At 45.3% G+C, this 72,089-nt stretch overlaps 3 protein-coding genes across 3 annotated transcripts in view; 1 reads left to right on the top strand and 2 right to left on the bottom strand.

The window, feature by feature from the left end:
- Positions 1-1,678, top strand: part of LOC136524086 (putative laccase-9) — a 2,578-nt gene extending 900 nt beyond the window's left edge. The window contains exons 3-5 of the mRNA XM_066517561.1: positions 1-214; positions 331-1,467; positions 1,548-1,678. The exon at positions 1-214 is cut by the window's left edge and continues 46 nt beyond it. Coding sequence (XP_066373658.1) covers positions 1-214; positions 331-1,467; positions 1,548-1,678 — 1,482 coding nt within the window. The remainder of the gene's footprint in view (positions 215-330; positions 1,468-1,547) is intronic.
- A 404-nt stretch (positions 1,679-2,082) lies between these two features.
- Positions 2,083-4,443, bottom strand: LOC136521604 (aspartyl protease family protein 1-like; the record flags this gene model as incomplete). Its single annotated transcript, XM_066515352.1, has 6 exons — positions 2,083-2,605; positions 2,693-2,764; positions 2,852-3,027; positions 3,148-3,233; positions 3,339-4,086; positions 4,163-4,443. Coding segments are annotated over 6 exons (1,593 nt in total), but the record flags the coding sequence as incomplete, so codon positions are not given.
- A 39,210-nt stretch (positions 4,444-43,653) lies between these two features.
- On the bottom strand, positions 43,654-46,910 carry LOC136522942 (LRR receptor-like serine/threonine-protein kinase EFR). The gene is made up of 3 exons (XM_066516737.1): positions 44,086-46,910; positions 43,849-43,975; positions 43,654-43,781 (listed from the first exon to the last, which is right to left on the bottom strand). Exons 1-3 carry the CDS (start codon positions 46,901-46,903, stop codon positions 43,697-43,699), a joined length of 3,030 nt encoding a protein of 1,009 aa, XP_066372834.1. The 5' UTR covers positions 46,904-46,910; the 3' UTR covers positions 43,654-43,696.
- Positions 46,911-72,089: the final 25,179 nt, after the last annotated feature.

The following is a 72,089-nucleotide window of genomic DNA, read 5'->3' as shown; positions in this document are numbered from 1 at the left end:
TACATCACGCAGTGCCCCATCCAGCCCGGCGCCTCCTTCGCCTACCGGGTCATCCTCTCCCAGGAGGAGGGCACGCTGTGGTGGCACGCGCACACCGGCTTCGACCGCGCCACCGTGCAAGGCGCCATCGTCATCCGCCCCAGCCGCGGCACCACCTTCCCCTTCCAGTTCCAGAAGAAGCCGCGCGTCGAGGAGTTGCCGCCGATCATCCTTGGTACGTACTTACCTCGTCGGAGACCGACCGGGTCACGATTGATCTCGTTCGTTCGGTTCCTCTGTACACGGTGCACGGAATGCCGCCGGCCGACGCACTCGCGAGTTTACATGCAGGCGAGTGGTGGCGGGACGACGACGTGAACGACCTGCTCGAGGAGACCAAGCGAACCGGGCGCGACGTCATGCCGTCGGACGCCAACACCATCAACGGCGAGCCGGGCGACCTGTTCCCGTGTTCCTCGCGCGGCACCACCGTCGTCGCCGTGGAGCGCGGCAAGACGTACCTGCTCCGGCTGATCAACGCGGGGCTCACCAACCATATGTTCTTCGCCGTCGCGGGACACCGCCTGACGGTGGTGGCCACGGACGCGCGCTACACGAAGCCGTTCGCCACCGACCACGTGATGGTGGCGCCGGGGCAGACCGTGGACGCGCTCCTGGACGCCGACGACCGCGGCGCCGGAGGCCGGTGCCGGTACTACATGGCGGCGAGGACGTTCGCGTCCGACACCACCGTCCCTTTCAACAACAGCACCTCCACGGCCGTCCTGGAGTACACACGGACACTGCGGCGCCGGGGCACGCCAAGACGACGACCGCCCGTCTTCCCCGTTGCCACCCTGCCGGCCGTGAACGACATCGGGGCGGCGGCGGCGTACACGACGAGGCTCCGGTCCCTGGCGAGCGAGGAGCACCCGGTGGACGTGCCGGCGCGCGTGGACGAGCGCCTGGTGGTGACGATGGCCGTGAACCTGCTCCCCTGCGCGGCGAACACGACCTGCAGCGGCCCCGGCGGCGCCCGCCTCGCGGCCAGCCTGAACAACGCCAGCTTCGTGAACCCGTCCGCCGCCGACGTCCTCCGCGCCTATTACTACCGCCGCTTTCGCTCCGCGCGCGGCGTGTACGAGGCCGACTTCCCCGACCACCCGCCGTCCGCGTTCAACTTCACTGACCCCGGCGTCCGGGCGTCCGGGCTCGTAGGCGCGGCCACGGAGCGGGGCACCAGGGTCAAGGTGCTGGAGTACGGCGCCGCCGTCGAGGTGGTGTTCCAGGACACGGCCGTGCTCGGCATGACGAGTCACCCCATGCACCTGCACGGGTTCAGCTTCTACGTCGTGGGGAGCGGGCTCGGCAACTTCGACGAGCGGAGGGACCCCGCCGGATACAACCTCGCCGACCCGCCGCTGCAGAACACGGTCGCCGTGCCCAAAGCTGGCTGGGCCGCCATACGGTTCCGCGCGAACAACCCCGGTGAGTGAGCGACCTGGCCGCCGGCCATGGATTTTTACAGAGTGATTATTGTGGGAGTGACTTGTGCTTGTTCAATTCAGGGGTGTGGTTCGTGCATTGCCACTTTGATCGCCACATGGTGTGGGGAATGGACACTGTGTTCATCGTGAAAGATGGCAAGGCTCCTGATGCCAAGATGATGCGGCCTCCTTGGAACATGCCTCAGTGTTGAGCTGATGAAACGAACAGGGCATGACTGACAATGTTTGGTCTCATGACTGTTTCTTTTTATGACATTGTTGGCAACAAGATCAAGTAGAGTTGTCTGTTGCATTTTCAAGAAAAAAAAAACTCATATTCTTTCAATCAAAAAGAAATTTAGTTTCAGAGATAAAACCCAGGTTTAGTTTTGGGTTCAGAAGAAAAACAAAACCGAGCAAAGAAATGCAAATTGTTAGCTTCAACCTTCTTTCTCCTCTATCCTGGCCTACACTCGCTCATTTTGCAGAAAACCACAAATGGTACTAGCATGTTAAACATCTAAAGTGACTTTAGATCACAACGGGCACAATGTCTGATTGCCTGCACTACTGCACATTTTTGTCTTGGCATTGTTGGAACTTAAAACATCGCAAGAAGATACAAACTGTACTTTTATTGGCATGTTCATAATACGTATCAGAAATGAAGATACAAACTGTACTTTTATTGGCATGTTCATAATACGTATCAGAAATTCAGAATTCATAATTGACTTTCATCAGTCACCCACCACCGAGTAATATCATCTCATCCACATCGATCAGAAAAATTTTATCCTACCCCATAAACCTACAATGAATGATCTTCTATGCATCTGAACTCTGAACCGAAACGGAGCAGTATCTATGTCTGTACTGTACACAATAACAATTCAGTCACCGGTGGTGTCAGACAAGCGCTGCGGCCAGCAGCAGCAGCAGGTAGAGGCCTGCCACTCCCAGCGCGCCGGCGCCGGCGGCGGCGTTGCGCGAGCCGACCGACCTCGGCAGCGGCGCGGCACCGGGGTACCCGTTGCCGCTGCCGTCGTTCTGCCGTGGCGTGATCTTGGTCGGCCCCGCCGCCGGGGCCGGGCTCGGGCTCCCGTCCGGCGCGTCCGCCGCCCTCGCGTTCTTGTAGCCTGCAAGCGGCACGAGAGGAGCTTGGTGTCAGTTGGTGCAAGAATTCGTCGTGACATGAGAGAGAGGTCAGAGGTGCGCGATCTTACAGTCGAACTTCTCCCAGCCCAGGACGGACCTCTCCCGGTCGAAGACGACTTTGAGCCCGGTCATGAAGTTCTCTGCACGCGCATGAAGTTCACTGTCAGTCAAGTCCACCCAAGCAAAGCAAGAAGAAACGATGGCGAACGCGGGGGGGCTTGGCTTACGGCCGATGATGTTGAGGTTGATGCCGAGGTCATTCTTCACGATCGCCAGGCAGTAACCGACGGCACGGCGGGTGGCCGTGTTGAAGAAGATGATGATCGGCCGGGTGACCGGGAACAGGGCTCCGCCCTTGGCCGTCAGGCTCACGTCCGGGATCAGCACCTCTGTCTGGTTAGGGCTGCAGCTCGATCACAACCATGGCAGATGAGATTGAGAAGAAGATGCAAAACAATCACTAATAGAGACTTTGTTTCTAGAAAGTGGAACAGCAGAAATTGGAGATCCTGTTGTTTACTACCTGACTCTGTAGCAGTACTCAAAGGGAAAAGGGTCTGCAGAGCCGCTGCTGAAATTGGCTCTCCTCTCGCGGACCAGCGAGTTGAACTGCATGCACGCACGCACTCGAAGCAGACACATGAGAAACTTGAGAAAAGAAATCGATCACATTCATTCGATGAGCGTGCACAGAGGGAAAGGGAAGGGACTCACGTTGGTGGCGAGCTCCGTGTACTCCGGGTCGCTGAGGTACGTGTAGGATGTGCCGGAGTCTATGACGGCGGCGAACTCCGCCGCCACCGACCTGGTCTCGACGTTGATGGACGTGAAGCTCACGTTGTACACTTTGCTCCGGCCGGTGAAGGGCGTCTCGCCCTGGCCACGGCTGCCGGCGTCGCCGAAGTTGATGCGGCCGACGCCGTCGTCGCCGAAGCACATGGAGAAGCTGTCGGACGCGACGAGGCCGCTGGCGGCGAGCACGCTGGGCACGGACACCTTGTCCCTGCCGAGCCCCATCAGGCCGTCGAAGGCGACGCCGTCCAGGAAATCGCCCGTCTGCACCTGCCCGCACCCGAACACGACGGGCGCCTGCAGGGCCTCCCCGGCGGCGGCGGCGGCGCCCGGGCGCTCCCGGGTGAGGTGGAGCACGTCCTGCACCAGCACCCCGGAGGTGGAGGTATTGGCGGACACGTACCGGACCACGTACGGGCAGCTGCCGTTGGTCGCGGCGGAGCAGGCGTTGGGACGGTCGCACAGCGCGTTGTCGCACGTCACCTGCTTGCTCGTCGACGACCCCCGCGGGCTGTAGGGGCGGAGCCGCGTCGCGGCCTGCCCGGTGACGTTGGCGATGGACGCGCACTGCTTGCAGTCGCACGGCACCCAGAAGAGGTTGCTGCCGGTGTCCAGCGCCACCAGGAACGTCGCGTTCGGCGTGCCCAGCTCCACCACCGCGTAGTACAGCCTGCAATTGCAAAACGGATCGGTTCAAGCTTTTGTTTCGTTTTGCTTTGGGGGGAAAATCCACGAGAGGTACGCACGATCCGATGTATTGTACGGTGTCGTTGCCGGCGGCGAAGGTGAGCAGCCCGTCGGCGCCGCCTGCGAGGGCGCGGCGGGCGAGGTGGGCGCGATCTTGGCGGGACAGTGCGGAGTAGTACTCCGGCGAGCCTCGGGCTGGCCACTCCTGCGCAGCGAAGGGGTGGCCCCGGGCCTCCGCCCACTGCCGGACCACCGGGGAGAAGCGGTGGTGGAGGTCGAACCCGACGCTGGACGCGTCCCCGGCGGCGACAAGGAACGCTGTGACGATGGGTGGTTCGAGTTATCCTGAGCCATGACGTGGAGCACGGCTGGCCGGCTGCACGGGGAGGCGTGCAGGGGCGGCAAGAAAGGTGGTCCGGGGTGGTGGTTTATGGAGCCTACCGAGGCCGACATGTTTAGATGGCGGGAGGGGATGGGAGGAAGAGGACCGGCGGGCACAAGTCCAAGTCTCCGGTGCTCGATGTTGCCGGCGTCAACGGTCCGGAGCGCGGAGTGAGAAACTCAGGACGGAGTCGGCGTGGCGTGGCCGCCGTGTGGAAGAGGGTGGACGTGGACATGTCGTGCGGAAACGGAAGGTCGGTCGTTTCCGCGTAGGACTCCGTCATTTCTAGGACTGTAGTAATCTGGTGATTAATTAGTCACCGTTTAATGGCAGGATCATTTATGGTTAGGTCCTTGTTTTTATGTAATTTTCCGCCATATATGCTCTTCTTTCCTTTTTCTTCTTCTTCCAATAAAGAGTGCTTGATTTTACCATTGCTTTGGCGTGTCTATGGAAAGTTGGGGCCCCGTTTGGTAATGTGAAACAGTTTCGATTTTGCGACTTGCCATGATCACTCGAAAGTCACTTTTTTTTTAAAAAAAAACTGTTAAAAGGAGAGCACCCTACATATTTTTTTTGTGTGTTTTTTTTTAATCTAACCCAAAAATTTGGGATTTGAATGGTCTGGGGTGCTACCGAGGAGCTCCAACCACTAGGTTAGAGGCCCGTTCGCTCCTAAAAAGGTTACTCAGCCTTCAAATGGCGCTAAACAACAGAAATCAAGTTCCTAAATATCATACAATTGTACCGAGTCAAAACATTTTAAATTTAAGCAAACATACATAAAAAATATTAATATTTATGATATCAAATAACTATTATTGGAGTTGTCATATCATAGAATATTAGTATATCTATTTGGTATCATAAATATGGACGCTATTTTATCTTCTCTTGAACTTTTGATAAATTAACTAAGAGCAGAACTAGAATTACGTGATTGCATAGGCATTGGTATATAGTCCAAAAATCTCTCGGCTCACTGCCATGGGTAAGCTTCTCTAAGCCAAATTTTTTATTTTTTTTATTGTTAATATGCTTTCAACTTTTTTTAACCTATCGTAGCTTGTCTGCTTTTGGTAAATCCCATTCACATATTCTGTACTGACAATGCACATTGTATATTATATCTTCGAAGCTATCTTAAGTTGGATCACCCATGTTCATAATCCTGGATATAACCACACCTGAAGCTGATCTTGCCAAAAAAAAAAAAAGTTTCGCAAGTAACTTCTCTGGCACATAGTATTTTGAAGTATTTTGAAATGTTAAGGACTGGTATGCAAAGCTGGGGGTTAGACTTTTCGGCGTCGTTGATTATTGGTGGAATGTTTTTTTTTTTTCAAAAAAGATTGTTGGTGAATGATGGGAGTTGGAAGTGCCCCCACGTGACATCGAATCGCCAGCTCAAATAGTGAAAATCTTAAACCAATTTAAGGTTTTTCTTCTTTATATATATGGAAACCAATCTAAGGTTGTCCAACCCAACTATTTAATTTGCCCTAGATTACGCTCCCTGCAAAATAAATAACTAAATAAGTTGTCTTATTATTCTGTTTGAAGACATATCTATCTATCTAATATTATTTTATTTTGCGGTCTATATATATTTATTAAAACTTTGAAGGCTAAGAAGGGTTGTTGCACCGGCTGAGACGCTCAGTTTCTGTGCTTGATGCTCTGCATGTTAACGTCGTTGACTGTTGGTGCTCTACGAAATTGTCAACGGCGTGTCAGTGCATGTGCATGTGCATGTCTCAGTCCCAGCGACGATCGATGATGGCACATGTACGGATGTTATGATCTTTCTGTTGTATTTAGTTCTGGCTAGTAGCGGTTTAACTGAGGGGTAGTTATACTAGTAAATGTTGTATCTGTATTGTACAAGTTTCATCAATAAAAAAACAAAAAAATTCTTTTGAATTTGTTACTCTTCTGGGTACGTACGCTTCCGGTTTAATTTAGGGGCAATTATGTGTAAGCACTCTAGCACTAGGATCGGAGAGGATAGTGAAGCGAAGCCGGGTGCTTCAACTTGCCCCCCTTCGTCCACGCCCTAGGCACTATGGGCATGTTTGATTTGCGTATTGGAAGAGGTGTCTGGACCTGGCAAAGATCCTAGCATACATTTTCATGTGCCTGTTGCTAACCGAGCTGCCTGGCCAGCCCTCTCTAGGCTAGTATAGCAATACTTTGTACCAGAGAACATGATATTTCAATATAAAAGATGGGTGGGCATTATAAATGTAACACCTTAAAATTTGTATTTTTAAAAATAGGTTTAAAATGATTAATTTATGAATTTTTGTACACATAAAATATAGAAAAAAGAATATTTTTCATTATATTAAAATTTATCATAAGGAGTATCAACATGGTTGTGCATACATGCCGCTACATAGTTATTTTGTGGTGTTGGTTTTGATAAAAAAAATGCAAATGGAATTTAAATTTGAATTGAAATTGGTTTTAGAAATATATTTTAGAAAAAGGATAAAGAATTCTTCTTTCCCCTCCCTGGTTTTTGGCCCGAAGGCCCACCACCGCAGCTGCTCACTCCCTCCATTCCACCAGGCCACAGCCCACCTCCCCCTCTCTGTTCTCTTAGCCTCCGGCCCGCTTCTTTCCCCCGTTCTCGCTCTTGGGCCGCCTCTCCTCTTTCTCTTTCGCGCGGCCCAGCAAAGCCAGCCGTAGCCTAGCCGACCCGCTCCTCTTCCTCTGTCTCTGGCAGCCGACCCACTTCTCTTATCCCGTAGACTGCCCGGGCCCGCATGTTAGGCCCCCCTTCCTCCAGCTCGTGTCCGAGCCGGACACCTCCCCGAGTAGAGACCGTGTCCGCCGCGTGAAAGCATCTAGGCCCCTAAGTGGATTTCGGTGATTAATGTCAATACAATATTACTATGACTAATGTGTGTTTTGCAGAGGCAATTAAGTTAGGTCATGGTAATGGAGATCGATTGGGCAATCGAGGTTGTCATGCCCCTACGATGGAAATCGTTTCGGTTTTCAAATGATGGACGACAAGGTTAAGGATAACTAGTTCTAAGTGTCAATTGAAGTTGGAGAGACACTTAGAGTAGTTTAGGACTTTGTTTTTTCCTTTGGCCGTACTATGAAGGGGGGTATGAACGGGTAGCTTGACCTAGTTGAGTCTAGTGAGTTAGGTGTGGTGCACATTTGTTAAAACTAGCTCTAGGTAGCTCCTATGAATGCCTAAGATCCTTTGGAGCAAACTTCATTCACATATGATCGAAAGTTGGAAGTGAATGGAGGGTCAAATACTGACTGGACGCTGGCTCCGGTGCGACCGGACGCTGGTCGCAGGGTCCGGTCAGTTCATTTGACTGTGAAGAACAAGTCTGGTGTGACCGGACGCTGGAAGGTCGTGTGACCGAACACTGAGGGCCAACGTCCGGTCGACTCCAGTAAGGGTCCAGACTTGAGAAAGTGCGATCGGACGCGTCCGGTCAGTGGTGACCGGACCCTGAGTATCCAGCGTCCGGTCGTTTACAGTAAGCATCCAAGAGCGACCGGACGCGTCCGGTCGGTACTGACCGGACCCTGACAGCGTCCGGTCATCACTTGAAAACTGTTCGTGGGTTGAACTGACCGGAGCGTCCGGTCAAAACGATCGGAGCGTCCGGTCACCCCGCAGAAGCCCATAACGGTTCGTTTTTCAGGCTACCTTATAAATAGAAGCTCCACTCGTGAGTGGAGTTACTTTTGCTCATTCCAACAGCTGAGAAACACGTTTGTGAGTGCCAAGAAGAGCAAGGTCCTAGTGAGGTGTTTGTGATTTGAGAATCCAAGAGAGTAGCCTCACTAGCAAATCAAGAGTAGCAAAGTGTGCATCCATCTTCTCATTAGGCTTCGTGTGGTCAAGTGAGAGTTCGTGCTTGTTACTCTTGGTGATCGCCATCACCTAGATGGTTTGGTGGTGATTGGGAGCTTGGTGATCACCCGGCGGAGCTTGTGGGTGACCCAACTCAAGTTGTGAGCGGCTTTGGGTGATTCGCCACGATAGAGTGTCAAAGAATCAATTCGTAGAGAGCACTTGATCCTTGCGCCGATCAAGGGGGAGCTACACCCTTGCACGGGTGCTCCAACGAGGACTAGTGGGGAGTGGCGACTCTCCAATACCTCGGCAAAACATCACGGCGTTTCTTTCTCTCCCTATTTACTTTGAGCACTTACTTTGAGTATTTACTTTGAGCAATTCAATACTTGTTTTACATTCATAGAATTGCTATGCTAGAGTATGTTTGGAACATAGGGTGTAAGTCATTTGTGCGTTGATTTGATAGAAACACCTTTCTAGGCACAAGGGGTTAATTGGGCTATCCGTAGGATTTGATTATTGCAAGAAAATTTAGAATTAGCCCAATTCACCCCCCCCTCTTGGGCATCTTGATCCTTTCAATTGGTATCAGAGCCTCGTGCTCACGTTTTTAAGCCTAACCACTTAGAGCAAGATGTCTCATGGGGATGGACCTCCTCCTATCTTCGAGGGGGATGATTTTCCATATTGGAAAATTTGCATGGAGGCTTACCTAGAAGCTCTAGATGTTGGAATTCTTAGAGCCGCCTCTCAAGGGTTCCCAACACCTAAGAATGCCGCACAACTTCATGGCGATGAAGTAAACTATGAAAAATAGAATGCAAAGGCTCGCACCACCATCTTTAGAGGCCTTTGCAAAGATGTGTTTAATCGTGTAAGGAACCACAAAGACGCCCATGCACTATGATCGGACGTTTGTGCGCTCCATGAGGGAACCAAGAGTGAGCATGAGGAACGCTATCATCTTGTGATTAAAAAGCTAGATTCTTTTGAGATGCTTCCCAAAGAAAGTGCTAATGAAATGTATTCTCGTTTAAATGTTCTTGTAGAGGAAGTCAATGGGCTTGGACTTACTCAAATGTCACCATCCGACGTTGTGAGAAAGATCTTGAGTGTCCTCCCCATTGACAAATATGGGCACATTATGACCGTGCTACATCAAGGTGATCTTTCCGCCGCTACACTGACACAAATCTTGGGAAAGATCAATGCTCATGAGATGTACATGCACATCACGCCATAAGATGGCTCATCCTCTACAAAGAAGAAAGAGAAGGACTTAGTATTCAAAGCTAGCCAAGATAAGGGCAAGGCAAGACTTGAGTATAAGAGCTCAAGTGATGAAGATGATGAAGAAAGTCTTGCTCTCATGGTGAAGAAGACCGCCAAGATGCTAAAGAAGCTAAACAAGAGTGGCATCAAGTTTGACGGCAAGAAGAAGAAGTTCTTCACTAGCTCAAGAAGAAAGCCAATCTCCGAGATGGATTGCTACAATTGTGGCGAACTTGGTCACCTAGCTCATCAATGCACAAAGCCCAAGAAAGACAAGTTCAAGAACAAGGGCAAGAAAGATGATTCAAGTGATGAAGATGAAAAGAAAAAGAACAAGCCATACAAGAAGAGAGATGGCAAAAAGAGAGACTTCTACAAGAAGAAGAAGAGTGGCAAGGCCTATATTGTCGGTGATTGGCTCACGGACATTGATTCATCAAGTGGATCATCCGATGATGAGAGTGATAATGAGAAGGTGGCCGCCATTGCTATTGATCTTGCATCCTCACCGCCACCATCGCCATCATCCTCTATACACCTATGCCTTATGGCCAAGGGTGAACGCAAGGTAACTAAGAGTGATGATAGTAGTGATGATGAGCAAGCTAGTGATGATGATAGTGATAGCGATGATGATTCACCCACATATGATGATCTTGTCAAAATATTAAGAAAATACACTAAGATCATTAGAAAGAGTAGAGCTACAAATGAAAAACTTGATGCTAAAAATGATTCACTCTTAGCTAAGTGTGATACATTAGAAAAGGCTAATGATAAGCTCAAAGAAACAAATGATTCTATATCATCCAAACTTAAGAAGCTCAAATCTTCTAAGAAAGAGCTTAAAGATAAATATGATAAACTTGAGTGGGTGCACAATGAGCTTATCACTAGTCACAACAAGCTAAAAGATGAATATACAACTCTAAGGATCAATTATGATACCCTTGTTATTGCACAAGAATTCTTACCAAATGAGCCACATGATGCTACTAACCATGTTGTTAAGATTGATATAGCTACCTCATGTGATGATTTAATTGATGAGAGCATTGAGCATGGATCTAGTAGCAAAGGCAAGCAAGTGGTTGAGTGCAATGACTATGATGAGTATATCAAGCTCAAGAGTGGCCATGAGAAGCTCATGAAAGATCTTGAAGAGATGAAAAGTCACAACACCATTGTGCTAGAAACTCTTGATCATGACAAAGAGTTGATCCTTGAGAATGAGAAGCTCAAAGAAGAAAACAAGAAACTCAAGGAAGAGAAGAATAATGATATTCTCAAGGAAGAGAACAAGAAGCTCAAGATGGAGAAAGAGCATCTCAAGGTGGGATTGAGCAAGTTTGCGAGAGGCAAGCATCTCCAAAGTGAGCTACTCATGAATACCGTCATGAAGATGGATAGAAGTGGCATTGGATATATGGCAAGTGTAGAGAAGAAGAAGGCTCAAGCTCAACACCAACAATCAAAGCCAAAGCTAAAGCCAAAGAGATGTTTTGAGTGTGGACAAGAAGGCCACTTTGCTCATGAGTGTCAAACTCCACCACCACAACCCTTGCCTAAGCATGCTAGACTCTTTGCTTTCAATACTCACTACATGCTTAGAAAAGATTCTAGTGGAAAGATGAAAGTCATGTTCTTAGGACCCCCCAACAAGAGTAGGCCTAAGAAGATTTGGGTGGCTAAGTCACTTGTTGAGAAGGTGAAGGGCCCTCAACAAGTTTGGATCCCTAAAGCTTGAATCTCTTATGTGTAGGTGAACTACAAGACCAGTGGAAGTCATTGGGTTATTGATAGTGGTTGCACTCAACATATGACTGGTGATCCTCGTATGTTCACCTCACTAGATGAAGAGGTAGATGGACAAGAGAAAATAACTTTTAGAGATAACTCAAAGGGCAAGGTTAAAGGATTGGGCAAAGTGGCAATATCAAATGATCATTCCATCTCCAATGTGCTCTATGTTGCCTCATTGAGTTTCAATTTGCTATCCGTTGGGCAATTGTGTGATCTTGGCTTCCAATGCTTATTCACAGAGAAGGAAGTTGTTGTATCCAAAGTAGATGACAAACAAGTGATATTCAATGGATTTAGATACAACAATTTATATCTAGTTGACTTTACCTCCGAAGATGCAAACTTGAAGACTTGCCTATTCACCAAAACAACACTTAGATGGCTATGGCATAGAAGACTTGCTCATATTAGGATGAGCTCACTCAAGAAGCTTATGAAGAATGATTTGGTGAGAGGGTTGAAGGATGTAAAGTTTGAGAAGGACAAGCTTTGTAGTGCATGTCAAGCCGGCAAGCAAGTTGTAAACACTCATCCAACCAAAGCTTTTATGTCAACCACAAGAGTGCTAGAACTCCTACACATGGATTTATTTGGACCAACAACATACAAGAGTTTGGGAGGAAATCTCTATTGTCTTGTGATTGTGGATGACTATTCAAGGTATACATGGGTGTTCTTCCTTCATGACAAATCCGAAGTTGCATCTTGTTTCAAGAAGTTTGCCAAGAGAGCTCAAAATGAATTTGAAGTGAAGCTCAAGAAGATAAGAAGTGACAATGGCAAAGAGTTTGACAACACAAACATAGAAGCTTATTGTGATGAAGTTGGAATCAAACATGAAGTCTCCGCAACCTATACTCCTCAACAAAATGGTGTAGTTGAGAGGAAGAACCGGACTTTGATCACTCTTGCAAGGACAATGCTAGATGAGTACAACACCCCCGAAGCTCTATGGGCAGAAGCAATCAACACCGCATGTTATGCATCCAACCGTCTATTTCTTCAAAAGTTCCTTGTCAAGACACCGTATGAGTTGCTCAATGGGAAGAAGCCGGACGTCTCCTTCTTTAGGGTGTTTGGTTGCAAGTATTATATCTACAAGAAGCGGCAACACCTAGGGAAGTTTCAAAGACATTGTGATATAGGTTTTCTTGTTGGTTACTCATTGAAGTCCAAAGCATACAGAGTATTTAATCATGCCATCGGCTTGGTTGAAGAAACATATGATGTGGAATTTGATGAATCTAACGGCTCCCAAGGAGCACATGAGAATCTTGATGATGTAGGTGATGAACCATTGAGGGAGGCTATGAAGAATATTCTGGTGGGAGACATCAAGCCAAAAGATGATGAAGATGATGTACAAGTCATTGACCAACCTTCTTCATCAAATGTACCACAAGATGGTGAAAAAGATAGGAGAGTAGAAAATGAAGATACTCATATCTCCCATGAGCAAATGGTGGTACAATCATAAGATGTTGATGCTCCACAACCTCCTCCTCAAGTGGTCAATAGAAGAAATTCACCTCTCCTACAAGATCATCCACAAGATCTCATCATAGGGAGTCCAACAAAGGGTGTGATGACTCGATCTCAAAAACTTACTTCATTTATTGCTCATCACTCTTTTGTCTCTTGTTATGAGCCTACCAAGGTAGAAGAAGCTCTTAAAGATCTGGATTGGATCAATGCCATGCATGAAGAGTTGAACAACTTCACTCGCAATGAAGTTTGGACTCTTGAAGAGCGACCAGAAGGTGCAAGAGTCATTGGAACAAAATGGGTGTTCCGCAATAAGCAAGATGACCAAGGTGTTGTTGTGAGGAACAAGGCAAGACTAGTTACAAAGGGGTTCTCTCAAGTTAAAGGTTTGGATTTTGGAGAGACCTTTGCACCGGTTGCAAGATTAGAAGCCATCCGTATCCTTCTTGCATATGCATCACATCATGAAATGAAACTATATCAAATGGATGTAAAAAGTGCATTCTTAAATGGCTTTATTAATGAACTAGTCTATGTTGATCAACATCCTAGGTTTGAAGACCCTAGATATCCTAATCATGTTTATAGGTTGTCTAAGGCACTATATGGGCTTAAGCAAGCCCCAAGAGCTTGGTATGAGCGCCTTCGGGACTTCCTCATTGAGAAGGGCTTCACCATTGGGAAGGTCGACACCACACTATTCACCAAGAAGCTTGATGGACAAATCTTCATTTGTCAAGTATATGTTGATGATATCATCTTTGGATCATCAAATGAAGACTCATGCAAAGAATTTGGTGAATTGATGTCGAAGGAGTTCAAGATGTCAATGATTGGTGAGCTTACATTCTTTCTTGGTTTTTAAGTCAAGCAAATGAAAGAAGGCATCTTTATCTCTCAAGAGAAATACACAAAAGATCTTCTCAAGAGATTCAAGATGGATGAATGTAAGCCAATCAAGACACCAATGCCTACAAATGGACATCTCGACCTAGATGAGGGAGGTAACCCGGTTGATCAAACTCTCTACCGTTCTATGATTGGTAGCTTGTTATATTTAACCGTATCTAGGCCCGACATCATGTTTAGTGTGTGTATGTGTGCTAGATTTCAAGCTAGTCCTAAGGAAACACATTTAATTGCCGTAAAAAGAATCCTTAGGTATCTTAAGCACACACCAAGCATTGGTCTTTGGTATTCCAAAGGAGCTTTATTTGAATTAATTGGCTATTCCGATTTAGATTACGCTGGATGCAAAGTTGATAGAAAGAGCACATCCGGAAGGTGCCATTTACTTGATAGATCACTTGTGTCTTGGTCCTCTAAGAAACAAAATAGTGTGGCTTTGTCCACCGCCGAAGAGGAATACATTGCCGCGGGTGCTTGTTGTGCATAAATATTATACATGAAACAACTTTGCTAGACTATGAAGTAGTTCTAGAGAAAGTACCCTCTTTTGTGCGACAATAAAAGTGCGGTAAAACTTGCAAATAATCCGGTTCAACACTCTCGCACCAAGTATATAGATATCCGCCATCACTTTCTAAGAGATCATGTGGCTAAAAATGATATATCACTAGAAGGTGTAAGATCCGAAGATCAATTAGCGGATATCTTCACTAAACCGCTAGACGAGGCTACATTTTGTAGATTGCGGAATGAGCTCAATGTACTTGATTTTAGTAACTTCACTAAAAATTGAGCTTGTGTTGTCCCTTGCAATTCATTGTAATATACAACATGTTTAATTTGTGGCAATGCACATAGGGCTTGTCTAACATGGTTAAGATAACCGCCGAAAAGCGTGTGAAGAAGCTTAACCTTGGATCAAACTTGACAAGCAACTAGATTTACTTATAAGTATTGCATATGCATGAATGTTGTTTTGTCGTTTTGTTCCATTTGCCCTCTTGTTGCCTATTTTCTTAAAAAGAATTATAGCCTAAGACAAAATATTTTGAAAAATATGAGGGTTTGAGAGAGGTCACTCACATCAGTCCCAATTGGTGTTTATTTGGATCTTATTCAAGTTGGGACTTGATTCGGAACAGGCAGCGCGAAGGAAGTTTGAAGAATTGCTGGAAAAGGTGCACCGGACGCTGCACCGGACGCTGCTGTCCAGCGTCCGGTCAGTTTACAGGAGGTGAATTGCTGATGAAGGAGTGACCGGACGCTGTGTCTGTGTGTCCAGTCAAGAAGGGTTCAACATCCGGTCGATTGAAATGTACACAAGTTGTACTGACCGGACCCTGCCTGCGTCCGGTCATGGACCACCGGAGCGTCCGGTTAGTGGATCTCGCGCGTTTTCTGGACTCTTTTCCGTTTCCTTTTCTATCACGTTTGGGGGACTACTTAACCGTACCACCACATAATTTTTTTCGGATCCCGTCGTGACCTTGCCTCCAAGCCCTAGCCTACGCCGCCGCCATCTCGCCGCCGCAGCCAAGCGCGCCGCCGTGCTCCTACCTCGTCGCGTCGTCCCACTGCGCCCGAGCCTCCCCGCACGCCCCCACGCCAGCACGGCCCGTACCTCCCTTGCCCGCGGTCGCCCGGCCCCCTCGCTAGCCACGCGCCACCAGAGCTCACCGCGCCGCCGTGACTCCCCGCGCACCACCGTGCCTCCGGTCTTCCAGGGTCATCAAGAATCGTCGTGCCCTAGTCCTACCTCCTACATCGTTGGTAAGACCAAATTTTTTAATCTTGATCTATTGTGACCTAGATCAAATTGCAGTCATTGACCCCCCATTGCATTCAGGCTATTTGACCTAACCCTAGCCGGTTCTGAGTTCCCCGCGCGACAACTTATCTTTTCTCGGTTCGCGGATCGTCAGGTAGAAAGCCATTCGATTCAAATTCGCATCTACATTGCTTTCTCTATTAGGGTTTCGCATCTATTAGACATATGGTATTTATTTGTATATCCATCTATTCTATCGTGCAACGAGTCGGTTCCGTTGTGGTTCTTGTGGCAGTTGGCAGTCAACTCGGAGCCAAGCTCACGAGTAAGGATCGAGGCCAAGCCTCGAAAGTGGCAGTTTGACAGTTGATCTTCATCAGCGGCAGTTCACCATCTTGTCAGCTCAGATGGTTCGCACCAAGAACGTTGGTGGTGGCCCAGGTGATGATGATCGGAGGCCCCCGCCTCGCCAGCCAGCCAGATCTAAGGGCAAGTCAACCAAGCAGGTGACATCCAAGAAGCGGAAGTACCCCGATGCAGAGACAGCGAGAGCAGCAGCTGTTGTAGAGGCCACAGAGCGTGCTGAGAGAGGTGGTGCCCGTAGCAGAGTTGTCATTGCAGATCAGCCGGTTTCACCAGCACTGAGAGCTATGATTGAGGATGTTGAGCGTCATCATGGGAGTCCAGCTGGGACTACCACGTTTGCAGGACGACGGGTTGCCATTGAGGAGGGTCCGTCAGCTCAGCAACAGCCCCCACCAGCAGAGCCTCAGCCAGCCCAGGAGACTCAGGAGGGTTAGGAGACCGAGCCGGCACCTCAGCTACGCCGCTCGAGTCGTACCAGTGCTATAGTTCCACTGAGGCCAGTTACACAGTGCAGAGGTTCACGTCCTCCACCTAGACCTTAGGGTCCACCTCTAGTGGTTCACCTTGACTTGAGGGCCGCCACCGCCAGACAGGTTCAGCAGCTGTGATTTGTTGAGTTTGAGGTTTGGTTTCCTCCGAGGAGGGATGAGAGAGCAGCTGAGAGTTTCTACACGCCACTGCAGGAGGATTTCTACAATGCTTATCTCAACAGTGGGGCAGTGTTCAGATCTTAGAGAGTCTATCAGATAGAGTCTATTATGGCAGTAGCCGGAGAGAGCATTCGGCCATACTTGTCATATTTGGTAGGACTGTCAGATCTGATTGGACGGACGGGGATATATATACCATCTTGGGTCCGTCAGTTTTATGCTTCGCTCTACATCGATCCACATCACAGATTCATTCATTTTGCCTTCAAAGGCAAAGACTATAGAGTGACAAGTGGCAGAGCCAGAGAGATACTGAGGCTATAGGAGCAGCCTATCAAGATGCATGAGGTCTATTATGGACAGCAGGAGCCTCCCAGGCGTCCTCATGGAGGGTTGGTGCCCCCTACAGATTTAGTGTGACATTGCTTTAAGGAGCCGTTTGGAGAGGGGTCGAGCAGGAACCATTATGACTTAACTCCTACAGCTAGGGTACTAGAGGCCATCATTAGGAGGACACTGCTTCCCAGGTTGGGATACAGGGAGAGCCTGACTCGCTTACAGCTCTGGCTTCTTAATGTCATCATGCAGTAGACAGTATTTGATATCTAGGATCTCCTGCTTTCAGAGATGGAGGATACTATAGCTGAGGGATTCAAGGGTTGCAGGCAGCTTCCCTATGCTCACTGGATCACGTTCCTCATCCGCAGAGTAGTGCTTGATAAGCCCCCTGGCATGATGGATGAGTATATAGGTGACACCACAGAGTTCCTAGCTTACAACCTATCACAGAGGATCAGGCACACCACTCCTCTGGCACCCAGATAGCCTAGCCGTCGTCCTGACGTGTTAGAGTTCGTAGCTCAGTAGGATGAGATCATCAAAGGGATTGCAGCCACTGAGGAGGAGAAGCTAGAGGCACAACAGGAGGTGAGCGAGTACAGTGACAGCTCTGACGATGACTACCAGCCTATACCTCAGATGCCTCCATGCAGACATGATGCAGAGGCCGATAGCTCTAGTTCTGCTCCACCTGCTCCACAGACAGACCCCGCTCTCATTGCTATTCTTGAGAGGATGTAGCAGGATCAGACACGACAGGCACAGAAGATAGCTGCCAACTTCGCACAGTTTCAGGCTCGTCAGGACAAGTTCCAGTGGCAGTAGTAGCTCCTTTAGCACCAGCAGTTACTTATGCAGCAGTAGCTCATGGGATTCATGCAGCATGTAGTGACAGCCATTGGGATCCCACTGCCATAGCCTTTGCCCCAGCTTGCATAGCCTCCTACCACTTTGACGACTCCAGCAGTACAGCCTAGTGGGCTCTAAAGTCAGGGACAGCCTCCAGCTTAGTTTGCTTCACCTCCTATACAGGTGTCCCAGTGGTTAGCCTCACCCGTGGTAGCCCCGTAGTTCACTCCATTTCAGACGGGCTTCACACCAGAGCAGTCTTCCTCGCTATTCGTGCCAGAGACGTCAGTCTCTAGGAGTCTTGGAGCATCCTTCAGCGAGTTGACCGGCATGCCTACTCCGCCTCATATGCATACCGCCGGTCCATCTATAGTAGCTCTAGTCGCAGTGACTACTCAGAGGCTCCCCTCGTCTGTCGCCTCGTCAGATCCTACGACAGACATACTAGCAGCTTCCCAGGTAGCACCAGCCCCAGCTCAGACCCAGACCGCTTCAGTGACACTTCCTACTTTAGAGGGTCAGTCAGTTCAGAGCTCAGGGTCAGATGATGATGGCGCCTAGTTCCATCTTGCTCCACGTACTTCAGCGCCCGACTCATCCGCTGCAGCCCCACCGACCGACCCTTAGGTTTTGGTATTTGACGCCAAAGGGGGAGAGGGCTTGAGTATGTAGACTCAGGGGGAGTGAGTTTTAGGGGGAGCTAGTTATCTAGTATTAGTTTATTATATACTTTTGGAGTTTTATTTGTATGATACACTATTACCTATGCATTCGTGTGTTTACTTTCATGCATACTATTATATATATGTGATAGTGCTATCTACGTGATTGTGATAGTTGACATGTGTGATTTCTACTTTGCATTATCTATATGTCATATCACTTGTGATGCTCATTTGTTTTTGCTTCCGCGCTTATACTTCGAAGCAAATGAGCTTTGTTACTCATACTCATGCTTAATTCATATTCTTTGAGTACATTGTGTTGGTTTGGGTCATATAAGCTTGCCTAACTCTTTTGTTCTTATCGATAAAAGCTTATATGAACCAAGCCCTTCAAAAACCTCACTCCATAACATACTCGAGGTGGTATTGTCATCAATCACCAAAAAAGGGGAGATTGAAAGCATCTAGGCCCCTAAGTGGATTTTGGTGATTAATGTCAATACAATATTACTATGACTAATGTGTGTTTTGTAGAGGCAATTAAGTTAGGTCATGGTAATGGAGATCGATTGGGCAATCGAGGTTGTCATGCCCCTATGATGGAAATCGTTTCGGTTTTCAAAGGATGGATGACAAGGTTAAGGATAACTAGTTCTAAGTGTCAATTGAAGTTGGAGAGACACTTAGAGTAGTTTAGGACTTTGTTTTTTTCCTTTGGCCGTACTATGAAGGGGGTATGAACGGGTAGCTTGACCTAGTTGAGTCTAGTGAGTTAGGTGTGGTGCACACTTGTTAAAACTAGCTCTAAGTAGCTCCTATGAATGTCTAAGATCCTTTGGAGCAAACTTCATTCACATATGATCGAAAGTTGGAAGTGAATGGAGGGTCAAATACTGACCGGACGCTGGCTCCGGTGCGACCGGACCCTGGTCGTAGGGTCTGGTCAGTTCATTTGACTATGAAGAACAAGTCTGGTGTGACCAGACGCTGGAAGGTCGTGTGACCGGACGCTAAGGGCCAGCGTCCCGTCGACTCCAGTAAGGGTCCAGACTTGAGAAAGTGCGACCGGACACGTCCGGTCAGTGGTGATCGGACCCTGAGTATCCAACGTCTGGTCGTTTACAGTAAGCATCCAAGAGCGACCGGATGTGTCCGGTCGGTACTGACCGGACCCTGACAGTGTCCGATCATCACTTGAAAACTGTTCGCGGGTTGAACTAACCGGAGCGTCCGGTCAAAACGATCGGAGCGTCCGGTCACCCCGCAGAAGCCCATAACGGTTCGTTTTTCAGGCTGCCTTATAAATAGAAGCTCCACTCGTGAGTGGAGTTACTTTTGCTCATTCCAACAGCTGAGAAACACGTTTGTGAGTGCCAAGAAGAGCAAGGTCCTAGTGAGGTGTTTGTGATTTGAGAATCCAAGAGAGTAGCCTCACTAGCAAATCAAGAGTAGCAAAGTGTGCATCCATCTTCTCATTAGGCTTCGCATGGTCAAGTGAGAGTTCGTGCTTGTTACTCTTGGTGATTGCCATCACCTAGACGGCTTGGTGGTGATTGGGAGCTTGGTGATCACCCGGCGGAGCTTGTGGGTGACCCAACTCAAGTTGTGAGCGGCTTTGGGTGATTCGCCGCGACGGAGTGTCGAAGAATCAACCCGTAGAGAGCACTTGATCCTTGCGTGGATCAAGGGGGAGCTACACCCTTGCGCGAGTGCTCCAACGAGGACTAGTGGGGAGTGGCGACTCTCCGATACCTCGACAAAACATCGCGGCGTTCCTTTCTCTCCCTATTTACTTTGAGCACTTACTTTGAATATTTACTTTAAGCAATTCAATACTTGTTTTACATTCATAGAATTGCTATGCTAGAGTATGTTTGGAACATAGGGTGCAAGTCATTTGTGCGTTGATTTGATAGAAACACCTTTCTAGGCACAAGGGGTTAATTGGGCTATCCGTAGGATTTGATTATTGCAAGAAAATTTAGAATTAGCCCAATTCACCCCCCCCCTCTTGGGCATCTTGATCCTTTCACCGCGTTTCTCTCCCGATTTGGAGTGCCGCCCAAGCCGAGCCACCCCATAAATAGTGCCGTGACCATGCCGCCTTCCTATCTTGCCCCAACGCAGCCATCGCCTCGCCTCCGAGCCGCAGCGAAGCCGCCGCCGCCATAGGAGATCCACCACCGCCGCGTTCGCCGTTCCGCCGCCTCTCCGCCTCCACGACTGCCTTGTCGGGCTTTTACGTGAGGTAAGCAAGTTTCGAGTACCGCCCTTGCTCCCTCCCTCGCTTTCAATCGCTGGTGCGAGCTCTCCGTTGCATCGCCGGATTCCTGAGCCACCAAATTGAGCACTGCGTGGCCACCGTGCCGTCGCAGCCACTCTAAACCCCTCTATCGAGTTCGGCTTGAGCTCCTATTGCTTCTCGTGCCTTTTCCGTGTCCAACGGTGATCGGAGTCGCCGATTCGATGAACTCTGGTGAGGTCTAGCCCCGCCGGCCATGGCAGCCGTTGCGTCGGCCTCTGTTCTGGCCACCGCAATCCCTCTCCCCCTCTCCTCTTTTAATCTAAGCCGTTCAAGTTAGATCCAGCGGCTCTCATCTCACTATACCAGTTCACCCATGGCCTTTTGCAGAAAACCCCCTCCAGCTTTTTAACTATAAACCCATGGTACATTGCGTATTTGACATATTACGCCTTCTTCTTTTAAAAGTGTATTTTATTCGGTTGACTTTAAAAATACGTCTTCAGTTATTTACAGTTTTGCCACTATATTTATTAGGCTATATCTTTGTCATTTTAACTCCGATTTGACCTATTCCAATTGCGTTAGATTCGTATTTACGTTGTCTACGTGTTCATACTACTGTTAAGTATGTTTTCAACTTTCAAAATTCATGATTAGATTTAATCTATTATTTTACTAAAGGAAAACTTGTTTAAATCGTAACTTATTCGTTTTAGCTCCGATTCGATCCATTCAAGATGTGTTGGATTCGTGACGACGTAAACTACGCCTTAGTATCAATGCTTTCCATGTCAAGAGCTCTAGAATATCCTGGTTTAAATCCTAACTTGATTAACAACTATGCAATCGGACTTATAAATAAAAATATGATAAATTCCACTTCGGTTTTCAAAACCAATTATAAGTTTGACTTAATTCAACTTAGGTATTTCTCTTATACATGTTTTTGTATCATAAAATAAATGAAGCTTATGGTTTTCTGTTTTAGAAGCAAAATCTTTTGTTAGTTATATCTTTTCAACCGTAGCTTCGATTAGTATGCTTTTTCGCGTCTGTGTGTTCGTAGCAATACATATATTTGTTTTTAAATCATTTTCCACTGAATGGTGTATTGTTCTAATTTAGCTCTATTGTTTGCTTCGTGTATGATTGCATGGATACTTGTGTGTGCTTTATGATCTTGTCCAGTCGATGAGCTTTATGTGTTGATCAAGAAGGAGTTCCTTTGAAGTTTTGGACTTGAAGAAGGATCAGAGTTTAAGGCAAGTATATCATGGGATCTTCCTTATTGTCCTATATACCTTTAATCATTTAATTTATATTGCATGTGTCTATCTTGATTACCACTAAGAATTTTCTAGTACTTTGTACCTGGTTCCTTGTCACCTATGGGTTATTGCATTGGGTGGGTAGTATGATGCTAGTGCTCAACTAAAGCCATAATCTTATAACTTGACTAATGGATTATGCAATAAACACTAAAAGATGCTTTTTAGCAATATGGAACAAGGGGGCTAGAGCATTGGGTTGTTTTTATGGTGCTCTAGATTTCTCTCTCTAAGGACTTATCTGTAAGTGATCATCCGGGACTTACAGTACAGCTGTGAATGCTATATGGCTCTAGTTTTAACTCAGTATGAGGACATTTCTAGCTTGTTAAATGTTACCTTTATTGGCGTAAGAATGGCTTGCCGAATCGGGTATAGGACAGCCTCTGTCCCCTTGTATATAGGTTGCGTGTCATTGTGCCATCGGGAAGGAGGGTTCCTACATTTGTTTACCGAGTGAATCTAATGGACCTAACTTATTAGAAGAATCTTTGAAAGGCTTCATAGTGAACCTTGCCGATCTTTCTTGAAAGTGGGTCAAGAGATTAGTTACCTCGGGCGAAAGGGTAAATCACGACTCACAGTGAAAGTGTACAACCTCTGCAGAATGTAAAACTGGTATATCAGCCGTGCTCACGGTCACGAGCGGCCTTAGAACCCTTACGGAATAGACGATGAACATTAATGATAAAGATGCTCACTAATGATTACTGTTTATGCTATTCATTATTCATGTTTACCTGATCATGTGTTTATATGGGCTTGTGGATAAACTTGTTGACACCCGATTGCTAAAAGATGACTCGTTAAAACTTAATTGCAGTTAAACCAGTGTCAGCCTTTTGAGTATCATGAACCCCATGTTATATTTGTTGAGTACAGCATGTACTTATGCTTGCTTTATTTTTTTTAATTATTTGAATAAAAATCTTGGATGGGTAACAGATTGCTAGAGCTTGGAGGAATTAGGTATGTGATCAACCAGTCAGTTTTCCATATGGAATTGAAGTCTTCACCCGAAGATCGGAGTTGTCTTTCCGCTGTTTACTGTCTAAGGTTATATCCTTTATACTAAGTACGTTATATATTGAGCATTGTCTTTTGATATTACCCTTGTTTGTAGGTATATATAAGATTTGACTTTCTGAGTTCACATACGGTGTGTATCTAATTTTATTTTTAAAACCAGATGCTACAATAAATTTTAAGAAATACTACACGATCATTGATATTTATAAGCTGGACCGGACATTCGTAGATATATTTTATATAAGGGCACGGTAACGTATGGATGCGTTTGTTTTATAGGATGCCGTGTGTTTACCGTGTCCCGGGAAGGAAGAGTCGGTCACTCGATCGGTCGTATACATACTAGCACTGTAGTGTACAGCGTAGCCGGCAGGAGACACTGTGCACACGTTCCTTTCTCGGACCGGCGGCTTCTATATGTCTCCATCATACGTCACGCCGTGAGCGAAAGGGAAAATTTAAAAGAACGCAGGAAATTGAACTGAGTCGTGTTTAGTTCGTGAATTTTAGGAATTTGGCTATTGTAGCACTTTTGTTTTTATTTGACAATTAGTGTTTAATCATAGATTAATTAGGCTTAAAACGTTCGTCTCGCAATTTCCAACCAAACTGTGCAATTAGTTTTTTTTTGTCTACATTTAATACTCCATGCACGTATAGCAAGATTCGATGTGATAACTACTGTAGCACTTTTTGGGAAACTTTATGGGAACTAAACAAGCACTGAGAAAAGTTTGGCACATCACGACCATCTTGCTGAAAAAATGTTTTACTTGATTTGAAAAAAGAGGGCGGGAAGTGACTTCGGCCTCATTAGTTTTACATCAAACTAAGGGAGTTTAATCACCTGAGTCAAAATTCCCTCAATCCCCTCTGACCCTTTAGTTTGGGGAAGAAACGAACAAGGCCGAAACAGGACAAGCCGAACTCATCCAATCCCATTTAATTTCTTTGGATTTTGAGATTCGGCTCTAACTTTTCCAGCTTTGTGCTTCAAAAAAGGTGAAGTTATGGGACTAACTTCAAGTCTTTTGTGGAGTACATAAAAGCGTACTTCAGAAACCTGCTCCATGGTAAAGGTCCATGGAGCAGAGCTGATTTTGGTGAAATGGAGCAATCCTAAACAAATTCTTTATTTTTTCATGTCCGCATGCGGCAACATGAGCGGACCGATCACCGGCAAGGAACACACCTACTCGACGGCACCTCTATCCTCTTATGTCCCTTTGTTCAGTGTCGCAGCATTTTCACGTGAGGTCGTGTACCAGCATGCAGCTGGTGAATTTCCACGCTCAGGTCCACTAGTTTTTTTGGGGAACAACGCGTAAGGCCACTAGTTACGCACCTAAAAGTATTAAACCTTGTGTACATGATAAATTTTATGATAGTTGAAAAAAATATAGACCATTCATTAGACAAGATCGAATGGTAAAAGAATAGGAGATACCTAACTGAAAGTACCTGAAGGTACTAAATAAGTGAGGATAGTACCAATTTAGGTAGCACCAGTACCAAAAATATGTGGGGCACTATTTATTTTTCATTTTATATTTTATTTTCGAATAAGGGTAAATCAGTCATTTTATATTTTATTTTCGAATAGAAGGATTTGCATCACTAGACCGGTTTATGATGTTATGATTGATAGAACATAGGTTGAAATATTTAGTTATAGGCCTGTTTTGGATCTTTTTTTTGTTTGCCATACAATGCACAATTTAAATGGTGCGGACACAGAAGTTGGCAGCTGAAGTTACCTGAGTTGTGTTTAGAAAGGGGGCAGGTAGGCTCCTAAGTTTGATCTAGTGCCATCCATATGTAATATATAAGCACTTGAACATGCATTTGAAAATTCCCATCACTTAGCAAACGACGTGGCATGGCATAGGCTTTGCACAAATGAACTGCTATGCTGTATTGTTTCTTGGATGAATCCCTCTGTTTATTAGGTTGAATGCTCTCTATTTTGAGTTACTGCATCAAATGTGTTTTGTTGACTTGATTTCTCTTGCTTTAGCTTCTCTTTTGTACGAGACACCAGTTTCTGACATGAACTAATGTTTTTCCTCCTCAGGCAACGTGTTTCTGAAACATGGTTCGGAGTTGCGTCTCATTGTGGCAGAACCGCCTAATCTAATGCCTCACAGGAGTGCTTGTCTTCCATTAGACACTAAGCACTCAGGGGAGAACACTAGATTACTCGGTTCCGTCGGACACACCCCAGGGGAGAACCCAAAAATCCACATTTTTGCCATCAGGATCACAAATGAGAGAATAAAGCTTACATCATTCGTAACCATTTCTTACATCACTTTTACACAACAGCAGAGTATAATATTTATTAATATAACAGCGGAATAAAATCATATTATCAGAGTTATAAATAATTTAATTGAACAGCGGAATAGAAACATGTGAACAGAGTTACAGCGGAAATAAACCTCTATTAATGACATGATGAAGTATCGACATATAAACTACGACAACAGATTATTAAACTTTCATTTATAAAAGCATTTGGTGAGAGTTATAAATAGCAACTACGATCGCAGCGTAAAGGAAATCCTCTCTGAGCCCACCAGGAGGAATCCACACACAAAGTTCAGCTCTAGCATCCACCTGTCACCTGCAACAGGGGGAATAAAACCCTGAGTACTCAATTGTACTCAGCAAGACTTACCCAATAGGAGAAAAGAAAAGACTCCAAGGATATGCAAGGCCATCTGGCTTGTGGGTTGCATTTACAGGAAGCCTTACTAAGCGTGCGTCCTTATATTCGATTTTTATTAAAAGCCGCATTGGTTCATTAACTAACCATTCTATGTAAGCACCTATGCTACTTTCAAGCAGGTGGTAAGCAATCAGATTTCCTTTTCCATCTTTCATCTTTCATCTTCAGTTCTTACTACGATGCTAAACCGTAGACAAGCCGTACCGGATAGTCCGGCGATTCGCGAATCAATGCCCCCAGCTGGGTACCCCGAAAACACACGCCCCGCTTGTACCCCAGGCACAAGCAGGACCAACCCATCACTCTCCTGTCCCGGGTATCCAGGTCCCCGTCCAAACTGGGACTCCAAGCCCCCGCCTCTGAGTCCCGGACTCAGTGCGGTGCAAGGACCTCCTCCACCAAAAACAAACCCTGACAGTCAGTCCGGAAAGAGCCGGATCCGCGACAAGAGAGCAACAAGTCTTCCAAGCGCCCATACACAAGTATGTGCTCGGGATAATAAGTCTGTGACCTGCCTAGAGTCATATGCACGATCGGTCCTTAATCGACCAGACAGGGAAGATGGTGTAACCAAGCTATGACCCGCCTCCGCGGCGACACAACTTCTTACACCCACCAATACCCAAACCATATCCCTGCCCGGTCACCATTTTCCTTTCCACCATTTATTATTTTCCAAGTGATAGGAATCCAATAATATATTTCCTATCTCTCGCGAGTGACAGGCAATCACTCGACTTCTACCGGAGTCCTGTAGCATAGCATTCTACACGATCCTGTCATACTAGTAAGACTTATAGGAATAAAGATATATATGCAAGTGGGTTTCATTCAACTCCTTAACTTAATGCACAAATATTATTTAAACTACAGAAAGTAGGGGTTATGCACCGGGGCTTGCCTGGGAAAAATATAATCAGAAGTTAGCTTTCCATCATGGCGACATGATCTCCAAAAGCACCATTCCTCCAGCAACTCTCGACGACTCCGTGATCCACCGACGTCCCTATTATGATATGCAATGTAATGCCATGCAAAGATATAATTAATTGACTGCAATCGTGACTCGTATAAATACGCTTTACGCATCTCAAGTTAACGAGCTAGTTCTAACGACGACCGCACTTGGCTACATATTCCCATTGTCGGATAGGACGTTATTTCTCAACAATTCTTTTAGTTATATAAATCAACGGTGTTTCTTTATTCGTAATAGGACATTATTATTTATCTAGCAACTAATTGCTCTAGAGCTACAAAATTATGGTGAGCAGCTAATATTGCTAGGAACCTACTGTAAAGATTTCAGATCTAATACTATTACCAATTTGTCACGAAAGTTTCTACAAGTTTATATTTTGCAATATTAAATATCTTAGATTAATTATATGGCTTCCAAAAATATCATCGAACTATGTGAACAAAATATACTAATAGGTAGGTCCTAATTTTAGGAGACTATCAAAACTAGTTTGACATTTTTATGATTTTTCTGTGATTTTCTACGAATTTTTCAAAGTTAATTCAGCTTTAAATTAGAAAACACCTTAAACAAGAAAACGGGCCGACGGCCACTGGCTGGCCCAGCAGCCCGCTTGGCCAGGATCAGCGGCAAGCAGGCCCAGGCGGGGCACAGGGCGCGCGCGGCCAGCGGCCCACCGGCGCGTGCGGCCCAGCACAGTGACGGGGCGTGAGCGGCCCAGCAACGGTGGACGGCAAGCCGGCCCAGGTGGGCGCCGAGCAGGCTGGCCCAGCACGCGGCGCGGGTGGCCCAGGCGCGGGCAGCGGCGTGGCCCACCAACCAGGCGCTGGCGGCCCAGGCGGCAGGTGGCGACGGCAATTTGCTAAACGGCCCTTGTATTACCTCGAAACTAAAACACAGTCCAACAGGTACTATTCATTCAAGTCGCGTATTTCACAAATAAAACCCCGTATAAAGTTTCTTCTTAAATTTATACCCTTCCTCACCTTCTTCTTTCCCCAAAAGCAGCGGGCAGAACAGAGTCACCGGCCGGTGGTGAAATCCAGCTGCGCGCTCGTCGACGGCGGTGAGGAGGCAACCACAAGGCTCGCCCGATGCCGGGCGCACTCACAGGAGGACGCGGCTTGGTCAGAGCTGGAGCATGGTGCCCCGGCCACGCGCGCCGACGCATCAGGACCGGGCGGCTCCGTGTCAAGAACACGCCGGCGGTGAGGAGGCGCCGCGGCTGCTCGGCGATGGGGCAGCAATGAGCTCCGACGCTAGAGGTGGGGCAATGGGAGGAAAATCGGCGGTGCTAGGTGCAGACGCGGAGGCGGTGACCGAGCTTGGCACGGGCGGACCGACGATGCGCTGCGGCCTGGCAGGTGGAGCTGCGCTGGAGAGGAAACGCCAGAGCAGTAGACCAGTGTGGGCCGGGGTTGCGCGCGGACGACGGCGTCGGCATGCTACGGCACTGGCCGGGTGGCAGAGCAGCGCGCACGGGAACGGGAGGCGAGGCAGTGGCTGCTGTCCAGAGCAAGCCGTGGGGCTCGCCCGGGTGCAGCGGAAATGGAGTGGTCCAGCGTGGCTCGGACAGGGCGCTACGAGTCGCAGCGAAACCGTGCGCGGCTCTGGGTACGCGTGCTCTGGCGATGGAGGCAAACAGGGCAACGCGGCATGGTCCGCAGCGACGTCAGCGGCCAAGCAGCACGGCACGGGACGCGGCCGAGAAAGGCGAGCAGGAGCGGCGCGTGCACATGTGGAGGAGTAGGGTGCTGCGGCTCAGTAGAAGGGCGCCCGGAGCAGCGGGCCATGGCATGGACGCACGGGAGGCGTGGAAAAAAAACAGCGCCGAGGGGCAACGGGTGCGCTCGCTCGCGGGGACGGCCAGCACCGGCAGGGTGAGGCGAGACCGGCGAAGGTGGCTCGGGCGCTGCGAGGCGAGGGAGAGCGAGCCGGGCGGGGGTCGCACGACAGAAGGTGTGCTTGGCTGGAGGCCATGGCTGTTGCTCCGCGCGAGCAGTAGAGCGAGGAAGGGGCAGAGCAGCCAAGAGAACGGAGAGTGAGCAAGGAACATCGGGCGGCTCTGCTCGAGGCTCCCCGTGCGATGGAAGTGGAGCGGGAAGAGAGGAGGCAGGCCCAGGCCAGCCGGATGCAGATGAGGAACACTGCAGCGCAGCGGTTCGGCCAGGAGACAACCACGGAAGGGAAAAGCCAGAGGAAAAGGACGAGCAGGGACTGAGCTCCTCGGCTGCAGAAAAAGAAAGGGAGAGGGAGAAACGACGCTGCCGACATGGAGGTGACCCGGCTTGACTTTGCCTGGCATGACGTGACTGAACGCAGACACATTAGTGGCACGGCCTAGAAAAAAAAACAATTGGAGACAACAAGGACCGAACGGGCAGAGGCAGCCGCAGCAGAGAAACGCCCCATCATGATTCAGAGTACGCAGAGACGGACAGGCAGGCAACACACAACGCGGCACACAGTGAAGTCAACTTCGCCCCCCCATATGTGTATATATATATATATGTATATATGTATACGTGTATATATATAAATATATGTGCGTGTGTGTGAACAAATAATCAAATGAGACAATCGATAGCATGCATGCACGTATTTTGATTTAGAGCCATTGTCGTAACGGGTGTGTATATATATATATACACACATATATGCATATATATATATATTATAACAGTTTACTGCTTTAGTCAATTTGCAACGTCTAGGCACAGCAATCATTTTGTAAACTCGCATTTAAATTGATTCAAAAGCTATATATATATATGTATATCGTTCTATTTATGAATGGGTTTTATTTTATTCATAGACGTTGTTCTCATGCTTAATCTAATAGAACGAACCGTTTGCTATTGATTTGCTCGAATTGTCGCTCGACATTCTTAATTATTTCTATGCCCGGCGTGATTTAACTTGAGCGTTTACTTGAGTCCGCGAAACTAAGTCACACAAGATTCGCTTATCGCTTCACGCATGTTTTAAATCAAAAATTCGAGAAACTCATTTCGAAAGTTTTACTTAGGCCTAAATCGCGGCGCTAAATAGGATCGTAACACCGGGGTGTTACAACCAACCCCCCTTAAAAAGAATCTCGCCCCGAGATTCGAAGCAAGAACCAAAAGGGGAACACGCGATTACATTTTGTAGATCAGGGATTACCCGAAAGATTACACGACTTCGGATACTAAACCACACGGGGAGCTAGGGATACCTGGTTAAGAGCAACTTGATACACCCAAGACCTACTCCCAAAGTCGGGATAGACGAGGACAATGGAGGAACAATAAGATAATGATTATCCAAAACATGGCGTAGCACCAACAAATCCAGAAACAGTCGACTGAGAAGTAAAACATCGTGAACCCTAAGATTGACTACCCAAAAGGGAACTTGAACTTCTTCGACGAACCGGATCCTTCCTTCTTCTTCGATCACACCATCACCTAAGACAGACGAACATAGCTTCACAACATCGACTGGATTTCGTAGTTCTGCTCCAAAGGTGAGGGGAAATGGGGATGAAGGAGAAAAGCAAGGACCAAGGGTATTTATAGAGGCGAACGAAGAGGGGAAAGCAACACACCGGAGTGGAGATAAGATTGGACATGTTGCGCTCCCTGCGTGAGCGACGGAGGGGGAAATAAAGGAGAAGAGAGGAGGTCCGCTCGATGAGGCAGGTGTGCGGGCGGTCGTGTCACCAAAAGAAGAAGGAAAAGAAAGGGAAATGGGGGGGGGTCCGGTACGGGGACGAGGCGCGAGAGTCGAGAGCCGACCGGATACTGGAAAAGGAGCAACGCACAGTGCACAAAGACGGTGTGCACTGCACGATGCCGCGGTCACGCGAAAACGGGACGATAATGGACCCGACATCGACGGCGTTCGCAGGGCACGCAGCGAAATAACCCGACATGCGTAGCACGGTCAACTAAGCACAGGGCTTGGGACAAAACGTCCACTCTGACTTTTGCAACTACTCCCGACTATCCACTGCTGACCTTCCTTGACCACATCCGTCTTTTCTGTAAACCCAGATCATGTCATACTTCCTTTCTCCAAACCATCTCCTTTTTACCTTGAAAGACACTTTTGCATCCCCATTATGGATTTCCCGTTTGAACACCCGAACATTTTCAAGGAGAAAACTTTAAAACAAAACAGTACGGCGGTGTAACTTGGTAAAGGTACTTGGTTAACAACCTCGATACCAGCACGTGCCGAGCAGCGTCACATGTGGCAGCTGTTCCACATGGAGCCCTCGGTTTTGTCGCGGCACCATAAGCTATTAACCAGGCAACTACTACCAACTTACACGCCATGAAGGCAGTGGGGTCATAGACCACAGAGTAAGGGGTATCGCAAGGGAAAAATTCAAACAACAAAGGTTCCCTTTGCAACAAGGGATAAGGAATTCAAATCCAACGGCGGATTTGTTTTAAAGAGATTCAAGTGTTCTGTTAGGACATCCACAATTAGTCGATACAGTGTCCAATAACATCCAATCATGACTGATCTACTAGCGTCGGAATGGCAACTTTTCTTGCAACCCGCTTAATATCACCCTTGAAAACTTTAAGCACATCTAACGAACTTAAGGTAGATGAACGCAATAAACACAGCGAAAAAATAAAATTCATGTTCCAACGGTCTTATACGGGTACAACGTACAGGCATTCAGGCTCACATTCACGACATAGCATTCACCTACAGTCGGACGATCTCAACAACTACGGACGACAACAACGGCAAGAGTAAAATACAGGGGGACAGCAACGAAAAACACTACTACTATGGGCACAACGTCCCAAGGCAACTAGTCTACATCCTCGTGGGGCAACGGCTGAGTGAGAGGAACCAAGGGCTCTTCATCTGACACTTCTGAGGGTGGAGGTGCGGGCGGTGCTATAACACCAGTTCTTCTTCTTTCTGGCGGGTGGAGAGGGATCCCTTCCAAGATTGGGGCATCCTGCCTTCCATCAACCAGCGACCTCCGCCTAGCCCTAGTGAACAGATAGGCCTCACCCAGCTGATGGACATGCCGATCTTCAGCCTCCTTCAGAGATTCCTCCATGGTGGCCTCTCGGCTCTCAGCAGCTGCAGCGCTAGCATGCGCTTCGGTGAGCTGCACCTGGAGCATCCGGTTGAAGACCTCAGCTTCCTCGGCACGCCGAAGGCACGCCCTCAGCTCCAAGGCTTGCCGGTCATACTGCTCATCTAGAGCGAGTAGGTATGTGGTCAAGTGCACCACGGTGGGACTGTCCTCTTGCGCATCCCGCCCTTGCAAAGCCTCCATGCGAGCCCTCCATGCCCACCGGTTCCTATCCAAAGGTGGAAAGAACCGCATGGGGGTACGGGCAATGGGCTCCTCATAGATCTGGCAGAGGTACCGTAAGGCTTTGCGGGCCACAACCTGGTAGGTGTCGATGAAGCTAAACCCGATTACGGTCACACTCCAGGCTTCGGTGAGGTCGGGGAACTCCTCACTCTTCCCGATGTAGACGGTAACCTCACACCGCTCGGTGCCATGCTCCTCATACTCACGGCCCTCATACTCGGGGTGATCATTGACTCCGAGCTTTTGCAGGGTGGCATGCAGGATTTTGGGAAACCCCTCAACATTCAGGTAGTAGGTGCTAACCCAGGCTCCTGCCATCTCTGGCGGTGGTTGCAAGGAAGGCTGAGCGAAAAGCTAGCTCAAAGGAGAAGCTAAGTGAGCTAAAATGCACTGAGTGGTGGTACCAATGGCTAAGCCAGGCTCTACTTATAAAGGCAGAGCATTCAGTGGTCCTGGCGCGGTTCACCAGGGTTCCCACGCGATATCACTACGGCGGATCGACCAAATTCCACGAGTTGAGGCGAGCGACGTGCGATGCCATTACTGACTAGTATGACTGCAGGGCAAAGGTCCGACAAGAGCGCAGAAAGGGGGTATGGGGAGACGTGGGTCACGACCGGCATGAACCACGGGCGAACACGAAACACGAAGCCACAGTGCAGACCTAACTCTCGGACAGGAACGAGTCAGATGTGCACAATATGACACGCGCGACACCTATGAATGGCGTATCTGCAAGTAATACAAGTACTACAATGCATAGTCAGGATATGCATGAATGCACGTTCTATACGTCCTTTCACTGTTGCCAACATATAGGGCAACCGTTCTCAAAGTTTTGGCACATCGTTCTCTCCCTGTAACTAGCCGATACTATCAGACTATGCTCGAGTCAGTGTACCTGCAGAAACTTGATTAAGTCTACCTAAGTCAGCAAAGTGCCATCTATCCTGGATACATAACCATAGTAATAGGGCTACTTATATAACTTCGCATATAAACGTCCTAACTTTTTGCAACAAAGGGTTGCCAAATTTTAGTTTAGAAAAGGTTCTCGAAGCTTTATTTCCTCATTTATGCTCTGATACCACCTGTGGCAGAACCGCCTAATCTAATGCCTCACAGGAGTGCTTGTCTTCCATTAGTCACTAAGCACTCAGGGGAGAACACTAGATTACTCGGTTCCGTCGGACACACCCCAGGGAAGAACCCAAAAATCCACATTTTTGCCATCAGGATCACAAATGAGAGAATAAAGCTTACATCATTCGTAACCATTTCTTACATCACTTTTACACAACAGCAGAGTATAATATTTATTAATATAACAGCGGAATGAAATCATATTATCAGAGTTATAAATAATTTAATTGAACAGCGGAATAGAAACATGTGAACAGAGTTACAGCGGAAATAAACCTCTATTAATGACATGATGAAGTATCGACATATAAACTACGACAATAGATTATTAAACTTTCATTTATAAAAGCATTTGGTGAGAGTTATAAATAGCAACTACGATCGCAGCGTAAAGGAAATCCTCTCTGAGCCCACCAGGAGGAATCCACACACAAAGTTCAGCTCTAGCATCCACCTGTCACCTGCAATAGGGGGAATAAAACCCTGAGTACTCAATTGTACTCAGCAAGACTTACCTGATAGGAGAAAAGAAAAGACTCTAAGGATATGCAAGGCCATCTGGCTTGTGGGTTACATTTATAGGAAGCCTTACTAAGCGTGCGTCCTTATATTCGATTTTTATTAAAAGCCGCATTGGTTCATTAACTAACCATTCTATGTAAGCACCTATGCTACTTTCAAGCAGGTGGTAAGCAATCAGATTTCCTTTTCCATCTTTCATCTTTCATCTTCAGTTCTTACTACGATGCTAAACCGTAGACAAGCCGTACCGGATAGTCTGGCGATTCATGAATCAATGCCCCCAGCTGGGTACCCCGAAAACACACGCCCCGCTTGTACCCCAGGCACAAGCAGGACCAACCCATCACTCTCCTGTCCCGGGTATCCAGGTCCCCGTCCAAACTGGGACTCCAAGCCCCCACCTCTGAGTCCCGGACTCAGTGCGGTGCAAGGACCTCCTCCACCAAAAACAAACCATGACAGTCGGTTCGGAAAGAGCCGGATCCGCGACAAGAGAGCAACAAGTCTTCCAAGCGCCCATACACAAGTATGTGCTCGGGATAATAAGTCTGTGACCTGCCTAGAGTCATATGCACGATCGGTCCTTAATCGACCAGACAGGGAAGATGGTGTAACCAAGCTATGACCCGCCTCCGCGGCGACACAACTTCTTACACCCACCAATACCCAAACCATATCCCTGCCCGGTCACCATTTTCCTTTCCACCATTTATTATTTTCCAAGTGATAGGAGTCCAATAATATATTTCCTATCTCTCGCGAGTGACAGGCAATCACTCGACTTCTACCGGAGTCCTGTAGCATAGCATTCTACACGATCCTGTCATACTAGTAAGACTTATAGGAATAAAGATATATATGCAAGTGGGTTTCATTCAACTCCTTAACTTAATGCACAAATATTATTTAAACTGCAGAAAGTAGGGGTTATGCACCGGGGCTTGCCTGGGAAAAATATAATCAGAAGTTAGCTTTCCATCATGGCGACATGATCTCCAAAAGCACCATTCCTCCAGCAACTCTCGACGACTCCGTGATCCACCGATGTCCCTATTATGATATGCAATGTAATGCCATGCAAAGATATAATTAATTGACTGCAATCGTGACTCGTATAAATACGCTTTACGCATCTCAAGTTAACGAGCTAGTTCTAACGACGACCGCACTTGGCTACATATTCCCGTTGTCGGATAGGACGTTATTTCTCAACAATTCTTTTAGTTATATAAATCAACGGTGTTTCTTTATTCGTAATAGGACATTATTATTTATCTAGCAACTAATTGCTCTAGAGCTACAAAATTATGGTGAGCAGCTAATATTGCTAGGAACCTACTGTAAAGATTTCAGATCTAATACTATTACCAATTTGTCACGAAAGTTTCTACAAGTTTATATTTTGCAATATTAAATATCTTAGATTAATTATATGGCTTCCAAAAATATCATCGAACTATGTGAACAAAATATACTAATAGGTAGGTCCTAATTTTAGGAGACTATCAAAACTAGTTTGACATTTTTATGATTTTTCTGTGATTTTCTACGAATTTTTCAAAGTTACTTCAGCTTTAAATTAGAAAACACCTTAAACAAGAAAACGGGCCGACGGCCACTGGCTGGCCCAGCAGCCCGCTTGGCCAGGATCAGCGGCAAGCAGGCCCAGGCGGGGCATAGGGCGCGCGCGGCCAGCGGCCCACCGGCGCGTGCGGCCCAGCACAGTGACGGGGCGTGAGCGGCCCAGCAACGGTGGACGGCAAGCCGGCCCAGGTGGGCACCGAGCAGGCTGGCCCAGCACGCGGCGCGGGTGGCCCAGGCGCGGGCAGCGGCGTGGCCCACCAACCAGGCGCTGGCGGCCCAGGCGGCAGGTGGCGACGGCAATTTGCTAAACGGCCCTTGTATTACCTCGAAACTAAAACACAGTCCAACAGGTACTATTCATTCAAGTCGCGTATTTCACAAATAAAACCCCGTATAAAGTTTCTTCTTAAATTTATACCCTTCCTCACCTTCTTCTTTCCCCAAAAGCAGCGGGCAGAACAGAGTCACCGGCCGATGGTGAAATCCAGCTGCGTGCTCGTCGACGGCGGTGAGGAGGCGGCCACAAGGCTCGCCCGATGCCGGGCGCACTCACAGGAGGACGCGGCTTGGTCAGAGCTGGAGCATGGTGCCCCGGCCACGCGCGCCGACGCATCAGGACCGGGCGGCTCCGTGTCAAGAACACGCCGGCGGTGAGGAGGCGCCGCGGCTGCTCGGCGATGGGGCAGCAATGAGCTCCGACGCTAGAGGTGGGGCAACGGGAGGAAAATCGGCGGTGCTAGGTGCAGACGCGGAGGCGGTGACCGAGCTTGGCACGGGCGGACCGGCGATGCGCTGCGGCCTGGCAGGTGGAGCTGCGCTGGAGAGGAAACGCCAGAGCAGTAGACCAGCGCGGGCCGGGGTTGCGCGCGGACGACGGCGTCGGCATGCAACGGCACTGGCCGGGTGGCAGAGCAGCGCGCACGGGAACGGGAGGCGAGGCAGTGGCTGCTGTCCAGAGCAAGCCGTGGGGCTCGCCCGGGTGCAGCGGAAATGGAGTGGTCCAGCGTGGCTCGGACGGGGCGCTACGAGTCGCAGCGAAACCGTGCGCGGCTCTGGGTACGCGTGCTCTGGCGATGGAGGCAAACAGGGCAACGCGGCATGGTCCGCAGCGGCGTCAGCGGCCAAGCAGCACGGCACGGGACGCGGCCGAGAAAGGCGAGCAGGAGCGGCGCGTGCGCATGTGGAGGAGTAGGGTGCTGCGGCTCGATAGAAGGGCGCCCGGAGCAGCGGGCCATGGCGTGGACGCACGGGAGGCGTGGAAAAAAAATAGCGCCGAGGGGCAACGGGTGCGCTCGCTCGCGGGGACGGCCAGCACCGGCAGGGTGAGGCGAGACCGGCGAAGGTGGCTCGGGCGCTGCGAGGCGAGGGAGAGCGAGCCGGGCGGGGGTCGCACGACAGAAGGTGTGCTTGGCTGGAGGCCATGGCTGTTGCTCCGCGCGAGCAGTAGAGCGAGGAAGGGGCAGAGCAGCCAAGAGAACGGAGAGTGAGCAAGGAACATCGGACGGCTCTGCTCGAGGCTCCCCGTGCGATGGAAGTGGAGCGGGAAGAGAGGAGGCAGGCCCAGGCCAGCCGGATGCGGATGAGGAACACTGCAGCGCAGCGGTTCGGCCAGGAGACAACCACGGAAGGGAAAAGCCAGAGGAAAAGGACGAGCAGGGACTGAGCTCCTCGTCTGCAGAAAAAGAAAGGGAGAGGGAGAAACGACGCTGCCGACATGGAGGTGACCCGGCTTGACTTTGCCTGGCGTGACGTGACTGAACGCAGACACATTAGTGGCACGGCCTGGAAAAAAAACAATTGGAGACAACAAGGACCGAACGGGCAGAGGCAGCCGCAGCAGAGAAACGCCCCATCATGATTCAGAGTACGCAAAGACGGACAGGCAGGCAACACACAACGCGGCACACAGTGAAGTCAACTTCGCCCCCATATGTGTGTATATATATATATATATATATGTATATATGTATACGTGTATATATATAAATATATGTGCGTGTGTGTGAACAAATAATCAAATGAGACAATCGATAGCATGCATGCACGTATTTTGATTTAGAGCCATTGTCGTAACGGGTGTGTATATATATATACACACACATATATGCATATATATATATATATTATAACAGTTTACTGCTTTAGTCAATTTACAACGTCTAGGCACAGCAATCATTTTGTAAACTCACATTTAAATTGATTCAAAAGCTATATATATATATATATATATATGTATATCGTTCTATTTATGAATGGGTTTTATTTTATTCATAGACGTTGTTCTCATGCTTAATCTAATAGAACGAACCGTTTGCTATTGATTTGCTCGAATTGCCGCTCGACATTCTTAATTATTTCTATGCCCGGCGTGATTTAACTTGAGCGTTTACTTGAGTCCGCGAAACTAAGTCACACAAGATTCGCTTATCGCTTCACGCATGTTTTAAATCAAAAATTCGAGAAACTCATTTCGAAAGTTTTACTTAGGCCTAAATCGTGGCGCTAAATAGGATCGTAACACCGGGGTGTTACACTCATCCCCCACGACAGAGTTGGTGCTGTGGTTGTGCCTTCCAATTAGAGGATGCAATGCATAATGAGTACCTACCAGTTCAGTTTCAGTCTCAGTTCTGTTCAGTTTCCTTTCCAGTTTAGTTTCAGTTTCAAAATTTGTCATTTCAGGATATATTACCACTTGCTCAAAATATAACTTGCTCCAATTCAGTTTTTTTAAGTATTAAGCAATGTTCTTTATGGATGTCAACTTCAAGGACGAAATGGAATGCTGCAGGCAATTCAAATCATTCCAAATTTATGGCTATTTATTTTGATGCCTGTATTTTCAATTTTCAGTATTTTTTCAGGGTTTTCTTAGTTTCAGTTTTCATTCAAGTTTTTTAATATTTTCTTTTAGGTTCGAATGCCTTCCTAAATCATGCATATTAGTTGCTCCACCTACAATGTATAAGTTGTCATAAAAGGATAGCCATTGCATACATAAGTTGCCACTCTTGTCTTTTTAATAAATGTCCCTCCATTTTGTCAGCTAGTCATGTTTCCTTGCTTATATAATGGGTTATAAATAACTTGCTTCTCTAGTTGGTAGCTTATGCAATACTTATTCTAATAATTTGTTCTCAGGTTGCAGCTTGTCTTGTTTTGTGCCGCTAACCTCATTTTTCAATAAATGCCCCTAGTTGACAGCAAGTTAGGTTTCCTGTTTTTTTAATGTGTTTATAATAATTTGTCACCCTAATTAGCAGCTTATGCAATGTTTATTTTAATAATTTGTCCTTCCAAGTTACAGCTTATCTTATTTTGGTCCGCTTATATTCCCATTGTAACAATATGTGCACACCATGTAAAAACTTTAGATTATTTTTTGGAGTGGCAAGTTTAGTATTATATGGTAGCAACTTTTTTCATAAATCTTCTAACATATTTTTACACACAAATTGTTATTAAAAAAATCGTTGAAACATAGCCAAGTGAGATCTAGTTTCGTTTGTCTTGTCACGTAGAATGTACCAGTGAAAACAGAATTGAAAACCAAAACACCGTTCAAGAGTTATAGCCTTTTTAGAAAAATGTTTGTTTTTTGGAAAGCGTCCAAAGAGAGCTGGAGCATCAGCGCAGTCGTGTTCAAACGCTGGGCGCGGCCGGAGAGGCGGTGTTCTGTCAGCCGCAGAGGGGGTCGCGCGTTTTAGGCGCGACGGGGTCGCGGGATATCGCGGTCCCTTACACTGTTTCCAACAATAATTATTCAAAATATATGATTCATTTCATGTCTGACTAGCTACAGTCAAATGGTTTAATATTTATTTTTTGTCTTTTTCAACAACAAAACTTAGAACATAACCCTTTCTGCAAATAGGTCTCCAAGAGAGATGATACTCATATTTGAATTATACTTCTTCTAACATCCAAAATATGTCTTCCATATAGGGACTCTGGAAAGTTATAGGTATCACGTTGGAAACTCATTTTGAGTTTGTGACTTCTGATAGGTCTACTGTTAGAGACGGTTTTTTTTTAAATCTGCTGGAGACAGCCTTATACATGCATAAAAACACGATCGCAGTCATGTACGTGCCTGGATTTCGCAACGAGATGATCACTGGGTCGGCGGGATGCCCCTCGCCACCTGGTCGGACAGCAACACGATCCCAATTTTTTTTGCTTCGCTCTCTTCGCGCATGCCCTCAGCTCAACTCCTCCCCCTCTGCCGCCACCTTGCCCGTGCCCCCCCCCCCCCCTCCTCCATGTGCCCCTTCTCCCCCCGGCCGCCCGCGCGCCACCCGTCCTCGCCCGCACACGCCCGCCCCGCCCGCATCTCGGCTCCCGCCCCCGCACGCCACCCTCCCCCCGGCCCCCCGTGAGCCGCCCCTCTTCCCCGTGGCCGCTCGTGCCCGACGCCTGGACAAGCAGCACCGAAGGAAGCATCCCTTCCGGACGGCCGTAAGCCCCTAGCTGGACGAGCAACACCGAATGTGAGGCTCAGTCCCTCCCGGATCTTTTCAATTTCAATTCTATTCCACTAACGGATTGATTTTCCATGTTTTTATGAATGTATCTGTGCAATCACTAATAAACGAAGGCAGCAAAGAAATAGAAATTGATCATGTTTTATACACATATATCTGAATATTACACTTCTCTGCCCAAATAAATGTTCATGTCATCCTGTACAGATCACTAAAATTATGTTTTTCATATATTTTTAAGGATTAAGTCCACTTTTGGCCCCTCAACTATAGGGTTCGTCTAATTTTAACCCTCAACTACAAAACCGTCTAGCGGTGATACCCCAACTGTCAAAACCGTTCACTTTTAGCACCTGGACGCGGACATGGCTGTTTTGTCCTACGTGGAGCGGGGTTGACCACGCCACGCTGGTGTTGACCGCCACGTAGGATGCCAACCTCCATCTTTGTGGCATGGGGCCCACACGTCGCCCACTCATCACCTCCCTTCCCAACGAAGCCGCGCAGGGCTGCAGGACGCAGGCGCCTCAGCCAGGAAGATCTGGCTGCGGGCTCCGGCCGCGGGGGCAGCCAGCCGTAGGCTTGAAGGCCACCGCAGATTTCGAGAGGGAGGACAGCGAAGGCGCGCGGCCAAGCCGCTCCTACACGTGCACGCACAACCATGGCGGTGGAGGAGGCCTACCGGCGAGCAGCGCTGGCCCGCGCGGTCCTAGGGCCGGCCGCGGCTCGGCCGAAGGCGGGGCGTGGCCTGCTGACCACACGTGCTGGCAGCCCTGCAGCCACGATAGCGGCAGGGAGGAGCTGAGGAGACCCCTGGCCCCCCCCCCCCCCACGCTCGCCGGTGCGGCGCCCACCGGAAAAGGCGCGGTTACGCCGGGCAAAAGAGCGATGCGCTGGCCAAGCTAACGAGTCTACGAGCATATATGGACCAAAGCGAAACCCTGGGCGGCGGTTAGAAGTTAAACGACGAACTCTAGCGCTCTGACCATGCCGCCGGCGAACTACTACGGCGCCGCGACTGTTCCGGCAAGCCTAGACAGTGAGGGAGTGGTAGAGATTGAGTGGGAGCATCCACGTCTTACTCTGGTGCTAGCAGTGCCTACGGTTGAGGCGGAGGGTGTTGGTTAAAGGCTGGCCACGTGCGGGCAGCGAGGTCGACGTCGCTCCGCGGCGGACATGACCGCGTCACCGGCTGAACGGCTGCGGTATAGGTTCAGGCGAGGTGAGCACGAGCTATATCAAGTCTCGTCGAGTCTATTAGTGGTATTTTATTAGACTCTACCGTTCGGTGGAGCTCAACCCCCAATTTCTACTGTTGCGGTGGCTGAAGTGACCGGAGGGTGAGGGAGAGGTGCAGGGGCAGCAGAGCCGCATAGAGGAGGCTTAGCGCGGGCGACATTATTGCCGCGGCCCGTGCGGCTGCTCTGTCCACGGTGTGCGCAGTCGCAGCGGCAGAGGGCAGACGGCTGCTCTGTCGTGGCGAGCTCGGTAGGGGCGTAGGGAGGAGGCGGCCGCCGTAGCTTGCTCGCACGCTGCCGTGTTGCTCGGGCGCCGCCGCCGCAACATGCTCGAGTGCCACCGCCCTGCTCGCGAACCGTTGCCGCCGCCTGCTCACGCACTGCGGCAGCCTGCTCGAGCGTCGCGTTGCTGTGCTACTCGTGCGCCGCCACCGTAGCCTGCTCGCGTCGCCGCCCTGCTCCCGCATTGCGTCCTCGGTTGCCTCCTTCACGCGCACAGGAATGGGAGGAAAGAGGGCCTATGTAGCGGTCAATGCCAGCGAGGCATGGTCAAAACCGCTCTACGTATGACAAAACAGCCCTGCCCGCACCCAGGTGCTAAAAGTGAACGGTTTTGACAATTGGGGTATCACCACTAGACGGTTTTGTAGTTGAGGGTTAAAATTAGATGAATCCTATAGTTGAGGGGCCAAAAGTGGACTTAATCATATGGTTGAAACCGACTGTACAAGCAATGAGAAAAATAACATCATTTGTCCCCGTTTGAAATTTCTGAATTATGTGAAACGCAGTTTATACCATGCTACTTTATTCCAATGGCAAGTGAATGACAACTTTTTCTGCACTCACAGGGCTGTGTCTTGTATTGGCAGATTGGACGAGGAAAGGTTTATCCTGTTGTGATTGTGTGCTCTACAAAGAAAGGGTGGAAGTATGTTTCTTACCCATTCAGTCCCGCGTGAGAATTTAGAGATGCATTATCTAGCAAATTATTCATTTGCTTAGACGAAACAATAGTTATTGATGTTTCATAGCGTTTTGATTAATGGACCCGACTCTGTTAAATATATGATAGAGAAGCTAGGAGTTATTGATGTTTCATAGCATTTTTCATGGATTGCTTAATCAAGGGGAAAGCAACATGAGTGTTGTGCATCCCACTTTTCTATTTCCATTTAAGCAGTCAGATTTTGATCTGGATGCTGCTGCTTAATGTGCCATGCTTCATCTTCACTGTCAATATTCATTTTATTCACCACAGGATGAAAAAGTTCACCTCTTTAACTACACAAAGGACATGGTTATTTTGTTGATTGACCTGTATGTGAGCAAAGCTACAATCTTGTCTTGCTTAGCTATACTTTGTAAGGTTGCCTGGTTTGACAATATATGGCATATTGTCATAGAGGGGATCACATATAGGTTTTGAGTATGATATTTTCTGTTCACAGAATTACCTGTGTGTTGAACTATCCTTTTCTTTGTGTATTCTCTTGTGCAGGCAAAGGTGGACATGCCGTCGTGGTGCTGAACACAGTTCTTGCACAGTTGATGGTGCGTGCATGGAGCGAAAGCCCGCGGCGGCGGAAGCTGACGTTGGCGGTGCGGGCGCGCCAGCCCACGGTGCGGAGCTCCTCCCAGCTGCTCGACTCGTGCTCTCCTCCCTATGCCTCACTCGGCAAATGTGAGATGCCATGGCCGCGACTTGGCAAGCGCAATCCATCTCCCACACCCACTCCCTACGCCACCCATAACCCACGCTGATTCGTCGGAGCCTTGTGTTCGGCGCTCTGACGGCCGATTTGGGTACTGTGTATTTGGTTTCGTCAGATACACATAAGTTGTTGCTGTAGGTTTCGTCTCTGTTCTTTGGCTTGTAAAGTAGCTTTGGTATTTTTCTATTTGGTGATTTAGCTTAATAGTCACATGAATCTTACTGTGGCACAGCACACCTGTATTGATTTGCGTTCTAAAATTGATTTGCGTTTTCATGAAGCACCTTTTGGGTCAGTAGTTGGCAACTTGGCATAGGCTTCTTGGTAATGAAATTTTCTTAGCTTCAAGATACTGTGCCCAAATCTTCTAGTTTCCTGAGTATTGCAATTGGTTACTGAAAGTTGTTCTGCTAGTAATTTTTTAACTTCTATGACAAATCGAGACAAATAGCTGTACTAAATTGAGGGCTATGAGAATAAGAAAGATCTAAAATTAATTGCATTAGAAAATAGGCAACAAATACCGGAAACATTAAAAACAACTGCCCTGGAAATTGGTATCAGCAGCTGTCCATTTATGGGCCGGCGGTGATGGTAGGGAGGGGGGGGGGGGGGGGGGGGGGGGGGGTGGCGGTGTTCACCGCCGGCTCTAGCTAGCTGATTTGTAGAGACCACAAAAAAGAAACCGGTAATGACAAATAACATTAAAATACATAGCTTCCTCTATTTGATAACGACAGATAAAAGGTAAGTGACTTGAGCATAGTAATGATTTAAAGTTTCTTGCTGACACTTATATGCCATATAATCTAAGCATCAATACTAGTGTTTAAGTACTCATCCTTGATTTTGTTTAACTTTACAACCACATCTGCCATGTTTGTTCTTTCATCAGGCAAGTGACTCGAGCATAATAAACCAACCTCCATTATTGAACCGAGGCAGCAGTATTGTCTCTTGGAGGACTCGCAAGAGGTATTGGTATCCGCACCATGAAAACCATCATTTGTTTTCTGAAATTGCAGTAAGTTTTTATCAACAACAGCAAGGAGTTCTGAAGGTAGTGCATCACTAACCCACCCTCGCAGGGTGCGTTCTCCATTGAACATGGGATCCGTGGGCCCCTTCCCTGTGAAGATCTCCAGAAGCATGATCCCATAGCTGAAAACATCACTCTTACGTGATGCATTCCCCGTCAAGCCATATTCTGTTTCAATTTGGATTTTGGAACGGTCGTAAGATGACCAGTTTGTGATTATAATAAGCAATGCCAAAACACAAAAATAAAGATGGTAATAAAGCAGTCATCTCTGTTACCTGGTGCCATATAGCCAATTGTTCCGGGCATGCTTGCTGAAACCATGGAGTTTCCATCGCCAAGGAGTAATCTTGCAATGCCAAAGTCAGCGACATGTGCAACCATGTCTTGATCCAGCAACACATTGCTAGGCTTTAAATCACAGTGCAAGACTACCTCAAAGTGCTCGTGGTGCAGATAAACCATTGCCATTGCTATGTCTAGTATGATATCCAATCTCTGTAGAAGATCCAAGGGTTGGTTACCACTGGATGACAGCCACCTCTCCAAGCTTCCATTTGGCATGTACTGGAGGACTAGTGCTTTAAAATCAAGGTTGGAGCAGGTGCTAAGTATCTTCACTAGATTCCGGTGCCTAGCCATGCGAAGTGCACGGCACTCAATGTCAAAGCTCTTTGATGCTCCTTCATGTTGCATGTCGAGGACTTTTATTGCAGCTACCGACCCATCGTCAAGCTGACCTCTAAAGACTTTGCCAAAGCTTCCAGATCCGATGAGATTGTCATCACTAAAATTACCGGTGGCTCGAACAAGCTCATGGTAAGAGATTAATCTGTAGTTCAATGCCTCTCTTGCTGAGACCAATGGTTCGTCTTGTTTCTTACTGCTTGTTCTGATCTTTAAGTACAAGCAAATAGCTATTGTTCCAAAAGCCAAAGCTAGTGGGAGCAGAAATTTCAGTAGCCACGATTTTGATGAGCGGGACTTTTGGTTGTTATTTGGGCAGGGCAGAAATCCCAGACGTGGAAGCCCACAAAGTGCAGTGTTTCCCATCAAAGATTGAAGTGTTATGTTTGAGAAGATCCCACCATCTGGTATCCGGCCATTAAATTTGTTGAAAGAAAGGTTTAAGATGGTGAGGTAGGTTAGATTAGCCAGGGATCTGGGGATGGGACCAGACAGGTTGTTGTAGGAGAGGTCAAGGGCATTAAGGCTGATCAACTTGCCAAATGTGTCTGGAACTACATCTTGAAATGCGTTGTTTGAAAGATTGAGGAGAGCTAGTTCTTGGAGCTGTCCAAGGGAAACCGGCAAGCTACCTGACAAATGGTTGTCTGAAAGATTCATTAGGATGATCGCCGTTAAACTTCCAACATCAACTGACAGATGTCCGTCAAAAGAATTGTGGGAAAGGTCTAGCTGTAGAAGATTCTTATTGCTCCATAAACTTTCTGGTATTGTTGATGAGAGCATGTTGAGTGATAGAGTGAAGGTTCGCAGTTGCTGGCTTAGATTGCCTACACTGTCTGGTATTTGGCCAGAGAAGTTGTTGCTATCGAGGCTCAGTTGTTGTAGGCTACTTAGCCTACCAATGTCTGTTGGTATGCTGCCAAACATTCTGTTTACAGATGCATCAAGCTTCTGGAGGTTCTTCATATTTGTCAGAGATATTGGGATAGTGCCAGTTATCTGGTTTTGGTGGATATCTATCACAAAGAGGTTGCTTAAATTTGTCAATGTGGTAGGCATACCTCCGGCTATTTGGTTCTCATAGGCAAAGAAAAACTGCAGTGCGGTGAGATTTCCCAGACATGCTGGGAGGTGTCCAGTGAAGGAATTTGTGCATATTGTAAGGCGCTGGAGACTCCTGCATTCGCATAGAGCCCTCAGATAGTCAAGATTGCCATCTAGCAAGTTCCCTGCAATGACAAAGTATTGGAGATTCCTCATGTTCCCCATTGTCATCGGGACCGTTCCAGTCAAATTATTTTCTGACATGTCTATCACGGTCATGATTGACATGTTGCCAAGGGATGCAGGGATTTGGCCAGTGAAGCGATTGATTCCTAGATTTAACCACTGGAGGTTCGTCAATCTCCCCAACTCTGACGGTATATCCCCCTCAAGCATACAATCACTGAAGTCCAACATACGCAATCCTGTGATATTACTCAGTTCTACTGGGATATTACCCACAAGAGGATTAATACCTAACGCAATTGTATCAAGCTGCCTTAGTGATCCTATCCATGCAGGTACCGTACCACTGAAGTAATTGTAAGACAAGGAGAGTGTGCTGAGGTACTGGCTTTTTTCAAGCCCTGCAGGAATCGGCCCAGAGAAGCCGTTCCTAGATATGGAGATATATTTCAGCACGGGGAGACTAAAGCTCTCATTGCCAGGGATGGTTCCGGACAGATTGTTCACGGCAGTGGTCAGATATTGGAGCATGGACATGTTGAACATGGCAGGAGGCATGGGACCAGAGAGCATGTTATCCCCCAAGCCAAGGACCGTGAGCTTGGGCAAGAAGGCGATGCTCTCAGGGATGGCTCCTGACAAGCTGTTGTAGATCAGGTTCAGATAGTGCAGTTGAGTGGTGTTATTGAACAGGCTCTCTGGTATAGGACCGCTCAGTTCATTGTGCCGCAAACTCATGCGCTGGAGGTTGCGCAGATTTTGCAGCTCACGGGGAATCCCTCCTGTTATGTTGTTTCTAGAAAGATCAAGGGATTCAAGCCTACTGATGTTGCCAAGTGTGGGGGGGATATTACCTGACAGACGGTTGTCCGAGAGATCAAGCTGTCTTAAGCGAGTCAGCTGGCCGAGGCTAGCCGGGACGGGGCCAGTGAGGCCGGCGTCGCTGAGGTTGACAAGGGCAAGGAAGGAGAGGTTCCCAACCGCGAGGGAGATGGTGCCCTGGAGGTGCATGCCGGGTAGGGCGAGGATGACGGCGCGCTCCGGGTGGCGCCGGCCGCACGACACGCCCACCCAGCTGCAGAGGGACGTGTTGGCCGTCCAGTTGCCGCGCAGAACGCCTAGCGGGTCGGTGACCTGAGCTTTGAACGCGAGCAGTGCCTCCATGTCGCTTGACATGCCCGGGGCTCCTGCTACTGAGACGAGGAGCCACAGAGCCATGGCGTGGAGGAAGAGGGAGAGGGCCATGGTGCACGGCGTTCTAGCCTCTGTGGGCTGCGGAAGACCAGAGTTGATCGAGTTATAATTAAGGAACAAGTACACGTTACCTCAACTTATGTGAAAGTTTACTTTTCCTCTCTGAACTCTAAAACTAGGTAAAGCATCTTTCTGAACTTTTAAAACCGTTCGTTTTACCTCCCTGGCCAGTTATAAGTAGGGATGAAAACGGTACGAATATTTTCCGACCGTATTCGAAACCGAATCCGTTTAGAGGGGTTAAGATCTGTCCATATCCGAGTCCGGATATCCAACATCCGATACCGTATCCGTATCCGAATACTCAAATCGCATATTTATGATGTCGATATCTAATCGTATCCTATCCGACATAGTTGACACTATCCGTATTCGAATCCGAATCCGGACAGAAATATGAAAACAAATGTAATATCGATGATATCCGTCCGTATCTGATCCGTTTTCATCCCAGTTATAAGCGCTTTTCAAAGGCGGTTTTGTCTTTTCTTTTTTATTTATTTCGGCTAAATCTTTAAAAATCATAGTAAATCACAGAAAAACGTAAAATTAAAAATTCAATTTTGTTGGACTCCACGTGAGTATATCTACACGGTGAACATATAATATGGTATGCTTTAGTAAAAAAAATTTTGCTGTAGCTTTAGATCTATGCTTTTCTGTAATTAATTCATAGCTGTAGTTTCTATGGTCTAATTATGGTGAAATTTTTATGCTGGGCTAATTATTGTATGCTTGAACTGTAGTAAAAAATTCATACTCATCGAATCATGTATAACTTAGTTATAGATTTATAAATAGTTTTTAACAAGCATACACCTAAATAAATCTGTAACTAAATTATAAATACTTTTTAACAAGTATACACCATAATGAGGGGAGGAATCCTCAACCAAGAGAGAGCCGGGAAAAAGGAGCACAAGGAGAGAGGGGTCCATGGTCTTGTTATCGGCATTTGATGGGACAAGGCGACCAAGAATCAAGAGAAAGGCAGAGGTAGCCAAAGCATGACAGTTAGAACTTGTGCAAAACATCAGGGAGAAGGGGTTGAAACTGATGTGGGGGTTTTGAGATGTACCCAACATGTCATTGTGCACAGACAAACAACACTCTCTACTCCGACACCTCCGATCCTCAAGCAACTGTTAAGCTTTAAACAAGAAGGCAGCGGACAGTCGTGATTTGCACTGTCTTGAGGCACTTCCGGATCCAATCGTCTCCCACCAATACTCTCAAGAGACAATACTCGATCGGTCATATACATACTAGCCACTGTACTGTACAGCGGTAGCCGGTAAAAGACACTGTGCACACGTTCCTTTCTCGGACCGGCGGCTTCTATACGAGAACGACCTGAGATCGCTAAAATATGTCTCCATCATACATCACGCCGTGAGCGAAGGGGAAAAGTTAAAAGAACGCAGGAAATTGAACTGAGAAAAGTTTGGCACATCACGACCATCTTGCTGAAAAAATGTTTTACTTGATTTGAAAAAAAAAGGGTGGGATGTGACTTCGGCCTCATTAGTTTTACATCAAACAAAGGGAAACGAACAAGGTCGAAATAGGACAAGCCGAACTCATCCAAGTCATCCAATCCCCTTTAATTTCTTTAGACTTTGAGATTCGGCTCTAACTTTTTCAGCTTTGCTCCTAATTTTACTAGCTGAACAAAGACAACTTCTTTAATTTTGCTTAAAAAAGGTGAAGTTATGGGATCAACTTCAGATCTTTTGTGGAATACCTAAAAGCATAGATATACTCATGGTCCCGCTAACCCGGCATTTGGTGAGATAAGGCAATCAAGGCTCAGGGAGGACGACGGTGGAGCAAGCACACTGATAGCGACGAAATTGTCAACGGCGTGTCAGTGCATGCGCATGTCTCAGTCCCAGCGACGATGATGGCACATGTACGGATGATATGATGTTTCTGTTGTATTTAGTTCTAGCTAGTAGCGTGTGTATGCGTTTGTTTTATAGGATAAAGTTCAAGTGGACATTATAAAATTTAAGAAATACTACACGACGATTGATACTTAGGCCAGTCTTAGTGGAAGTTTCATCTGCCAGTTTCCAACACACCCATATTTTGGAAACAGTGTAGAAGAGTTTCATCCCCATAAAATTTTCTCTACTTTCATGAAACTTTTATCTTCTCTCTTCATCAAGACAATGCTATATCAACATATTTAATGCCCATGAAACTTTATGAAATCTCCATTGAGACTGGCCTTATAAGTTGGATATTCGTAGATATATGTTTTATAGGATGCCGTGTGTTTACCGCGTCCCGAAAAGAAACAGTCGGTTACTCGATCGGTCGTATACATACTAGCACTGTACTGTACAGCGGTAGCCGGTAAAAGATACTGTACACACGTTCCTTTCTCGGACCGGCGGCTTGTATACGAGAACGACCTGAGATCGCTAAAATATGTCTCCATCTTACATCACGCTGGGCGAAAGGGAAAGGTTAAAAGAACGCTGGAAATTGAACTGAGAAAAGTTTGGCACATCACGACCATCTTGTTAAAAAAATGTTTTACTTGATTTGAAAAAACAAGGGGCAGGATGTGACTTCGGCCTTATTTGTTTCTACACCAAACCAAGAGGTTTTAATCCCCAGCAAATCAAAATTCCCCTCGATCTCCTCAAACCCCCTTGGTTTAGGATAGAAACGAACGCGGCTGAGATGGGACTATACATAGTGTTAGGTTCTTTTTCCCTTCTATGAAGGCAGGCAAAAGGATCATCAGAAAATTGCTCTAATTCTCCTCTCTTAGAAATTCGCACGCATCTCAAACTGACACACCTAATTAATTAGTTAATTAGTAAACTTAATTAATATCCAACTGGATCTTAATTAATTAATTATCTTAATTAATATCCAACTGGTTCTCCAATGGGTGAGCCCGTGCCCAGTCCAAGACCAAGCCGAACTCTTTCGGTCCCCTTTAATTTCTTTGGACTTTGAGATTCCGCTCTAACTTTTTCAGCTTTTGCTTCCAGTTTTACTAGCCAAACAAAGACACATTCATGAACTTTGCGTAAAAAAAAGGTTAAATTGTGGGGCCAACTTCAGGTCCTTTGTGGAGTACCAAAAAGAGTACCCTAAAAACTTCATGTCTTTTTTAAAGTTGCTCCATGGTAGAGTTTGAAGGAGTAGGATTGATTTTGGTAAAATAGAGCAATCCTAAACAAGTCTTTTCTTTTTCACTTCCGCATGCGGTAACATGAGCGGACCGATCGTTGGCAAGGAACACACCTACTCGACGGCTCATCCACGACGGCACCTCTATCCTCTTATGTCCCTTTGTTCAGTGTCGTAGCATTTTCACGTGAGGTGGTGTACCTACATGCAATGGCGGAGCTGGTGAATTTCCACGCGTAAGGCCACTAGTTAAGCACCTAAAAGTATTAAACATTGTCTACATATCGATGGTTCACAAGGATCAACAACAAAAGTGCATAATTTAGTAGACATATCTCAGTTCCACATATAATTGTGCAACAAATTAAACTGATTCGAGTTGTCACAAACATTTCCATTGTTGGCTGTCATTCCTACTTCCTACCGGTTATGGGCCTGCTCGCTGGTCCGAAGGAAACCAGCCAGCCGGCTGGTTCCCCTCACGCGGCATTGTTCATCCATCCAGTCAAACAGTCACACAACCAGCCAGTTTCAACCAAGATTCTGCCAGCCGAACGAGGCCTATGATTCTTCTATAACTTTGCACTTATACCGAAACAAAAGGTTGGCCTAGTTGTATAATAGGCGTAGGACCAAGAGGGAAAAAAAGATTATTAATGTCTTTGTCCCCCTCTTGCTTTGTGTAAGTTCACAAAATAAAAAAAAAGGGGGTAAAACAACTTGATTGCTAGTTGCCACATCGTACAATATGTTGTTCGTACTCATGTTCCTGTGCAGTGTACCCCTGTGTTTTCTGCAGTCTGTTAGAAGGGAAGAGGCCACACAATGCAGAACACACAGTCGTCGGCTTACCGCTCGAAGCTCGCCGGCCTAGCGACCAGCCACCCGGGCGCATCTCCGACTACAGAGCCACAGACAACCCTTAGCGGCTAGCGCATAGGACTTGGTGGCGACGGGCGGCCACAACCCCTTGTGCTGAGTTACCGATGGGCTGCGTCCAGGCGAGCCATTGCAGCACAACGGCTGCTAGGGTCAAGTAGCACTGTAATAGCTAGCAGAGACAGCCAGACAAGGAGAGGAGGAACAGCTGAATGGGGACGGGAGTTGCCAAGTCGGATTGCGGTGCTAACGCAGCGGACCGACAGAGTCTAGGTCGGGTGTCGTCGTGTCGAGGAGGCACTCCTGGTCTCTCCTCTCTAGGCAGTAATAAGGCAACTCCCGTCCCCATTCAGCTGTTCTCCTCAGGCCATTCAGTATAGGATCCAATTCCGGAGTCCGGAATAGTGGAACAACTCTCAGCTGTAAAAGCTCGACAGCAAGCACCTCCAAAATGTGCCTGAAACATCATCAATATCTTCAGTCAGAGGTACATCAGTGTGGGACGTTTGCCCCTCAGTTCAGACAACATCCAATACAATCATTTCTCCTCATACCATTTAGTATAGGAAACAATTCCAAGATACTTAGTTATCAAACCAAGAGCATCAGTGTGGCGATCAGATTCCTGCCCGATAGCAAGTTTTTACAAGAGCAAGACCCAGAAGTTGATAGTTGTGACTATAAATTGATGGAATTCTAGGACCATCTATGTGTTGATCTAGTGGGTAAATACTTAGCTTAGATGAGAAACTTGATGATGTACCTCGCCATGGCGCGGTCACAGCCACGGCGCCACCGCGACATAGCCACTGGAGTCGTAGTAGGGGAAGCCGTGCATGCGCCCGCTAGGTCGTCGAACGCAGCAGCAGTGCAGGTACGGTGCTGTGGCGGCGACGAAGGCGATGGCGCTTCCTGTCGCTCACAACGCCCCTCTCGATCGGTCTAGGGTTAGGAACTTCGGGCTGGGGCTAGCGGCTACCGGTGACCTCATGTCTTGTGCCCTAGCCCTCACTATCCTTTTATGGTGCTGCACGACAGGGGCCCATCAGCCAGGAGAACCGACTGAGCGCCCCCGATCAAGGCGCGGATCAAGGGCCCAATTGACCGTTGGGCCAACTGGTGGAGATCATCCTAACATTCTCCCCCTTGATCTCACCTTATGACTTAAACTCAACTTACTTTATCTTTTTTTTCATTTCATCACAGATCAGTGCATAGAGTGTGCCTCATTGTCATGGTCAATTGCCACTAGATTAAACAACTACAATGCACCTCTCTGTTTTGAAACAGATTCTCAATTAGGCCCTTAGTATCCAGAAATCATAGGCTTTTCCGTAAACCCATGTCGACTGTGTGTTCTCTGAACGCACTGGGTGGTTAGCCTTTGGTAAGCGAATCCGGAAGTACTTGCTTGGTACTCATATGCTTAATGCTTTCAAAATGATTCTAGATTTTCTCCTTTATAACATATAACTCAATGTCAATATGTTTGGCAGCACACTTGACCTGTTGTCTTAGAAGTTAACTATTTAAAATGGTTATTGTTGTTGACTACCATTGTTAAATCCGGGTACTAATTTCCTTAACCTCGTTTTGCCTGTTCCTTAAGCCTCATGTCAAGCTATACTATGGTATGCATCACTGATGACACCACAACTGTTTTTTTGGGAGCTTTTCCATAATAATACTCCAACTACGAGTGTTAGCAACTACTATAAATTTCACTACACATCTCGCTAAGACTTAACATTTATACCCTCAACTATTTGAGAGTTCTTATTCTTTCTTACTCAGCATGAGGCCTATGATATTTTACAAAATTGCAAGACATTCTTAACTCCATTCCAGTGATCTATATCTGGACTGGACTTCTGCTAAAATATCCCGGATGCGTAAACTACGTCAGGGTAAGTTCTTCCTTGTACTTATACATTCATCAAGCTTCCAGCAGCTGAAGCATATGGAACCATGTTTATTTGATCGATCTCATATCAATTCCTGAAACACTTAAAGTTCCTAAATCTATTACCCTTGACTATAGGTGCAGGCGTAGGTTTACTCGTATGCATACTTTATTTTTTTAGAATCTTTTCTAAGTATGCATTTACGATAGTCCTAATACCATATTTTCTTCTGTCTCGATGAATTTTGATTCCTAGAACCAATGACGCTTCACCAAGATCATTCACATCAAAACTTGAGGATAAAACTTCTTCTCCAATGACAGATTAACATCACTACTAGTGAGTAGAATGTCATCTATTCACAGGATGTGGAAAATAAAATTTTCATTCTTGAACTTCGCATAAACGCTATTATCCTTCTCATTTTCTTTAAAACCTAAACTTTCTCATTGTTTCATCAACTTTAAATAATATTGTCTTGTGACTTGTTTTAACCCATAAATGGATATCTACAGGCGGTATCCCATACGTTCTTTTTCTTCCACGATAAAATCTTTGGGTTGTGCCATGTAAACGTTTTCATACAAATCCCCGTTGAGGAATGTCGTCTTTACATCCATCTGATGTAACTCCAAATCATAATGTGACAATAACACTATTTTGATTCTAAAGAATTCTTGCATGAGATTAGAGAGAAAACTCTCATCGTAATCTATTCATCCTCTTTGCGTAAACCCTTTTACTACAAGTCATGTTTTATATCTTTCTATATTTCCTTTGGAGTCATATTTTGTCTTGTAGACTCATTTACAGCCTATTGTTTTGGCTCCATTAAAAATTTCTTCTAGGTCCCAAAAACATTGGTATTCATCAAATTTATTTTAACTTCCATAGCTTCTTGCCATTTAGACGAGTAAACGCTTCTCATGGCTTTTTAAATGAGGTGGGATTACCCTTCATTTGAATTTCTTTATTAACATAGACTTCATAGTCATCAGAAAAAACTGGTTTACTAATTCTTTGAGACGTTGTGGGGCCTCAGCTACTGACACTTTCATATGGGGCTGTTGTTGCTCTTCATTGTTAAAAGACAATTGATTATACAGGCTCTTGTATTATAAGATCCTTGTTTGCATTATTCATCTTATTTAAAGAGCCAACAACAGGTGTTGTATAAGTTATACAACATCAATAGGTATTAAGAAATTTGTTGTTTTTAAATCACTAAAGTGGGCACGCAGTCCCGCTTCCCTTCAAGTCATATCTCTACGTACCATGCTCCCCCTGATCATCCCATCTTCTAAAAAGGATAGTGTACCTTTAAATTTTTTATTTGAGTTTAATCTATTAAAACCTCATATGGCGCTTTAAGCGTCGCCTTTATATCTTTGAATCTTTGATGGTGACTACGCTATTTTCCTCTCGAAACTTTAAAAAATCTAGGAATTTAGTTGTTTCTCTTCTTAGGGTTATCATTGTTATGATCGACGGTCACATTCATCAAAAACTTTATCTCACTCTTAATGAAGAGTACACATTCATCAGGTTTAATCTGTTAAAACCTCATATGGTGCTTTAAGCACCGCCTTTATATCTTTGATGGTGACTACGCTATCTTCCTCTCAGAACTTTAAAAATTTCAGGAATTTAGTTGTTTCTCTGCTTAGGGGTATCATTGTTATGACTGACGGTCACATTCATCAAAAAATTTATCTCACTCTTAATGAAGAGTACACATTCATCAACATCTTTATCTCACACTTAATGAAGAGTAGTTTCTTAATTGATCTTAATTCTTACTCCTAATTTATCTCAAAATTCTCCCCCTCGAAATATGGGTATGTTCGGCTAGTATTAAAGCCGGCTGATAAGCCGACTAAAGTTGTTTTTTTATGAGAGAAAAATACTGTAAATTCTAGCTGATAAGTTCAAATGAACATGTCATATGGCATGAACTATACTGCCATAATTTCGAAAACTATTCAGAAAACTATGAACGAGGAGACACTTATGACTTACTTCATTCACATGATTATGCCATGCAAATAAAGTTAATTCTTGATCCGTATAGAAGTACATTTTTCTCATTTCACTTTAAGAACTCGACGAGGTCTTTTATTAACTGTAATTTTACAAGTCACACTTGCATCTTTTTCTTATCTTTTGGTTAGTATTGACTATGACGGTGCATTTCTATTGTGCCATGGTCAATACTAGGATAGCATAAGAGCTACCCAAACTTCTCTCGCTATACGGGATATAAAAATATATGTCATCACAAAACTTCTTCCGCCATGCAGGATTGACTAGCATAAGTACTATGCCAAACTTCTCCCCATGCGGGATACATCTATATACAAAATACTGTAACGAAAAATTTAGTCATGATGACTAAAACATTCACTTATACTTTATTTTCCAATTAAAATTTTCCGTTGGTTCCAATTTAATCAGAAAATTAGTAAACTAACAAAAAAACTATCATGAACTGGCTTGACTCAAGCCTTTTCATTCACATACCCTAGCATTGCAGCCCATTGGCATGCAGCCGAGTGATCTCGTCGGTTAAAAAATAAAACTTATAAGATGTTTTTGCATCAATTCTATATCACCATTGTACAGAAAATAGAATTAATGCATAAAACTCATAAATTAACTTGAAAGACATATAACCACTCTTCAAAATTAAATTCTCTCGTTGGTTCGAATTTAATTAGAAGATAATCAATATCATTGCAGTGGAAACTTGATAATAAAATACATTCTATTAGTTCAGGAGCATTTCTTGGTCTTTATCTACTCTCTGAAAAATTGACCATCTTGGTGTAAAATTTATCAGAGATTTAAACTTCAACCTTAAACTCATTATAATATTGTTATCATCAACGTTGGTCAGAAAATAACAATACCATAATTTAACATAAATAAATTGGACTACTCCTCTAATTTAAATTTTTTTGTCAGTTCCAATTTAATTAGAGAATAAACATAATCATAATATACTAAATAAATATAACTGCTCTTCAAATTAAATTCTCCTGTTGGTTCGAATTTAATTAGAAGATAATAAATATTAAACTTTGCAGCCGAAATATGAAAAAATAATTTATCTACTTTTCAGAAGCATTCACTGTACTCATCTACTCTCTGAACAATTTATCCCGTTGGTTCAAAATTGAATAGAGATGAAAAACTAATCAAAATTCATCAAAATTTGCTTCTAAAAATAATAAAACTATTTACTGTTCATTCAGCCCGGCCTAGGAAAACAGTCCATGGCCCAGCAGACAAAATTAGCCCGCGGCGGCTGCTAGCGCTGTGCTCCCCTGCGTCCCAGGCCGCATTTTCCTGAATTTATTTTAGGTGCCTCGAAGTAGTACTCCTAGTTATGAATCGTTTGTACTGCAGCTGGTGGCCTCTTTTTGTTTCTGTTTGGACTTTGGAGGTAGAAGAAAAGACCGGTTAGTCTATCTGGACAGACCAATGCAAGTCTTTTCACTTTACCCATATAAAAGAGCCCCAAAATCAAAATAAGGCCCAATACATCTTTCCAATATCACATGGGCCAAAGTTGTAGTCCAAGTACAAGCATATATGGAGTATATATATCCACGCAGAAACCAGCCCAAAACAGGGTCTGTCTCAACTCTGAACTGAAAAGCAATCTCGATCGCTGATGGATGGGAAATGGAATGCAACGCAGTGGAAGCACGTATGCACGCACGCGTTTGTTGTTGTTTAGCTGCAGTTGTCCCGTATCGCCGACTGATGGAGACTGACGGGCATTATTGGCCTGATGAGTTTACTAAAGAATACTGATAGATAGGATAGGAGTAGGTAGTACTACTAACAGCATGCATGCACCTAGCTTCAAGTGGGGACTGGTGGAGATGAGGTGAAGGATTTGCAGCAGGGGACAAGCATGCGTGATCCGATCGCCAGATAGTTAGCTTCTACTGTGTCTGATGATCTAATCCATCCCTGGAGACTGGAGTACAAGTGTACAACGTACGTAACCTCCCTACGTTACGTACCTCGCCGTGCAGAGAAGCAGCACGGAAGTTGCCACATGCATGCATGCAATGCCCTCAGCAGCATGTGTTGGATCATGGCTAAGCTAGTCGATCGGCCAGCTACGAGTCAGCTCTTATAGCTTCCAATAATTCGGTCTTAGTCTCATCTACATCCTCCGCCGATCCACCCTCTTCTGAAACCAGATAGGAGAACGTTAACTGGTTATAAACTAGCTCACGGTTTCAATCAGCTTATTACAACTAGTAACAAACTTGTGTCTTCTTTGAAGAACTATATATATAATATAACAGGTTGTTTCATTTACTAAGGCCCTTTTTGGATCGATCCCATGGTCTAGATGAGTTTCATTTAATAAGGCTAACTTGTGTGGTCTAACAAAATAATGATTTTTTCGTGAGGTTGGCTAAACTTTAGACCATATGTTTGGAGCCTCAAGAGCTAAAGTGGTCTAAGGTTTAGTGCCTAAACTTTAGACTAAGGGATCCAAGTAGGGTTTAAACCACACATATGTCTATCTTTGAAGAAGGGATGTGAAAGGTAGTCATTGTTGTGTAGTTTGGACTAAAGTGTGCATTCCCAAATAACTTGGGGGCTCGGTGTTGCTAATCTCCAAAATCTTAGATGGACACTCAGGTTGTGATGGTTGTGGCTCCAAAAGAATATAATGACCCTAGATTCCTAGTCGATCGGCCATGGGTTGCCTTTCAGATTCAGGTCCACCGCTGCACCCAAGCTTTTTTTCCCTATGGAAATCTTGACTGAGGTTAGGGATGGAGGAAGAAACACCCTTTTTTGGATTGATGGATATGGTTGCTTGGCCAAAGGATTGTTGACTATGCACCCTAAGTTTTTGCATTGGTTTTAAAAAGAATAGCTAATAAGAGGACACTTCAGAATGCCCTCACAAGTCACTCTGGGTTTCTCACATTCAGGGCGCCATGAGCATGGGAGTAAAATCAGAATAGCTTATTCTCTTGGACATCAACAAGGAGGTAGTCTTGCAGCATGGTGTTCCCAACAACCATACTTATCGCCTTCGAATGACCAGTATTTGGCAGGGTCCGATCCGCATATATGAATTTCTTTCAAGGGATGCACTCCTTTCAGACTTACCTTAGGATTTGGAGGTATTGGGCTCCTAGCAAGTGTAAATTATTCTTGTGGTTGGTAGCTCATGACAGGTCTTGGACAGATGATAAGAGGGCTCCATTGTCCAGAGAGGCGGTGTCGTCATTGTGATCAAGCTAAGGAATCGTAAATCACCTTTTTCTTAAGCTAAGGAATCATAAATCATCTTGGTAACCATAAAAAGAGTTCTAGACCCATCACGTGGTAACCATGAGTTATAACAATAATAAACTCATCATTCCACGTCATTTTGGTAGAATATAATTCCATCGCTCAGGCTTATGCATTAGTTTATATTATGAGTACTTAATTACTCCTTATTAAAGCCAAACAAATGTCAGCAAGCAGCAAAATTTGACGATAAGGGAGCAAACGCTTTCACACAACACCAACTATGACATGTACTCTATATCATTTTCAAGAACAGAACGAACATATTAGCAGTAAATAAATTGTCTATCAAAGATCACAAAGTTCCAATATCACGACACATACATTGTTCTTGTTCTACGCTGTTCCAGATAACTCATAGTATCATCTATATGTATATATACATATATAAACATACATATGAATTATTGCCGGTCACTTGCAATGTCGAGCAATGCACAGTGTAATAGTTGTAGCTGTGTGCCCGCTAAGACTGTGACAACTGACAACCGAGATTTCAGACTGATAGCAACGGTGTTTTGACTACACACGAAGGCTTTACAATCACTCATCAGTTTTTTTTCCTCCATTCTAAACCTTCGTACATGCTTGCACTTGATGCTGCATGCGACTTTGACGACAAGAGGTCTTTATTCCTCTCATTCTTCAGCTAAAAGGTACGGGGATGTTGTCACTGAGAGGAACAACCAAGCTACGGGGTAAAAACGAGCCCAACCAATTTCTCTGCACTTGCTCTGATAGACGACGACAATTCTCGCGGATGCTACATCAGAGTGAAGACTTGTTACTCAACCGCCCAAAACAAAAATCCAAACTTTGGTACAAACTTGGGTACATCTCATAGAGAAAGGACGACTGCACAGCTTTTGTTACTTCCCCTTGATTTTTAGTTATGTGTCCACGTCTATAATATGTTTCATAACAAAAATTCTTGTGTGAGACTCATATGTAATTCCATAAAAAAATGACGTTTTCACTAAGCGGCACAAAGAAGTGTCAGGGCGAAAACGAGGCCGATTTTTTCTAGACTTGCGATGGAAGATGACAATTTAGGGAGTGTTTGGTTGATGACCAGAACATGCATATATTGTGTTTCGTATAAAAGAATCTTGTGCAAGACTCCTATATAAAAACCACATAATAGCATCAAGAGAAAAATGTCGTTTTCACTTAGAGGCACGACCATGTTAGAATCTTTGGACCATCCGTGGCGTAGATCAGTGAGGTTTCATTGGGTTTCTCGTAGAAATAATGTGTACGGAGAGGGATAGAGAGGGAGAGGGAGAGTTAGGGTTAGGCACAGACCATCGGTAGGCATTGAGGAGGCGGATCCGGCCATCACAGGTTCGCCGGTGAAGATCTGCGCACGGGCAGCGACGGTTGGTGTAGCGGTGGAGACCGGCGGTGGTGGAAAAGGCAGTGGCGCTTCCTGCCGCTGGCAGTGCCGCTTCCCGCCGCTGGCAGTGCCTCCATCTCAATCGGACTAGGGTTAGACGGTGGGGTTGTGGTGGCGGCAGTGAACCTCATATCAAGAGCCGTTTTGCCCCACCTCCTCTTTATAGGCACTGTGCGACGGGGGCCCACTAGCCACTAGATGGCTAGACATCCCCGATCAAGACACGGTCAAGGGGTCCGTCTCGACCGTTGGGTCAAGACGGATGAGATCAATTCTAACATTCCCCCCCTTGATCTCAACTCAAACTTTAACTTTAAACTTTGACTTTAATCCCTTTCACTTTTATTTGTTCCATCACAGATTAGTGCATAGAGCATGCTTCATCGTCACGGTCAATCGCCGATAGACTAAACAACTACAATACACATCTCTGTTCTGACTTCTGAAATAGATTCTTTAACTTTTGGGCCCATTATTGTCCGAAAATCATAGGCTATACCATAAACCCATGTCGACTGTGTGTTCTCTAAACACACTGGGTGGTAAGCCTTTTGTACGTGGATCCGCAAGCACTTGCTTGTTACTGTAATACTTTTAGTATGATTCTGGACTTTCTCCTTCACAACGTATAACTTTAACGTCAATGTGTTTGGCAGCACACTTGACCCGTTGTTATAGGAGCGAACTACTTAAATGGTTATTGCTGTTGTATACCATTATCAATTCCGGGTGTAAGTTCTTTTAACCATTTCGCATGTCCTTTAAGCCTCGTGACAAGCTATACTATAGGTATGCATCATTGATGACACCACAACTGTTTCTTTGGAGCTTTTCCACAATAAAACTCCAACTGCGAGTGTTAGCTACTATGTGGGTTTCACTAAACATCTCGCCAAAATTTAACATTTGTACCCACAACTATTTGAGAGTACTTATTCTTTCTTACTCATTATGAGGTATATAAATCTTTGCACAATTACAAAACATTCTCAACTTCATTCCAGTGATCTATATCTGGACTGGACTTCTGCTAAAACATCCCGGATACATGAACTATTGAAAGCTCTAGTTTGGTTTTGGTGAATTGATGAAACCCTAAGTGCTAACCTAGTTTATCAAGTGATCATGAGATAGGTAGCACACTCCAAGTGGTGAAGCAAATGAAGATCATAACATGATAATGATGCCATGATGATGATCAAGTGCTTGGACTTGAAGAAAGAGAAAAACAAAAAGCTCAAGGCAAAGGTATAAACCATAGGAGCTATTTTGTTTTAGTGATCAAGACACTTAGAGAGTGTGATCACATTTAGGTTTGATAGTCGTACTATTAAGAGGGGTGAAACTCGTATCAGAATGCGGTTATCAAAGTGCCACTAGATGCTCTAACTCATTGCATATGCATTTAGGATCTATTGGAGAACTAACACCCTTGAAAATGTTTGTGAAAAATATGCTAACCCATGTGCACAAGGTGATACACTTGGTGGTTGGCACATTTGAGCAAGGGTGAAGAAGTTAGAGGTGAAATGGAGTTGGTCGCAAGGATGCTGGCGTCGATCAAAGGACCGAACGCTTGGTCGCTCAGCGACCGAACGCTGAAGGGCTACGTCCGGTCGTGTTGTCGGTCAGCACTATAAGAAGTCACAGTGTGACCGGACACTGACAGGCTCTGGTCAAGCATGACCGGACGCGTCCGGTCAGCAAAAACATGTTTTGGACCCTTACTGTAAACGACCGGACACTGAGGGTCCAACGTCCGGTCAGCTCTATCGGAGCGTCCGGTCAACATTTCGACCGTTGAGATCAAACGATCACCGTTGGACGTAGGAGACACGTGGCCGCCATTAGGCGACCGAACGCTGAGGAGCAGCGTCTGGTCAGTAGGACCGGAGCGTCCGGTCACCCCGATCAGTACCCAGTGAAGGGGTACAACGGCTTTATTTCATGGGGGCTTCTATTTAAGCCCCATGGCCGGCTCAAGTTCACTCTCTTGGCATTTACATTGACATAGTAACCTTGTGAACTTAGCCAAAGCCCTCCCACTCATCTCCATCATTGATTCATCATCTTTGTGAGATTGGGAGAGAATCCAAGTGCATTGCTTGAGTGTTTGCATCTAGAGGCACTTGGTGTTTATGTTTCGTTGCGGATTTTGCTTGTTACTCTTGGTGGTTGCCGCCACCTAGACGCCTTGGAGCAGCGAGGATCGTTGAGCGGAGGGTGGTGATTGTCTCCAGCTCCGATCGTGGTGATTGTGAGGGGTTCTTGACCTTTCCCTGGCGAAGAGCCAAAATGTACTCTAGTAGATTGCTCGTGGCTTGTGTGATCCTCATCTTGTGTTGGTTGTGCGGCACCCTATTGAGGGTTTGGCGTGTGAAGCCAATTAACACGTAAACCTCCAAGTGAGTGAATCGCCACAACAAGGAGTAGCTTACCGGCAAGCAAGTGAACCTCGGTAAAAAATCATTGTGTTCATCATTGATTCCGAGGTGATTGGTCTTTATTGTTATTCATCCTTGTGATTGATTGGTTTTTTCATCTACACGGTGGTATAACCTTCTTGATCACTCTCTTTACTTTACCGCAAACTAGTTGACAAGCTCTTTAGTGTAGCTAGTTGTGAGAGCTTACTTGCTTGGTTGGTGTGGCTCTTTAGTTAGCCTTTGAGAGCACACTAACATAGGGTAGTGTCATAGCTATTGTGTGAATAGACACTATCTAAACTAGAATTATGGTAGGTGGCCTGCATTTTGAGTAGGCTAGTGCAACACTTGCTTCACCTCATAATTGTCTAACCATTTTGTTAAGTGTTGTTGTAGAAATTTTATTAGGCTATTCACCCCCCCTCTAGCCATTAGGACCTTTCAAGTGGTATCGGAGCCGAGGTCACCGTGATTTGAGGCTTAACAACCTTCGGTGTAAAAATAGCTCAAATCAACAACACCAAGAAGCCACCCCAATTTGATAGCACAAATTATCCTTATTGGAAGTCAAAGATGACCACACACATCAAGTCAATCAATAGAAAGGTGTGGAAGGTGGTAGAAACCAGAATTGAGATTAGTGATCCGAAGAATTCCACCGCGGTCGAAGAAGTGCTTCTCCAAAATAATGACATTGCTCTAAGTGCTATTCATGATGCAATTGATGAGAGAACATTTGAGCAAATCAAGAATATTGAGATGGCTCATGAGGCTTGGAAGAAGTTGGAAGAATCATTTGAGGGCACTCAAGCCGTGAAAGGTGCAAAGGCTTACATTCTCAAGGAGAAGTTTGCAAGCTTCAAGATGAAGGAGGATGAGAGTGTGCCGGAGATGTTTCATAGGCTTCAAGTGCTTATCAATGATCTCAAAGCACTTAGAGAAGAGGTGAAGGACAAGGACTTCTCCCACAAGTTCTTGAGATGTTTATCTTCAAGATTTGGCACATTGGTCACTATTCTAGTAAGGAGTGGTTTGGACACCATGACACCAAACCAAGTATTGGGAGACATCATGACCGATGATACATATAGAGATGAAGATGAGAAGGAAGAAAAGAAGGAGAAGAAAGATGAGAAGAAGGATGACAAGAAGAAGAGCATGGCATTCAAAGCCACATCATCCAAGGGCAAATCTAAGCAAGAAACATCTAGTGAAGAAGATGATTCATGGAATGATGATGATGAGAAGATGGCTCTCTTTGTTAAGAGATTTGGCAAGTTCATGGTGAAGAAGGGCTACCATGCTAGAAGAAAGAAGTCTTCATCCAAGAACAAAGAAGAGTCAAGAAGGTGCTTCAAGTGTGGAAGTAAAGATCATCTTGTTGCTCAATGCCCATACAATAGTGACAATGATTATGATAATAAGAAGAATAAGAAGAAGGACAAGAAGGAAAAGAAAGAGAAGAAGGACAAGATGGCATTCAAGAAGAAGAAGGGTGGTTCATATGTAGTCACTTGGGATAGTGATACTTTATCAAGTGATGATGATGATGATAGTGATGATAACAAGACCACCAGGAAGAAGGTTCTTGTAAGCATTGCTATCAATGAGAAGCCTTCTCTCTTCGAATCTTCATTGTGCTTCATGGCTAAGGCCACTAAGGTACAAACTAGTGATGATGAAAGCGATGAAGAACATGATGATGAAAATCAAAATGATAGTGATAGTGATAATAATGAACCTACTAAGGATGAATTATTTGACATGCTAGAAGATGCTAAGGAACACTTTGACATTAAGAGAAGGGAATGCAAGAGCTTGAATAAGGAGGTAAAAGCCCTTAAGCAAGCCCTTGATGAGCTCAAGGCAACTCATGAGAGGCTAGAGGAAGCCCATGAGAAGCTTGGCAAGGCTCACAAAAAGCTTAAAAAGGCTCATTCCACTTTTGCTTAATGAACAAGATAAAAAGAAGCATGTTGAAACTTGTGATGTAGATTTAACTTGTGACTTAATTGATGCATCACTATCTATACCTATCATTGTTGCTCCTACTAATCCTTCTTGTAGCACTTCTACTTCTACCTTATCTAGTAGTGATGGTCTCACTTGTGATGCCTCATTAGTGGTTGAGAATGAGAACCTCAAGAAGGAGGTCACTAAGCTCACTCACACCTTAGCTAAGGCTTATGGTGGTGAGGACCGCTTGCTTATATGCTTGGGTAGCCAAAGAGCTTCTCTCTATAAAGAGAGATTGAGCTATAACCCTAAGAAAGGTAAGGTGGCCTTTGCTCCTCACAAGACTAGTTTTGTGAAGAACAATGGTCAGTTTTGCACTAGTTGCAAGCAAGTTGGTCATGTAGAGCAAAAATGTATGAACAAAAAATCACAAGCTAATGTATCCTTCATAAAGCTTGATTCATGCTATATGCTTACTAGGGATACAAATGGTGTAAAGGCTAAGTTCATTGGTAAACCATGGATGGACTCAAAGAAGAAAGTCATTTGGGTACCAAAGAGCTTAGTGACTAACCTTCAAGGACCCAAGCAAGTTTGGGTACCTAAAAAGAATTGATCTTCTTTTGTAGGTTAATTACAAAGCCAGAGGAAGGCATTGGGTTCTTGATAGTGGGTGCACTCAACACATGACCAGTGATGCAAGAATGTTCAACTCAATCAACACCAATGACAATGATGGTTATGATAGTATCATATTTGGTGACAATGGCAAAGGCAAGGTCAAAGGGCTTGGTAAGATTACAATATCAAATGACATGAGCATATCCAATGTGTTGCTAGTAGAGAGCTTGAACTTCAATTTGCTATCCGTGGCTCAATTGTGTGATCTTAGATTCAAATACATATTTGGGGTAGATGATGTAGAGATCATAAGTGTAGATGGCTCTAATTTGATCTTCAAAGGCTTTAGATATGAGAATCTATACTTGGTTGATTTCAATGCTAGTGAAGCTAGATTATCTACATGCTTGTTCACTAAGTCTAGCATGGGTTGGTTATGGCATAGAAGGCTTAGTCATGTTGGAATGAAACAATTGAATAGATTGGTTAAGCATGACTTAGTTAAAGGCTTGAAAAATGTGTTTGAAAAGGATAAGCTTTGTAGCTCTTGTCAAGTCGGCAAACAAGTTGGAAACACCTATCCTAAGAAAAGTATGATGAGCACTAGTAAAGCATTTGAGTTATTGCACATAGATTTATTTGGGCCAACACAATACACTAACATCGGTGGAAACAAATATGGCTTTGTAATAGTGAATGACTACACAAGATACACATGGGTATTCTTTCTAGTGGACAAAAGTGATGTATTTGCAACATTCAAATCATTTGTCAAAGGCATTCATAATGAGTTTGAAACAACCATCAAAAGAGTTAGAAGTGACAACGGTAGTGAGTTCAAGAACACTAGAATTGATGAGTTGTGTGATGAATTTGGAATTAGACATCAATTCTTGGCCAAATACACTCCACAATTAAATGGCCTTGTTGAAAGAAAGAATAGAACACTTATTGATATGGCAAGGTCTACGCTTAGTGAGTATAATGTGAGTCAATCTTTTTAGGCCAAAGCTATCAACATGGCTTGCTATTGTAGCAACCGCCTCTATTGTCATCGATTGAAAGAGAAGACACCATATGAGCTCTTGAATGGTAGAAAGCCAAATATTGCATATTTTTGAGTCTTTGGTTGTAAATGCTATATCTTGAAGAAAGGCACAAGATTGGGCAAGTTTGACAAGAAATGTGATGAATGATTCCTACTTGGCTATTCCACTACAAGCAAAGCATATAGAGTTTGGAATTTAGATAGTGGTACTCTTGAGGAAGTTCATGATGTTGAATTTGATGAAACCAAGGGTTCACAAGTAGAGAATGAGAACTTGGAAGATGTTAGAGGCATTCAACTTTCAAATGCCATGAAGAATATGGATATTGGTGAATTGAGGCCTAGGCAAGTGAATGATGATAAAGATGATCAAGTGCAAGTGCTCTCCAACTCAATTGTGCAAGATGATATGAATCAAGCTAGTGCAAGTGGATCTCATGATAATAAACAAGATCAAGTGGCTAGTACATCATCTCAACCCAATGATCAAGCAAGTGCAAGCAATCAAGTTCCAATACTCCAATCAACTAATGTTGCAAGGGATCATCCATTGGACACTATCATTGGTGATATTTCAAGAGGTGTACAAACAAGATCAAGATTAGCATCATTTTGTGAGCATTTCTTATTTATGTCATCCATTGAACTAAAGAAGATAGATGAAGCTTTGAAGTATGTTGATTGGGTGAATGCTATGCATGAAGAATTGAATAACTTCACAAGAAATTAAGTATGGGAATTAGTAGAAAGACCAAAGGGACACAATGTGATTAGAACCAAATGGGTCTTTAGAAACAAGCAAGATCAAGATGGGATAGTAGTAAGGAATAAAGCAAGATTAGTAGCACAAGGCTATACACAAGTTGAAGGTCTTGACTTTAGAGAAACATATGCCCCGGTTGCTAGATTGGAAGCAATTAGAATCTTGCTAGCCTATGCTTGTGCCCACAATATCAAGCTCTATCAAATGGATGTTAAAAGTACATTTCTCAATGGCTACATCAATGAAGAAGTATATGTTGAGCAACCTCCCGGTTTTGAAGATGACAAAAAGCCCAACTATGTGTACAAGTTGAAGAAGGCATTGTATGGCTTGAAGCAAGCACCTAGAGCATGGTATGAGAGATTGAGGGATTTCCTACTCTCTAAAGGGTTTATAATGGGTAAGGTTGACACCACTCTTTTCATCAAGAAGATTGGAAAAGATCTATTTGTATTGCAAATCTATGTTGATGATATCATATTTGGATCAACCAATCAAGACTTTTGTGATGAATTTGGAAAGATGATGGCTAATGAGTTTGAGATGTCCATGATTGGAGAGTTGAGTTACTTCCTTAGTCTTCAAATCAAGCAATTGAAGAATGGTACATTTATAAGTCAAGGTAAGTATATCAAGGACATGATCAAGAAGTTTGGTATGAGTGATAGCAAAGTCATTAGCACACCAATGGGAACAAATGGCAACTTAGATAGTGATGTAAGTGGCAATATAGTGGATCAAAAATTGTATCGGTCTATGATTGGAAGCCTACTCTATGTGACCGCATCAAGGCCGGATGTCATGTTTAGTGTATGCATGTATGCAAGATTTGAAGCCTCACCAAGAGAAAGTCATTTGAAGGCCACAAAGAGAATATTAAGGTACTTGAAGCATACACAAAATGTTGGTTTGTGGTATCCCAAATGAGCAAAGTTTGAGCTAGTTGGTTACTCCAACTCAGACTATGCGGGATGCAAGGTTGAAAGGAAGAGCACCTCAGGCACATGTCAATTGTTGGGAAGATCACTTGTTTCATGGTCATCAAAGAAGCAAAATAGTGTTGCATTATCAACCATCGAAGCTGAATACATATCCGCCGGTAGTTGTTGTGCACAAGTACTTTGGATGATGGCCACTTTGAGTGACTTTGGAATCAAGTTCAAGAAAGTGCCATTGCTATGTGACAATGAGAGTGCAATCAAGTTAACCAACAATCCAGTTCAATATGTAAGAACAAAGCACATTGATGTCCGCCATTATTTTATAAGAGATCACCAACAAAAAGGGGACATTTGCATTGAGAGTATAGGCACCGAAGATCAACTTGCCGATATATTCACCAAGCCATTGGATGAGAAAAGGTTTTGCAAGCTAATGAATGAGTTGAACATATTGGATTTCTCAAATATGTGTTGATGCACCCCCACTCATATGACATGCCTCTCCTTCGAGCAATCCAAGGTAAAAGTTAATTGGCATGACATACATCTTTGCTAAGGATATGATTAGTGCATCTAGTCATATTTTCAATTTTATTAGGACCTTTCAAGTGGTTCTATTTTATTAGGCTCATTTATGAAAATCAAATGATTTTGATGTCTATATGATATCACTATTGCTTCTATGCTTGATTTGATCTAGTGATAGCATATGACATATTTATGGGCTTGTAAACCTAGTGTTTAATCTAGAATATGAGCTCTAAGTGTTTAACTCAACATGGTACAAGATAACCCTTATTTGGAGGTGTGAAGAAGCTTGTCCTTGGATCAAACCGAGTTAAATATCTTTGGCAAATGATCTAGATTGGACCAAATTTGGGAACATGATCCTCACCCCATTGATTGACATTGATAATCTCGACCCTATAAGTAATACTATCTATATTTAGAACATTTGTGGTCATTGATGACAAAGGGAGAGAGAAACAAAGATAGTAGTAAAATAGTGAAAAGGGGGGAGAAATATCATAAAGGGAGAGAAACATAAAGATATCTTGATATATGAGAGATATAACAAAGGAAAGGGATCAACTAAAATTTAGAGCACACAAATAGGGGGGCAAGCTCATGCACTTGTATGGTGCATTTGAATGTGCATTTCATATGTTTTGCTTGCATAGCACAAGTTTTAAATTTCAATATCCATGCTTGTGTGGTGTATGACTAGTTGTAGGATTGAATGATGAAATGAAGAACTAGCATGCATAGGTTATATAGTGATTTCATTTTCAAAGTGTTGTTTCCAAGTGGTATCAAGCTAATCATGGTGCTAAGGAAGGTATAATGGTGCACTCCAGTTGGTATCACGCTTCAAAGGTCCATCTTTTATACCTTAGCATCATATGGTAGACATTGACTCCTATATTTCCTATCTAAGCATATGTGCAAGCTACAATCCAAACTCTTAGCACATATGTAGGGGGAGCAATTGCTACCATTTGGGGTTCATGAAACTTGTCCATATCATTTTACACATGGTAAATATGCTTGGACAAGCAATATGGATTCAATTGAATTTTAATTCATATCTTTGTGTAAGGGTTGTCATCAATTACCAAAAAGGGGGAGATTGAAAGCTCTAGTTTGGTTTTGGTGAATTGATGAAACTCTAAGTGCTAACCTAGTTTATCAAGTGATCATGAGATAGGTAGCACACTCCAAGTGGTGAAGCAAATGAAGATCATAACATAATGATGATGTCATGATGATGATCAAGTGCTTGGACTTGAAGAAAGAGAAAAACAAAAAGCTCAAGGCAAAGGTATAAATCATAGGAGCTATTTTGTTTTAGTGATCAAGACACTTAGAGAGTATGATCACATTTAGGTTTGATAACCGTACTATTAAGAGGGGTGAAACTCGTATCAGAATGCAGTTATCAAAGTGCCACTAGATGCTCTAACTCATTGCATATGTATTTAGGATCTAGTGGAGAACTAACACCCTTGAAAATGTTTGTGAAAAATATGCTAACACATGTGCACAAGGTGATACACTTGGTGGTTGGCACATTTGAGCAAGGGTGAAGAAGTTAGAGGTGAAATGGAGTTGGTCGCAAGGATGCTGGCGTCGGTCAAAGGACCGGACGCTTGGTCGCTTAGCGACCGGACGCTGAAGGGTTGCGTCCGGTCGTGTTGTCGGTCAGCACTATAAGAAGTCACAGTGTGACCGGACGCTGGTAGGGTCCGGTCAAGCATGACCGGACGCGTCCGATCAGCAAAAACACATTTTGGACCCTTACTGTAAACGACCGGACGCTGAGGGTCTAGCGTCTAGTCAGCTTTGTCGGAGCGTCCGGTCAACATTTCGACCGTTGAGATCAAATGATCACCGTTGAACGCAGGAGACACATGGCCGCCATTGGGCGACCGGACGCTGAGGAGCAGCGTTCGGTCACCTCGATCAGTACCCACTGAAGGGGTACAATGGCTTTATTTCATAGGGCTTCTATTTAAGCCCCATGGCCGACTCAAGCTCACTCTCTTGGCATTTACATTGACATAGCAACCTTGTGAGCTTAGCCAAAGCCCTCCCACTCATCTCCATCATTGATTCATCATCTTTGTGAGATTGGGAGAGAATCCAAGTGCATTGCTTGAGTGTTTGTATCTAGAGGCACTTGGTGTTTGTGTTTCGCTGCGGATTTTGCTTGTTACTCTTGGTGGTTGCCGCCACCTAGATGGCTTGGAGTAGTGAGGATCGTTAAGCGGAGGGTGGTGATTGTCTCCAGCTCTGATCGTGATGATTATGAGGGGTTCTTGACCTTTCCTCGGTGGAGAGCCAAAAGGTACTCTAATGGATTGTTCATAGCTTATGTGATCCTTATCTTGTGTTGGTTGTGCGGCACCCTATTGAGGGTTTGGCGTGTGAAGTCAATTAGCACGTAAACCTCTAAGTGAGTGAATCGCCACAACAAGGAGTAGCTTGCCGGCAAGCAAGTAAACCTCGATAAAAAATCATTGTGTTCATCATTGATTCCAAGGTGATTGGCCTTCATTGTTATTCATCCTTGTGATTGATTGGTTTCTTCATCTACACGGTGGTATAACCTTTTTGATCACTCTCTTTACTTTACCGCAAACTAGTTGACAAGTTCTTTAGTGTAGCTAGTTGTGAGAGCTTGCTTGCTTGGTTGGTGTGGCTCTGTAGTTAGCCTTTGAGAGCACACTAACATAGGGTAGTGTCATAGCTATTGTGTGAATAAACACTATGTAAACTAGAATTATGGTAGGTGGCTTACATTTTGAGTAGGCTAGCGCAACACTTGCTTCGCCTCATAATTGTCTAACCATTTTGTTAAGTGTTGTTGTAGAAATTTTATTAGGCTATTCACCCCCCTATAGCCATTAGGACCTTTCAACTATGTCAGGGTAAGTTCTTACTTATAAGCATTCATTAAGCTTCCAACAGCTAAAGCATATAGAACGTCCTTTTGATCGATTCACATTGGTTCTTGGAACACTGGAAGTTCCCAAAACTATTACCCTTTACTATAGGAACAGGCGCAAGTTTACTCACATATATACTTTATTTCTTTAGAATCTTCTCTATGTATACACTTGAGATAGTTCTAATACCCCTTTTCCTTTTGTCTCAGTAAGTTCCAATTTCTGGAACGAATGACGCTTTACCAAGATCATTCTCATTGAAACTTGAGGACAAGAACTGCTTTTTCTCCAACAGTAGATTAACACCACTACTAGCGAGTAAGGTGCTATCCACGTGCAGGATTAGGGAAATTGATTTCCCATGTTTAAACTTTGCATAAATACAATTATCCTCTATATTCTTTTTAAACCCAAACTTTCTTATTGTACTATCAAAATTCATGTACCAATGTCCTAAAGCTTGCTTTAATCCATAAATGGATTTCTTCAGGCAATATCCCTTATGTTTTTTTCTTCCACGACAAAACCTTTTAAGTTATACCATGTAAACTTTTCTATACAAATCCCCATTGAGGAATGTGTCTTTACATCTTTCTAATGTAACTGTAAATCATAGTGTGCCATTAACGCCATTATGATTCTTAAAGAATTGTTGCATTCTTATTATAATCTATTCCTTCTCTTTGTGTAAATCATTTCACCACAAGTGGCGCTTTATAGCTTTCCATATTCTTTTTGGAGTCACATTTGTCTTGCAGACCCATTACAGCCTACTATTTTGGCTCCATTGGGGATTTCTTCTAAGTCCCAAACATCGTTGGTATTTATCGATTTCATTTCATCTTCCTTTGCTTCTTGCCATTTAGACGAGTGAACGCCTCTCATGGCTTTTTCAAATGAGGTGGAATTACCCTCTATTTGAATTTCTTTCTTAACATTGACTCCTTAGTCACCAGAAATATCTGATTTTCTTATTCTTTGAGACCTTTTGGGGCCTCGTGGCACTTCTTTCATATAGGGCTATTGTTACTCTTCATTGCCAAAAGACAATTGTTCTATAGCCTCCTATATCACAAAATCCTTATTTACTTATTCATCTTCTTTAAGAGCTAACATCAGATGTTGTATATGTCATACAACATCAACATGTATTAAGCAATTTGTTGCTCTAAAACACTGTAGTGGATATGTAATCCCACTTCTATTCAAGCTTTAGGTATCTACATACCATGCTCCCC

The sequence above is a fragment of the Miscanthus floridulus genome, chromosome 18 (genome assembly GCF_019320115.1).
Source record: "Miscanthus floridulus cultivar M001 chromosome 18, ASM1932011v1, whole genome shotgun sequence".
Lineage (NCBI taxonomy): Eukaryota > Viridiplantae > Streptophyta > Magnoliopsida > Poales > Poaceae > Miscanthus > Miscanthus floridulus.
This window is presented reverse-complemented; position numbering and strand designations above follow the sequence as displayed.

Bases quoted from the DNA above. Each gene is read 5' to 3' on its own strand.
- LOC136522942 (XM_066516737.1), bottom strand. From the start codon at position 46,903: ATGTCAAGCGACATGGAGGCACTGCTCGCGTTCAAAGCTCAGGTCACC. The intron at 43,976-44,085 runs GTAACAGAGATG...AAATTGAAACAG, and splicing joins AATTGGCTATATGGCACCAG to AATATGGCTTGACGGGGAAT. The intron at 43,782-43,848 runs GTGGGTTAGTGA...CTGCAATTTCAG, and splicing joins GGAGAACGCACCCTGCGAGG to AAAACAAATGATGGTTTTCA.